The sequence below is a fragment of the Vicia villosa genome, unplaced genomic scaffold (genome assembly GCF_029867415.1).
Source record: "Vicia villosa cultivar HV-30 ecotype Madison, WI unplaced genomic scaffold, Vvil1.0 ctg.000089F_1_1, whole genome shotgun sequence".
NCBI classification, from domain to species: Eukaryota; Viridiplantae; Streptophyta; class Magnoliopsida; order Fabales; family Fabaceae; genus Vicia; species Vicia villosa.
The window spans coordinates 315,284-387,372 of NW_026705008.1; the positions used below are offsets into that span (position 1 = coordinate 315,284).

General features: G+C 31.3%; 2 protein-coding genes across 2 annotated transcripts; one reads left to right on the forward strand and one right to left on the reverse strand.

Annotated features, from left to right (window-relative positions):
• Positions 1-22,215: 22,215 nt before the first annotated feature.
• LOC131623929 (isoleucine--tRNA ligase, cytoplasmic-like) lies at positions 22,216-36,706 on the forward strand. The gene is made up of 27 exons (XM_058894923.1): positions 22,216-22,938; positions 23,135-23,200; positions 24,024-24,167; positions 24,276-24,496; positions 24,607-24,772; positions 25,757-25,867; positions 26,542-26,639; positions 26,790-26,868; positions 27,402-27,560; positions 27,969-28,049; positions 28,748-28,881; positions 29,358-29,517; positions 29,683-29,766; positions 29,890-30,102; positions 31,024-31,149; positions 31,307-31,444; positions 31,908-32,011; positions 32,105-32,168; positions 32,766-32,854; positions 32,952-33,093; positions 33,577-33,640; positions 33,795-33,862; positions 34,717-34,839; positions 35,485-35,550; positions 35,934-36,045; positions 36,174-36,265; positions 36,348-36,706. Exons 1-27 carry the CDS (start codon positions 22,405-22,407, stop codon positions 36,450-36,452), a joined length of 3,543 nt encoding a protein of 1,180 aa, XP_058750906.1. The 5' UTR covers positions 22,216-22,404; the 3' UTR covers positions 36,453-36,706.
• Positions 36,707-40,862: 4,156 nt separating this feature from the next.
• On the reverse strand, positions 40,863-43,623 carry LOC131623875 (biotin synthase, mitochondrial-like). The gene is made up of 6 exons (XM_058894873.1): positions 43,188-43,623; positions 42,816-42,995; positions 42,134-42,240; positions 41,750-41,955; positions 41,452-41,591; positions 40,863-41,317 (listed from the first exon to the last, which is right to left on the reverse strand). Exons 1-6 carry the CDS (start codon positions 43,383-43,385, stop codon positions 41,021-41,023), a joined length of 1,128 nt encoding a protein of 375 aa, XP_058750856.1. The 5' UTR covers positions 43,386-43,623; the 3' UTR covers positions 40,863-41,020.
• Between the last annotated feature and the right edge of the window lie 28,466 nt (positions 43,624-72,089).

The following is a 72,089-nucleotide window of genomic DNA, read 5'->3' on the forward strand; positions in this document are numbered from 1 at the left end:
TATTTTTGAAATACAACTTTTTGAAAAAATTGCGATTTTGATTAATTTTTGGTCTTTAATAATCTATGTTTATGTTTTAGGATGTCAAAATTAGTGTTTCATTTTAGAAAAAACGAATATAGAATGAAAATCTATTTTCAAAAATACAAAGAAAAAATTCATTTTTTTAAGGGTTAATACCTATTTTCCCCCTGCCATATAGGCGTCATTTGAAAAATCCCCCTGCAAAAAAAAAAATTAAGCGGACGTGGTTTTTTATTTTTTTTTTAATAATGTGGATGGCCCATATAGCTTTTTATTATTATTTATAATGCCACGTTGGCAATTTATATTATATTAAATTTGCTGGACGTGGGAGTTGAACCCACCCCCTTCCATACAAAACCCAAGCATCTGACCACTAGGCTATGTAGTTTGTTTTGTTCAACAAATACTTTGAATTGTATTAATAGCATACTGCATTTTTATTTACAATTTCAATAGTGTATATATATATATATATATATATATATATATATATATATATATATATATATATATATATATATATATATATATATATATATATATATATATATATATATATATATATATATATATATATATATACATTAAAAGCATTGTTATATTTTAACTTAATAAATTTAATTTAAAGATTTTATATAATTTAATATAATTATTTAACGTTATAAAATAGTAAAATATTAAAATATTATTTTACTATTTTATAAATTTAATAAATTAGTAAAGTTAATAGTAAATTAAATTAAATTAGTAAATTAATAACGTTAAACAATATTAATTAATAAAGTTAATAGTAAGTTAAATTAAATATAAATATTAATATAAATTGTTTAAAATAATATTATTTTAATATTATTTTACTATTATCATTATTTTAATTTATATTTTACTGTTAACATTATTAATTAATATTTCTTTATATTAATTAAAATTTAAGTTTATATTTTCTAATTAATATTAGTGTAATTAAATTTACTGTTAACGTTATTAATTAATATTTGTTTATATTAATTTAATTTAGTTTATATTTTCTAATTAATATTAGTTTAATTTAATTTAACGTTTATGTTTAATCTAATTTAGTTTATTTTATTTATTTAATATTATTTTACTATTAACGTTATATTTAAGTTAATTAATTTAATTTAAGTGTTGAAGGTAAAAAATGAGAGAATCTTGAAATGTTAGGGAAATTCTTGCAACTTTTTTTTTTGCAGGGGGGGTTTTCAAATGTCGCCTATATGGCAGGGGGGAAAATAGGTATTAACCCTTTTTTTAAAGCTGAAACAAACATGCCCAAAAGCTTGTGATAAGCTAGCTGATAGCTTATGGCTTATAATTGATGACTGATGACTGATGTTTTATAACTTATAGCGGATGGATATGACTGATAGCTTATAAGCTCATTGAAGTGTTTGGTAAAATTAGCAATTCAATTAACTTATAAATGTAAAATGACATAAAAGATATTTAATATATAATTTTATTTTAAATTAAAATAAATTATAAGGGTTAAAAATGGATTTTAATTGAAATAATCTACTTTTAATATAATAAAGTAGAAGACATATGAAATCTTTTAATTATCCCTCTAATCACCATTTTGAGAGTGATAAACGGGGACATAAAAGTAATTGTATTTCTCTTAATATTTAAATTAACAAATAAATATTATAATTATTTCTAAACCTTTCATTAACCTATTCATTAACCCTTTTATATTTTTACATCATTACTAACGTGCAAAACTTTCTTGGAATTGTGCAAAATTTATTGGAATACAGCAAAACAACCTCCATGCTTCTTCTCTTAGGTTTCTGAGAAACCCTTCAATTTTCTTTCCTTAATTTATATATTATGGCTACAAACCAACAAACCCTAAACTACAAACAGTTAGGTTTTTTTGTTCTTCCTCTTCCATTACATCCTTCCCCTCTTAGGTTTCTGAGAAACCCTTCAATTTTCTCTCCTTAATCTATATATTATGGCTACAAACCAACAAACCCTAAACTACAAACAGTTAGGTTTTTTTGTTCTTCCTCTTCCATTACATCCATCGATTTTAGGTTATTTTTTTATTTTCTTCTGCAATTCCAAAATCCATGTTAATGTCTATCCATCATGTTTGAATACGATTCACAGTATTTTGTTTTAAAGTCTTGCTGTTTGTTGATTTTTATTTTCATTGTACTCATAATATGAGTCGAAAATTTGATCTGATTACTTTGTTTATTCGTTGTTCATCACAGATTCGCAGATCCGCTTCGATCCATGTTTTTCTCTTCCTTATCTCTCTCTGCATACAACATCAACAAGTAAAAGAATGAATCAAAGAAGAATCAAACGATTTTGACGGCAAAGACAGTGGTTTGCGTAGATCGTTTGCCGACAACGTGAAAGTTTTCGGTGGAAGTCGTAGACGACGACAAATTCAGTGGTTGAGGGTGGAAACTGCATGTTTAGATTTTTGACGGTGAAGACGATTCTGCGTTAGCCGGCGTGATTTCCTGTGATTTCCGGTGGCAGGTTAAGGGCGGTGCGAAGATCCAACGGCTGCAATCGGAAAATGATCCTTCCCTTTATCTTTTTTATCTTTTTGATTTCTTCTCTTCTTCCCAGTTTCTAATATACTGAGTTGTTGTTATTTTGTTTTCTTAGCTACCACTTGAAAGCATTACTTTTATAAGTTTAATGATACAAATCATTACCTACTATATATTCAATTCACTAAATCGTAAAATATATATTTTATTCTACTGAGAATATGTATTAGATCGATTGGAATTTGTTTAGTTTTTAAAAAAAAAATTGCTATGGTCTTTTTACTTTTCCCATACCTTTTCATTCCAAAAGGTAGTTAATATTTTTTTTCAATGTGAATAAAGTAGTAATGTAGAAGAAGAAGAGAATCACCCAAGTAGCAGTATTTTAAATCATTAATTTTTACAAAAATATCTATTTTAGATGTACGTTTACTAATTATATATAAATTTACTAATTTTATGTATTATAATCAACTATTAATTTAAAATTGATTATATGTTACTTCAGTATGTGACTAATAATAAATATTTTTTATTTTGTTTTGATAAAAAATATATGAATATTATCTTTCCCATCTCTATTTATTGCTTCATTAATCTAAATTAAATCAAATTAGACCCCTTATTTCATATCCCTAACAATAATTACTAACACTGGAAATTATTTATTTTCTCATTTTAATTGTTACCCTATTTAAATGATATTAAAATTTTAAATTTAGTATAATAACATTTATATTAAAATTTTAATTTGTACCAAGTATATTAATATTTGTAATTTATGAGAGGATTGTAAAAGTATTTTTGTAACATTTATATTATACACTCATTATTATAATAATGTTTATAATTGGTGTATAATTAATCAAACGGTGTACAATTAATAATGTTTAAATTCTGATAATGAGATTCTTTTATATATAGAAGTCATTAAATAATTAATAATTAGTATTTATTAAGAATTAAATAAAAATAAATATTTGAAAACATGATCTACGTTAAATGATTTTTTCATGTAACGAGAAGTTATAAAATTAATGGAATACTAATTGTTATTAACATTTACTTATTATTAATATTATTCATATTGTTTATTTTTTAAGTATTTAAAAACATGGAGGTTAGTTGAGCAATACCATGTGCGTTTGCATGAAAATTTAAATGAGATAAATATATTTTTTAAAATAATAATTAAAAAGAATAAAATAATAAAATCAAATAACAAATATTTAATTTTTTAATTCAATTTTATACAAATAACAAATATTTTTTACGAAAAAAATAAAATTGACTTGAAAATATATTTGTTTTTATAGAAAAACATGAAACAATTATGATTAGTGAATACACAAATTTTTTATGGTCGAGACTATTTAATTTATATATCTTATATATATTTTTTAACAATAACTACATAACACATATTTAATATTTATATCGATTTTGCACGACTCGTAGGAGCGCACATGTCATTATTAAGAGAGGGGTTTCAAAGAGAGAGAGAAAAAACAAAACCCTAAATAAATTAGTTTTTTTTACTCGGATGCTTAAGTCAAGGAAGAATAAGAAATGTCCACTTTTCAATACTTGGAAAAAAGCGTTTTGGGAGCATATCATTAATTATTATTTTTTAACTTCCAACTACTATTATTATGATGTAGACCTATTGAGTAGGCTCATATGCTCATACTGTTTACTTTTATCTACACGTTTCCAAAACATCTCAATGCAAATAACCATTAATCAATATATTCTTTCCATTCAATTTATTTTATTATATACTAAATAAGAGGTCTATTTTATACATTTCCTACAAAAATATTTATGGTAATAGTTCGGAAAAAAAATTATGAATTTTTTTTATGATCCAAATATTTTTTGTTAAGATAAATGGAAGATATTTATGGTAATAATTCGTACATATTTTTTGACGGGCCGACAAGTTATTTACTTAAATTGATTAGATATTAGAGATCATATGTTTAATGACTTCTAAATTACTATATAACACGATCTCTTCATTCCCAAAATAAATAAATAAATAAATAGAAACACACAATTCAGTATCTCTCTTCTCTTTAAGTTCATGAAAATAAAAGATTTGAATGTAACATTTTTTTAATAGGACATGAAGAATATTTTTTTAATTATAAGTAATTAATAGTTATAAATTATTAGGAAATTAAATTACAATTAGGGACATAAAAATTTAAAATTGGGATTAGATTTTTCTCACGTAAAAACGGAAGGATGAGATTTCAGTTTAAAATTAAGATTAAAGTTTTCTCACGTAAAAATTAATTAATTTACTTACCAAATTCGATTTTATTTTATTTTTTATAATTTACTTATCAACATTCAATTTTTCAAAAAAAATTCTTTTATTTTTTCAACCATTGTTATTTATACAACTTAACTATGTTTAAATTTATTTTATATTAGATGATAAAATCCTATAATATCAACATAATCCATAAATTTACAATACAGAAGAATTTAAAAATTATAGTCATGCTCGATGGGCCGAACCTATTTTTCTGACGGGCCGACAAAATATTTACTTAAATTGAAGAGACATTAGAGATCATATGTTTAATAACTTCTGAATTACTATAGCAAATAACTTCTAAATTACTGCACAAATTTAACAAACATAATATTATTTAATTTATTAAATCTAATCAAATTATTAAACCAATATGTTTTTTTGGTATATAATATATTTTATTTTATAATATTTGTTAATAGAAATTGTAAAATTAAAATTATAAACAATTATAAAAATTACAGGCATGCTCGACAGGACAAACCTATTTTTCTACCATATATTTGATTTACTAGAAATTAACAAATCTATATATATCCTGACAACTACTACAACTTAATAAATTAAATTAATATTTGTATGACAATCAACATTAAATTTTTTTCTGTTAATTCGTATAAATTAATATACATTTTTTAATTATAACTATATAATATTTATTTAATATTCATCGACTTTACGTGACCCGTGCGAATGCACGGGTCCTTTACTAGTAGGGATAAAAAAGGAAGAAAAAGTAATAAGCTATAAGACATAAGCTAAAACGCTATTTGAAATAGCGTCTGAAAAATAAGCTATAAGCTAGTAAAATAAGCTATAAGCTCGTGATGAAAAGACCGTTACTAAACGGATCTAAATTATCATATTAGCTTATAAAACATAAGACATAAGCTATAAGCTCGAAAACATGTCTTACCAAATAGAGCCTAAAATGATGTTGATTGAACATTTGCTGAATAGATATTTTATTTGTACAAATTAGGCAAAGCAAAGTAAACTATGTGATTATTATTGCTAAGTTAAGGTAATGTCTTTTCTTTGTTCCTAAAATTGCATAGGGAATAGTTTTTTTTAGTTATTTGATTTCACTTTGTAATATATCCTTTATATGTTGCCACCTTATTTGACTCGCTATTGTAATTGATAAGCAGTGTTGTATTGGATTTTAAGGACTGGCTTTTGTGTTTTTACAAGCAGTGTGTTTTCAATTATATCTGCGTTCATAAGCAATTTAGGGTCTCAACAAGCTTTAAAGATTTAAGCTAGTATCTTGTTCTTATGAAATATAGGAGCTTATTATTATTATTGATGAAATGATGAAGTGCTATCTGCTATGGTTGGGGTTGAAGGACATTATATTTCAATCAAAACACTTCGAGAAAAGAAAGATGAAATTATTAATTTCATGGTGGACCCATCTATGGATTTGGCATTGCAGGTGAGATTTGCATAATTTTTCACTGATGTGTTTTGAGTCGCAGTCACAACATTAGAGTTGTTAAACCTCCACCTTTTGCTTTATGGTGATATTTATGTTAGGAAGTTTAGATAGGAAATCAAGCTATAGTTGCAATGGAAATGCTTTCTATACAGTTTTTTAAGAAAAAAAATTATAAAGAGTTCAATATCTTCAGTATCATAACCTAATGCTAAATTGGTTCATTAAACCCGTTTAGGTTTTTCTTTCGATGTTTCTATATTCTTATTTCATTTTTGTAAACTTTTGTAAAGGAATATGAATACTCTAACTTACTATTCAAATAATGCAACGCATTTTACTCAAAGTTTCTTTCTTCTTTTGGCAGCAATCCAAATTACAGAAATTATTTTATTCAATAATGTTTAGATATTCGGCCATTGTTTTAAATTGGATTTGCAACCATAAATCTGCCCCCAGATTGTGTTTTTCCGAGGTTTCTGCCAAGTAATCTGACAGGGAATGTCAAGTGGCCTATGATATAACTGTATAACTTTATATAATGGACAATATAATAAAATGCAACATTGCAATAATGAAATACAACATTACAATGATAGAGTTGTGTCTGAGTCAGTTTTTGTTGTTGCAGGAGTTGCCAAAACGGATTCTCCCTCTTTGTAAGAGCTTTTTGTTGATCAACCAATTTGTGGAATCAAGGTCTCAGTTCCAGAATGGGCTAGAGTTAATCATGCCTTTTTTGCCGCCCTTAGGGAATTTCTTCTAGTATGTTTTTCTGAACAATGAGACAGTTGTTGATTTACATTTCACATGAAATAATTGTTTGCTTCTTGAAAAAATATTTTTGTGCATGTACATACATAAATATATATATATATATATATATATATATATATATATATATACATACATATATATATATATATATATATATATATATATATATATGTGTGTGTGTGTGTGTATATATATATATATACTTTTATAATTGGCCCTTTAACTTCTATGGGTAGCCTGCTACTGTCTGGAAGATTATTTAAAAAGAAAAAGTATATATATCAAATGTTAACGTGTAGTGCCTGACGTTGGCCCGGTATACCTCAATTAGCAGTTTTAGATTCTTTTCCAAACAAAGGTTACAATTCATTACCATTATCTTCTGCTGGGGGTGGGGAGATAAAAACTGTATGTAGTGATCACTTTTATTTATTTATTTTGAGAATACTCTCTCCTAGGGAATGACAATCAAGTTTAATTAAAAAGTATTTTGAGAATACTCTCTCCTAGGGAATGACAATCAAGTTTAATTAAAAAGTATACATTTAGTTGTTTCTTTTCATTTTCTGGTTTACAGATTTCTAAGGTTATAAAAAGCAATAGAGTTAATTATCCTGAAGTGTTATGTAGAACCGGAATTTTAGGTTTAAGGTGTGTCTGATACACATATGACGCATGATAGATAATATTTTTAGACTCTGATATGTTGAGGACACTGCTCCTGCGGCACCTAGTTGACACTTCCATTTTGGTGGAAATTAAAAGGGACATGTACCAAAAAAAATTATTTTTAACAATGATGATCAACTAGTGGATGAAACGGGAGTCCTTAAGTTGATTAGATATACTTTTTCGGTAATATATGGATGGATTGGAGATAATAGACAAAGTTTAACAATCAAAATGTTTAACTAATTAGTATTTTAGGTGAGACTCATTAAGGTAATATTTAGTGTTGTACCCATTTGCTCTTTCAAACTCATTTATACACATGGTGTATGTGTGTCACATGGTGTGCTATATTTTGGACATTATTGGCGTTTACTTGGCTATGTCGTGTCCTTTTAAATGCTCATAAGATCAAGTCTAAAATTTTATTTAGTGTTGTACCCATTTGCACTTTCAAACTCATTTTAAGGTGAAGTATTTTGGACAAATAGTAGGAGTCAATGATACTCGTTAAAACTAGTAACAAACCTGTGTGTTCGCACGAGTTCTGGTATGGGACGCACATTTATTTTAAATGTATATTTTTTAATAGAAAAAAATCTGGTTACTCCTGAAAAAATAATAATTGAATGTATAATTAATAAAAAATATTTTGATTAGTAAATTCATGTCCCGTTAATAATCAACAACATTATGTTCCCGTGTAAAAATATCAGTTTGATCAATAACTTCATGTACCTTAAAAAATATTTTGATCAGTAACTTAATATCTCGTTAATAATCAATATTTTGATCAATAACTTTATGTCCCGTTAATAATCAATATTTTGATTAATAACTTCATGTTGCGTGTACAAAAGATTTAGTAAAACATAATCTTGTTATTGCATCACATTTATACAATAAAATTAACTTAAAAATAGGCTAAATTACAGTTTTGGTCCTCCTGTTTTGGGTATTTTAACGGTTTTAGTCTCTCGTTTTCTTTTTAAATAGTTTTGGTCCCTCATCCCAATTTTGATCTAACTGTTCATAAACGGTCATATACTGTTCATGTACGGATCGTGCACTGTTCATGAACAAAATTAGGATGTGGTTTAAAAAGAAAATGGGGACCAAAACCGTGAGAATACCAAAACTGTAATTTAGTCTAAAAAATATTATTAATTTCATTTTAGAAGCATAAATTTTCTTATATATTATTTTCTTTTAAAAATCTAAAATTGTAAAAAAAATAGTAATTAACAATGATAGGTTATAAAATCATTTACTTAAATGATAATGTTGACTAAGTTTATTCTGTCACAAAAATTATTCATTTTAAAATCACTTCCTACCGAACTCATTAAATGACTATTATGATAGTGAATGATAAAAAAATTTAAAACAATCATTCATTATAGAAGGTGAAGTCAACAATTTTAAGTATTAAAACAAATCTTTTAATCAGTTGCCTCATAAATATAGAAGGTAAAGTAATAAAAATATTTGAATTTAATTAATTAAAATATTTTAAGGTTTGATATAAAAATTTAATGCAATATTAATTATTATTGTAGAAATATCATTCTTAATTATTTATTAAAGAGAGATAAATGAATGTAATTAATATGAGATTATAATCTCACTAATAAAGAATATTTACATTTTAGTCAAATATAAAAAAATAGATAAAAGTGAAATAAAATATAATAATTTTAGAAGATTTATTTTAGCTGATATGTGAACCTTTACACATATTTCAACCCTTTTTTAAATTGTTACATCAATTGTGTAGAAACAAAATAAATAATTATTATTAAAACATTAGCAACAAAGTTTGGGTATTTTTGATATTGAACCTGGTACTAGAAGGTTACCAACCAATACCTCACCAACTAAGCTACAGCTAGGGCTGGAAATGAGTCGAGTCGAGTCGAACTCGCCTCAGCTCAGTTTGACTCGTTAAGAATTAGCCGAGTTCGAGTTCGAGTTCGAGTTCATGACGAACTTTTTTTTCAGCTCAAACTCGACTCGTTAAGAATTTGCCGAGTTTGAGTTCGAGTTCGAGTTTATCTCGAACTTTTTTTTAGGTCAAACTCGACTTGTTAGAAATTCACGAACATCTTGATTCAGCTCATTAGGTTTATCTTATTAGGTTCAACTCGCTTATTTCACGGACTTAAAAGTAATTTTTTAAAGTCTATTTTTTTACATATATATTTGACATTTTAAATTAATATTTTTTTAAATAAAAAATATAGAAATAAAATAAATTATATAAGATTGGAATTTATACGATGTTAATTTTATTTGTATAATTATTTGTAGAAATATTTTGCTCACTAGAAAATATAAGTTATTAATTAAAACCGTTAGATTAAAATAAAACATGACAGTAAGATTTTGAGCAAATATTTAAACCTACTCTTAAATACAATATAATATATCTCATATATAATCGAGTTGACTCATGAACCTAATGAGTCGAACTATGTATAGTTCAAGTTCAGCTTATTTAGTTAACGAACTTAGTTTTTAGCTCATACTCAGCTCATTTGGTTCATAAACCTAGTCCAACGATTTAATTTTCGAATTGAATTTCGAACTATTTTCGAGTTAATTTGGTTCATTGCCAGCCCTAGCTACAGCATTCTGTTGATTACAAAGGCTTTTATTTGCTTTTTATATATTAACTCAGTAATTTATATATTATATATTAACATTTTATATATATTAACTCAGTATATTTTTTAAAAATTATTTTTTTGTTTTATATGTAATTAACGTTTTTTATAATGTTTTTTATAACAGTTTTTTATAACGTTTTTAATAGCATTTTTTATAATATTTTTTTATAATGTTTTTTTTTATAAAATTTTTTTTTACTCAGTATATAACGTTTTTTTATATGACTTTTTTTTTATATTGCATTTTTTAAACATATTATTTTTTATAAACTATTTAGTAAATAATTATCTACTTATAAACCGTATTAATTATTTAAAAAAAACGTTAATATATACACTATAATACAATATTAATATAATAATAAATAATGTTAGTTCATAAATTTAAATATTCAAAATTATGCAGTTTGTTAATTTATAAAAAATGTTTGTTAGTTTATAAAAAATGTTAGTTTATAAATAAAATGATAAAATATAAAATATAATTTATTAAAACGTTAATATATATATATATATATATATATATATATATATATATATATATATATATATATATATATATATATATATATATATATTGCATTTTTTAAAATTATCATTTTTATAAACTGTATTAATTAATTATTTTTTTATAAAATTCAATTTTTATATGTTAATATATTTTTTATAACTTTTTTGTTTGTTTTATATGTTGACTTTTTTTAACGTAAAAAAATTATCTTAACTATATGTTTTATAACGTTAAAGAACATGTTTTATATGTTTTATAACATATAGTTTAAGTTAATATATATAGAGTTCATATTGTTTAACGTTTTTTTTTTTGAAGAGAGTTCATATTGTTTAACGTTAAACATATAGTTTTATAAAATATCATAAAAATAACGTTTTTATAAAACTTTAGGAGTAAGATTTAAATAAATTACAAGAGTTGGTTTGGTGGTTGGATATTGTTTGGCTATATTAATGGTCATAAACAAATTCAGCCAAACAAGAGATTATGCACGCCTAGTCAGCTGCCCAGTCAGCCAAACAAGGGACAGGGTGTTCTGATAACTGAATCGGTGTTTTATAAGGGGGGATCTAACAAAAAAAACTAATAGGAGGAAAACCAAAATCCGCCTTAATGGCAGGGGGTAACAGTTATTTATCCCTTTAATTTATTAAACGCATATGATATTTGACTAATGTATCCAGCTCAGTTGGCAAGTGAATTATGCATGTGACCAAGGCAGCGTGGGATTGATACCCAAGGACGATCATCTATTTTTTCTCAAACGTAGCTAAACATGGATCAAGTGCACGCACAACCACGCCAATCCATGGTGCACCCTCACGTTCCAGCCCTCTGATGTCTCCCGCAACTAGATCCAACGCTCCTGGATTGAGGACTCATCATATGGACCTCAAGGCTCAGCCACACTGAATTTCAAACTAAGTTTTTTAATTTTCTTTTTATTTTTAATTACATAAACAATTTTTGTCCCTTTTCTTTCTTTATTTTTATTATAACTCCTTTTTTATTTATATTTTTTATTTTAATAAATTGTTTTTATAATAAAATTATAACTATTGATTATTTAATCGAAAATCCGATTTTTCTTATTATATTAAAAATAATCATTTTTTTGTTTTTTACTAATGATTATTTTAGGGTAATAATTTAATGTTTAAAACCCTGATTTTTATTAGGGTTAAATACTATTTACCCCCTGCCAAAGTAGCGAGATTCGGTTTTCCCCTTTATTAAAAAAAAATTTAGCCTTCGTCCCTTAGAAAACAAGATTCTGTTTTCAGACACCCCCTATCCCTTGTTTGGCTGACTGGGCGAGGGGAATCTTCCTAGTTGGCACTGAATCTTCTTACGTGGCGCTTGCTGACTTGGAAAGCTTGGAAAAAGCTGAAAAAATAGCAATTTTCTTAACTTGCAAAAGCAGGTCTCAAACCCTTGTCATAAGGGTGATTGGAGTGCTACCTTACCACCAAGCCATCAACGTTTTATGGTTAATAAGGCCAAGGTAATGTATATATTTTAATATATATATATATAGTTTAAAGGTAGTGCACTGACAGTGTAAATAAACTTTACACATGCATCCAATTAAAATCCTTACACTTGCCATGTCATATTAATTTTTTTTAAATTAAAATTATGTTTTAATTGAATGCATGGTTGTGATTGGTTGACAGTGTAAAAATATTTTACACGGTCACTGCATATCCTTTTTTCTCATATATATATATATATATATATATATATATATATATATATATATATATATATATATATATATATATATATATATATATATATATATATATATATATATATATATATATATATATATATATATATATATATATACACACACACACGTTTAAAAATGAATATTTTTTTAAAAAACTGAACAATAACTATATAGTGTTATTAAAAACATTTTGTTTTTCTATATATATATTAGAATCATATATAAATAATGCAATAATTAAAAAACTGAGTAAATTCCTAACAAATATTAAAAAAGTTAATTAAAAAACTAAATAAAATTATTTTAAAAAAACGTTAATTAAAAGAATTGTTAAAAAAAGCATTATTAAAAAAGCTTTTATATAAATTAAAAAAACTGAATAATATTTTTAATAAAAAAACGTGAATAATTTTTTTAATAAAAAAACTGAGCAATTAAAAAACATTAATATTTACTTTTATTTAATAATTGTTTAAAAGTTATAAACGATATTAATAATTTTTTAATTTATATATTATTGAAAAAATTAATTAAATAAAAAATATTTTAATAAACATTTTAATTTATATAGTATTAAAAACTTTAAAATATTTAAAATACATTTATATAATTATATAAAAAAAACGTTAAAGTATTTTAAATACATTTAAACATAATTATAAAAAAAGTTAATTAAAAACGTTAATTACCTATTTTATAAAAAAAAAACGTAAATTAAAATACTTTTAAACATTTTATAATTATATAATTATTAAATAATACAGCTTTTTTAATTTATATATTATTGAAAAAGTTAATTAAAAAACTAATTAATATGTACAGCTTTCTTAATTTATATATTATGGTGTATTATTATATAGAACTGTTTGGCCATTATAAACAACAAAGTATGCATGGTTTGGTGGTAAGCTTGCAAGTTTCTAACCTTAGAGACTTGGGTTCGAAACCCAGCCTTGCAAGCTTTCCAAACAAGGGATAGGGGTGTCTGAAAACAGAATCTTGTTTTCTAAGGGGCGAAGGCTAAATTTTTTTTTAATAAGGGGGAAAACCGAATCTCGCTAATTTGGCAGGGGGGTGAATAGTATTTAACCCTTTTTATTATTTCTTTTCATCATGAACACTAATAATTGCTGTGGGTAGGTGTTATCCATTAAAGCAAGTTCTTTTCTTGTGTGCTAATTTTTCAGGGTTACCCCAATATCCTCCGACTACGCGCCGTCAAATCAAAAGCTAAGTTTTCTAATTTCTCTTGTTTAAATATCATTTTATATTTATTCTGCCTTTTAATAAGGTTTGCCTCAATAGCCATTGAATCTGTAATACACTAACCACTATCATTTTCCGTCTAAATTCTCAGATGATCAGAGTCAATCAAGGAAGATCAAGGCATGGCATTCAAAGATGTGGAAATTAATTTTTGCCTTTATTTTTCTGTTACCCTATAAGGGTTAGGTTTATCTTTTTCGCCTTTTAATTCCCCTATCCCCGCAGGTGTTTATTGTAATAGCGTAGGAAATTTTATTTCTGCCTTTATTTTATTTTAACTGCGTGGTTAGTAATTTAGGGAGTGATAACCATGAATTGAACATAGATCACCTAATTACAAGATAAATGTCATCGAAGTTAACCACATGATTGTTGCACCCACACACCTAAATAGTCAAGTCCATCGATTCTGAGGATACCAAAAGCAAATGTCGCCTTCAAAGTTATTGAAACTCCCTCGATGTTGCCTTACAAAAATGATTGTCCCCAATTGCTAAGGTATCCTCGCATGATGCCTTAAATGAATGTTATATCCTTCCCTTAGACTACCTGCCCACTTTATGGCAGAAGCACCTTTTTTTTGCATTTGCGTGAAAACATCCAGTAGATGCACATACATAACACTTTTGTGGATGCATCTACGAAATCAACCCAAATTCAGAAAACCAGAAAAACAACATTTGTAAAGAGAAAAGAAGCATTCATTGATTAAAATCAGCATCACGATGAAATTTCCAATAGAAAATTAAGAAAAATAAGAAATCTAATAAATTACAACAGTCAAAACTATATCATCTGATTCATGCATCATTTAAATGACATCAATGTCATTTTCCACTTCATCCCACCAACGTTCCGTTTCTCCGTTCGCAAGCGAGGTCTTTGTTCTAAGCCTCTAAATCCTTTTGATGACTTCGTCAGGTTTGTACTCCCCCTCTAACCAAGACATCACAGACCTTTTAAGATGGTCCAAGAAATGAATGTGCCAAAATTTCATCGGCATCAGGGGTTTGAGAGGAGAGAAAACAACATGCCCATTCCTTTTGAAAATAATCGGTTCAGGATCGGAACGCTTGGATGGTGTTCGTTGTCATGATGGTGGCCTTATGGGTGCCATTTTTGTGTTTCCTAGAAACCCCGACTTTATAGAAGCCCTTGGTGAATATGGACCACACAACCTCTGTCACAGAATATTCCGTAGGTATATCCACGAAAGAGTCATAAATTTCTCTGTTCCGTATATGTATTATGTATATACGAAAAAAACCCATAATTTTCAATATTAGACCCTTTCCGTAGATACATCTATGAAAGTTTCCCTGTTAGTTTTTTTAATAAAACAAATTGCAATAGCAGTAGATGTAGAATGAAAAACACATAAACACAATTTTTTTTAATACTTGACAAAAAATAATTATATTGCAATGTTAAAGAGTATATATATATTACACTTTGAAACTAGAAAATACATCACAATAAGAGTCGTAGGGTAAATCTATTGGAGGTTCCTATCCACAAAAAGATTCGGCCAGGTACATGGTTCGATTCTTGCGGGAGGCAAAAACAATATTTCCTGGGCAGCCGATAAGCGGACCTAGGTGGGATTATTGATTAAGCTGGTGACATGATTGGTAGGCCGGAAGCCCCGCGGGGTAAGCGGAAATCCAGGGTGTTACACTTTGCGCTATTGCCACCAAAAGTTTCACCTCGTTTTACCTCGTGAAAGATATAGTTCAATCCCACCGAGACATATTGCCGATCAATTGAGAGTAAAGGATGTTGTCCTTAAATTGATGTTCCAACACCATAATGCTCCGACCAAATGAGGTTTGTATCTTATTATGTTGGTTTCCACGCACAAACAACTCCTTCACCCTGTCAAGAACGGTGATTTCAACATATTTTAATAAATCGGGATACTTTTCACATACTTTCTGAAATTGTAATATGACATCGACGTATAATTATTTTGTCGAAGAACTTGCAATACGAGCCCATGCATCCATTATTAGGTCAACAACCACTTTGGGCTTCACCGATTTCCCACCTTCGGTCAATACTTGTTTCGTCCCCACAACAGGTTTTACCTTACTTCTCACATTACATGCTATGTGATATCGACAAAGTAATGCATCAGAAGAAGAAAATATCTTTGCAACCACATTCATCAAAGTGTTATCGTGATCCATAACAATCGCCTTAGGCATCTCGACTTATTTCTTCAAAAGTGACAGACACACCTCCAATGTCCACCTAAAATTATCTTCTTGTTCACACTCCAAAAAAGCAAAACCAACGCGTATGTCTTCTCAATGGATGTAACACCGACCATCTCAAATAATGGAAGTCGATACGTGTTGGTCTTGTAGGTAGAATCGAGAAGGAGCACTATCAGGAAAGTGTTAAACAACTTTATCTTGTTGTCGTACTAATATTCATCTTCCTATTACCGCACTAAAACCAATGTTAGTTGCATTCCTACGAATCCATGTTAGCATGTTTTCATGATCATCAAAGTCTTGCTTGCTATTAAAGTCACCGCAAACATCTACCACCTTTGCGACTACCCCTTTAACACTCGAAGAAACATCGACTAAATGAGCTAATTCTCTTGAGATATTATGAGGGTGCACCATACCTATTTGCAAACAATTGCCAAAATAACACAAAACTACAATACTGCTGGAAAAACACAACTCGAGAATTATTCCGTAGATACACCTCCGGAAGTGTTCTTCTTCAACACGTTCCGTAGACGCATCTACGAAAGCAGCATAACTTTTTTCTCATAAAATTGATGCATAAATGAGCAATTATTAAAGATGAATATTTGCCTGAAATTCAGACTTCTCTTGCTCCCTTTGTTTTGTTGCACCCAAAAAATTGAGTTTTGGAGTGAAATAAGGTATTGATGATGTAGGGTTTTTAGGGTGTGAAATATGGAGAGTTTGAAGAAATGAAACAATGGGGGAGTGATCAAGCTGGTTCAAACTATATCAGATACTTTCGTAGATGCATCTACGAAATAATTTGACGCTAAGTCATTCCGTAAGTGCACCTACAGAATAATCCATGAACTGAATTTATGTGTAATTTTCCCATATACACTAGTTTATTATACTTCAGTAGATGTACCTACGGAAGGAAACAAATTTTTTGAAAAAAACTACTTCCGAATATGCATATAGGAAGCAGGGGGCATAAGTGAAATTTCACGCAGTGTGTGAGAGTTCTAGGAGATGCATTGAGAAATTCTCTATATTTTTCACTAGTATAATGTATTATGTTGGTAAGTTTTTAGATGTAAAAAAATGGAAAAAATAGTTAAATAGATACAAACATAACACTTTATTTTACAAACAAACAATCATAATTTTTTTTATTAATTATCATAACCATTCATAATTTTAATTAAAAAAAAATTAAATAAATTTAAAATTTTTCTTTTCTTTTCTTATTAATTATTTTTAAAATATGCAAAATTTTCTCATAAAAATCTATTATAATCTACTATCTACTATCTAACATATCCTAGGAGATTGACGAAAGAGACTAATCTACTATCTAATATATACTAGGAGATTGACCAAAGAGACTAAATTATCCTTCACTCCAAAATCATTTACAAACAAAAAAGGACAATCTACTATCTAACATATATTAGGAGATTGACCAAAGAGACTAAATTATCCTTCACTCCAAAATCATTTACAAACAAAAAGAACAATTATGTAACTAACAATACAATATACCATTTTTTCTACTTTTTCAACAATCACAAGCCAATGGTTAGTCTCTCATTGGTCCACTTTTTCTACTTTTGCATTTATATCTAAAAAAAATGTAGATTTCAATTTTTTTTTCCAACTCACATATTTTTTATATGGTTATTTAATATAGATGAATTTTTATGATTATTATTCATTTATAATTAAATTATTTATTTTAAATTTACATGTTTCTAAATATATTTTATACAGGATTAAATAAATCTACATGTTATTAGACTATATTTTACGGGTCACTATCAACAAAATATATATTTATTTATTTATTTATTCAAAAGTTAAAATTCTTTTTATTCAATTAAGTAATTCATTTTAAATCTATTTGTATTTAAATAATTTTATACCATATTAATTGCATGATAGTATAATGTATTTTTTAATTTTAATAACATTAACAATATATTTATCTCACAGGTCACTAACAAGACAATATTTATTTTAGTTTAATCAATTATTATTTTAATTTAAGAGACAAAATCTTTATTTTTAAATATTAATTTTTTCTCCCTGTCACAATTATATTTTTTCTTCTTTGTGTATGATTATTTAATATAATTAAATCTATATGATTACTGTTCATTTTAAAAAAATAAATCATCTCAAATTTTACATTTGAATTTAATACTATCTAAGTGTTATGATACTTATATCTATTTTTTTATTTCATTACTAGTAATAAACTTGTTCGTCGCACGAGTTCTGGTACAGGACGTGCATTTGTTTCAAATATATATTTTTTAATAAAAAAATGTCAGGTATCCGTGAAAAAATAATAATTTAATATATAATGTCTGGTACCTGTGAAAAAATATTTTGATGCACGAGTTCTGGTACGAGACGCGCATATATATTTTTTAATAGAAAAATATCTGGTTACCAGTAAAATAATAATAATAAATGTATAATTAATAAAAAAATATTTTTATCAGTAATTTTATGTTCTGTTAAAATATTATAAGAATGTAAAAAAATTGTTTTATCAAAAGAGTTTATATATATATATATATATATATATATATATATATATATATATATATATATATATATATATATATATATATATATATATATATATATATATATATATATATATATATATATATATATATATATATATATATATATATATATATATATATATATATATATATATTTGAATGAAGGAAAATTTTTCTTTGTATGTAATATTATTTTCGTTTTAATATTTATAAAAATATTGAAATAAACTTTTTTCTCAAAATTCACTCGTTAATTTAAAAATATTATTTGTCATTAATAAAATAATTACATCAATAATATATAAATAACTTTTCCATATATTATCTAAAAAATATATAGTTGCATAAATTAGCTAAAGAAATCATATATATTCAGTCTACATATCATATTTCCTATCATGTATTAATAATACAGGCTTCTCTCACTATTATTCATTCTTGAATACTTAAACCTGATTCTATTATAATAGGAAGATATATATCATCTTGTATAGACAAATACACACAAAAGTAATAATCTTTTAGCCCTAGAAAAGTTCCAACATGTTAAAGACGCGTTCAAATCAATTACATCATAAATAAATAAGCATTACTATCAGAACATATATTATAATTTTCTTTTAACCAATATTTAAAATTGTAAGCTCAAGTAAGAGTGAGAACTCAAGTGCCTAACATGTCTCCACGTTTCACTAATATTATATAGATGACGAAAATATATATGTTCATTAAAATATTTGAAAAACATACCAAAACACTACATGCAAGTTGCAAAGCCAGTAAAATTGCACTTTATTTATATACAACAGAAGGTATAATTTGCAGGCCAAACACACTCCAAAACGTAAATGTGGTAACAAAAATTCCCCTAACTCCATACGTGAAGTATCCTATTACCTGGATACACAAAAGGTTGTTTCACCATTTAGTGGAAGGAAGATATATAAACAAGAAGATAATAGATGGAGAACATGTCACTAACATTCCTCTTATTGAGAATACATTTAAAACCAGAATGTATCTGCAGCAAATAAACATTCTAACACTCCCCGTCAATGCAATATTCTAAAACAATGTACTGCTCTGTCCTTTGAAAAGTACACCAGTAAGTTAGCCCTATGAAATAAATAAGTGCATATCAACAATGGAAGAGCATGTGTTCTTTGAGAGAACTCACCCCTGGTTCCCTAACCCCTTTAACAATGAAAAAGATGTTCAAATGGTTATTCGACAAAGATTGAGATGAACAACAATTTATCACAGTCAAATAGAAAAATAAATTTCAAGAAGTTTGACATGTGAATAGCATGCTCGTCACAAACTTTAAATTGAATTTTAATAATTTTGAGATTGTATTAGAAGTTTTTAGTCTAAATTGTCATTTAATATGATTATGTGTCATTGATATATAGATATTCGACAATGATACTTCAATTACAACACGAAAACTATGTCAATGGTATAATAACATGCACAAATACAAAATTACAACATAACCAATTCAACAGTGATACTTCAATTAGCGCACGAAAACTATGTCAATGTTCCATATAGTCCAGTTATTGCTTCTGTTTGATGTATCTGCATCAATTTACTGACAATTATTGTTTGGGTATCATGCGTTGATTAAGAATATCGTGTACTAACGCTTTTGAAATAAACCGACATCCATGAGAGGATAACAAAGTAACCCTGCAACATTTCTTTTTGTTCTACTTTACATAATAAGTTAAACTTAACAAAACAAATTATAATGGTTAGTTATAGCAAAATAAAATGCAGCAAGTAAGCAATTACAAGTGTTTTAATAATGTCACAACTGATGTTGCAGTCCCAAGATTCTGCAAACATTACCAATATTATAGAACCAGTTCGCTTTGGTTTCCACTCCTTAATAGAACAAGTTGTGGTAAAGAAAAACATTATAAATCTAGATCAAACCAACTCGTGATCATAAATGGTTAGCATGGGAAAAATTACTGCAGACACACTTAACAACATATCTGGACAAATCTATACAAAATCTTAAAATTCAGAACAAATCTTAAAATCTTAAAATTCAAGATAGGACTACATTCGTGTTTGATAGACCTGGAAAACTTAATATAACAAATTGATGCTTAAACATACCTAATTCATTGCAACATATTGAATCAAGTAGCACCATTGCAATACATGCAATGCCAGCCCTTGAAAGAACGGGTCCATTACAAAGAATGGTTTGTTAAAATCAACAACAACAATCATTAAAAAATAGTTAATAACTAAACTAATAATCAAAGCACATGAATGGTTAATAACAAAACCTAAAAATTCAAGACCTACACACGAAATAATCACATAAAGCAGTTTGAGCCTCAGGAGATAGGATATTGTAGAGAATAAACATTACTAACATCAGTAGGAACCAAATTTCGATGTACCTTGAGAGGTTAGTTCCTTCAATTTATTTATCAAGAACATCCATGTTTGTAAGCAAAAGACGAAACTCACTTTCACGGCAACATATAACTGAACTGGCATGAAGAATCAAGATATACTCACTCAATACTGATCCGGTCTTCCCACAGCTACACATTCATTTTTTCACCAACGCAATTTCCATTCGGTTTAATTTTATGAGTTTCAACTTGTAGTGTCAAAAGGTTACCCTCCGTTTCCAACTTCCTTTTTAGGTCACGAAGGCGCCGCACGTGCCATCAGAAATCGCGTCGCCGTCGTATCTTCCCATTCTGCATGAGCCAACATCACCAAACCTAAAACAACAAACACTAAATCAAAAACAAAACCAAAGCAGTTTGAAAATTAACATCGAACATGAACCGTAAACATGAGTAAAAAAGGAAGAACAAAGAATCGAGAGAAATTTCGTGAGAGAAAAGAGGAAAATAATTTGGAGATTTTTGACAAGAGAGAGGGGAAAGAATAGTTCACAAAATGGATATGGAAAGAAGAAAAGTAAACATCCCAAAAGTTAAAGCAACCAGATTCAAAATTTGAAATCCCAAAAATTAGAAATGAGAAACGAAAAGTAGAAGAAGACGTGGAAGTATATGACAAAAACAAAATGAAAGGAAGTTACTGAAACTATCCACGTAGAGCATTGTTGAGGTAGCAAGACATTTTTGTCTTTTCCAGAACATAAATTTTTTTATATTGTAGATTATTATTTAAAAATTCTAAATTACTATATATATATATATATATATATATATATATATATATATATATATATATATATATATATATATATATATATATATATATATATATATATATATATATATATATATATATATATATATATATATTTAATTATTTATACAATAATATAATTTAAATTAGGTAAATTCTTTGGTACCCATGTATTCAAGCTCTCTTACTAGTTGAGGTAAAAAATATAAAGTAAAATATTTTTTTTTCAAGGTTCGAAAGATCGAATGTCATCGCTGTCGCGTAGTAGCCAAATTAAAATTTAAAGCAAAATTCACAAAAGAAAAAATAGACTTACCATTTTTCCTTCACCATCGAAGCAGCAAAACCCTGATACTACTACTACTGTTACTATCTAAGCTAAGACTCAGAGCTTGACGGCGGCGTCTGAATTTTCCCCCATTTCTCCATTTCTCCAAATCCAAACCTCAGAACCACGCAGCCATGGAAGAAGTCTGCGAAGGCAAAGACTTCGCTTTCCCAAAGCAAGAAGAAACCATACTCGATTTCTGGTCCCGAATCGACGCCTTCCACACACAGCTATCTCTCACCAAAGACAAACCCGAGTACATCTTCTACGACGGTCCTCCTTTCGCCACCGGTCTTCCTCACTACGGCCACATTCTTGCCGGTACAATCAAGGACATCGTCACGCGCTACCAATCCATGACCGGACACCATGTCACGCGCCGATTTGGATGGGATTGTCATGGTTTGCCAGTCGAGAACGAGATCGATAAGAAGCTTGGGATTAAGAAGCGGGAGGATGTTCTTAAGCTTGGGATTGGGGTTTATAATGAGGAGTGTAGGAGTATTGTGACAAGGTATGTTTCGGAATGGGAGAATGTTATTACGAGAACTGGGAGATGGATTGATTTTAAGAATGATTATAAGACTATGGATCTTAAGTTTATGGAGTCTGTTTGGTGGGTTTTTTCTCAGCTTTATGCGAAAAACCTTGTTTATAAAGGTTTTAAGGTATTCCTAATTTTCATTACTATCGGTTCAATATCATGCATGTTAGAAATGACTGCGCATTTGATGGAATCACACTGTCATTTTGATTTTGCTTAAGTTATGTTGCTGGCATTATGTGATTCTGTCGAATTTGTGGCCAATTTGAACATACATTTAGAAGGATTATAGCACCATTTGATTGTGAATTTTGTTGTAGGTCATGCCATATAGTACTGGCTGCAAAACTCCCCTCTCTAATTTTGAGGCTGGTCAGAATTATAAGGTTAGTGATTTCATACTTTTTGTGAGTTCTTACCTTCTTTTCGTTTGTCTTGTTTGGTTTTAGCTGCGATTACTTGGAAAGTACTTTCATATTATGTTTCGTTATTACTTTTATTACCTGATTAATATGCTTTGTTGCTACGGAAATTTGATTGGAAAAAGTTAGTTTAGTGTCACAAACTTGATTTTGATCATTTGACGAGTTTGGTGGTTCTGAAGTAGAATTACATTTGACTTCAAACCCTGGTTTGACTAGAAGTAGTTAAACACAGCTTTTGGTTGAGAAATTTAGATTAAGTTTAACTTAGGGCCTGTTTGGATAAACAACTCATTTGTGGCTTATAGCACAAACGCTTATCAAAATAAGCGCTTATGAATAAGCTCGCATAAGCTATTTTTATAACAAAAGATAAAATAAATTTAAATTGTTTTTATATATGTTAGAAGTTGTTTCTTTTAGCTATCTTGAAGAATTCATAATAAGTTCAAAAAAATGTATGAAAAATGTCATAAGCTGTTCTGATTAAGTCTCCCAAATAGTGGCACAAATCTTATGGAAGTAGATAAGCTCAAATAAATCCATCCAAACAGGCTCTTAATACAATTGCTTTAGGGGTAAAGATATTCAAACACAAATGATTTCATTTCAAAATTGTTTTTTATGAAGTCGATTTTACATTCAAAATCATGTTTGACTAACATATTTGGAGTAGAGATGTTTGAATATAATTGTTTTTTCATGAAGTTGATTTTTTATTGGATAATGACATACATTTGTTGTAGTAATATCCACAATCCACATCTAAAATTCTATATTGGCACAGGATGTATCTGACCCTGAAGTGTTCATGACGTTTCCGTTGTTGGGCGATCCAGATGGTGCATCTTTCGTGGCTTGGACAACAACGCCATGGACTCTTCCTAGCAATCTTGCTCTCTGCATCAATGCTAATTTTACCTATTTGAAGGTCAGTTAAATTAGGTGCTGAAATGTAAGTGTGCATGTAAAAGCACACTTTTTTTATTGGCCCCTTTTCTTTTCCTTGAAATCTAATTATTGAAGCAAATGAAATCAGGTACGCAATAAGTATACTGGTAAAGTTTATATAGTTGCCGAATCTCGTCTGTCTGTAATCCATAACCCAAAGGACAAGCCCAAAGAGGCTGTTGCTAATAGTTCAGCTAGTGTCCCTAAAAATGCAAAGAACAAGGGCACTCCAAGTGGCAAGGCTGATAATGTATTAGATTCTTTTGATGTGCTTGAGAAATTCACAGGGGCTTCGTTAGTGGGGAAGAAGTAAGCAGTTATTCCTTATATTGCATTCATCTTTTATATTAGTTTGACTTTATCTATAAAATCAATGATAATTTTATATTGCAAGACTCATATAATGGCATGCTCTGCAGGTATGAACCATTATTTGATTACTTTAACGAGCTATCTGAAACAGCTTTTAGAGTTGTTGCCGACAATTATGTAACTGATGATAGTGGTACTGGTGTTGTCCACTGTGCCGCTGCTTTTGGTGAAGATGATTTTCGAGTTTGCATTGAGAATCAAATTATTAGTAAGGTATTTACTTCTAGGAATTTATAATTTATAATGACTGATATTTCATTTACCTCCCAAACTACTTCAGCTAGAGCGGCATAATACTTCACTGTGCAAAATGATATTCTAAATCTCTGCCTTCTATGCCTTCATATATGTATATTTCTCTTGAAACAGTTGTTATTTGCCCTCAATATATAGCCGTTCCCTCTGTTTTTATTGGACTTTTTGATCATTTCACCCTAATATTCTCAATGACAACGAAAAATGCCTCTTGGCTTGTCATTTCTTCTCCAAAACAGCTTCATCTCCCCTTCATACCTCATGTGGCTTTCCCATGGTCCTTTCTGTAACTTTTTCGCGGTCATCCTCACCATGCAGATGGTGATTCTGTTAAAAGAATCATTAATGTTTATTTTATAATCTCAGATGAATTACTTTAGGCCTTGGAGACTAATAAAAAGTCTTCGCTTTTTGTTGGGTTTGATTTGAATATTGGTAACAATGAACTTTGACTATTAGTTATGAGTATGTCTTTAATGTTGTTTACTTGTGTATTATTCTGTTTTTTTACCTTTTATTTCATGGTATAAACTACTTGTATTTGCTTCTTTAAACTTTGATGTAGTGGCCATACCACTATAGTGTTTTTGTGGCGGGCCTCTATCTGCCATTGATCAAATAGGTCGGTGTGTTATCTGCTTATATCATACCAAATTTTTTTATGCGCTGCATCTTTTATGATGATGTTCCTGTCACTTCATTCCACACACAACCTGGGTGCTGAATATGTTACTTCTGAAATTCCTTTTTTGTTTATTAATCTTCCTATTTTGAAGATGCTCCAATACCTAAATAAAATAAATGCTGCAGTGCTATTGTCCCATAATTGTAGGATTTGCATTTCTGTTTGTCTGATTACTTTTGTAGATTTATCAGTTGTGTATTGATGCGTGGTTCCGTTCCTTTCCAATACCACTACTCAATTGTTGTATCGGATTGTAGGATAAACTTATTGTAGCTGTTGATGATGATGGTTGCTTTACTGAAAAAATTACGGACTTTAGTGGGTGCTATATCAAACAAGCCGACAAGGATATCATTGAAGCAGTGAAGGTGTGTTACATATATAATCCTTTATTAATTTGGAGTGACTTATAGTACCAGGCACTGGTAATTAGAAAGAATATCTTGTCATGTGACTCGGTGAATGTAATTCTTTTCCCCATATTGTTTTGTCGGTATCGACATATTTAAGAATTTATTGTTGTTCTTTAGAGTTGAGAATATTGGGAAAGAAAGCCGTTATTTTTGTGCAAGAGATGTCAACTCAGTGGTTAGAGTTTGATTTTTGTAAGCTTTGAGGTACAATGTTCAAATTTCACTTGGAACAGTTGTAAAATGATCATCAGTACCATTTTTATTGAATAGTGATAATTATTTTCCCTTTCCCAATGTTTTTCTAAAATAAAAAAACAGTTATGAGAGTAGAAAGATGAAACAAAAGAAAAGGCTTGGTATTTTAGCAGAAGCTGTATACTAGAAAATACAATAAACTTGATGTAGAAAACAGGATAACGTTTAATTCAAAAAAAACTTTCCCGCTTCTCCTGCTTGTTTTGTAAAGGAACCCTAATACATTACTCCCAACTTACTAAGTATTTATGTTAGTATTTGACTGAGACTATTCAGCAGAAGAAGTTTACTGCATGTCGAGTAATGTTTATCTTAAACTTTATTTTAGTTGGATTATTTTAATCATTTTCTTTTCTTGTTTCATCTTTCCTTAGGCAAAGGGTAGGCTGTTTAAGTCCGGAGCTTTTACACATTCTTATCCATTCTGTTGGAGATCTGATACCCCACTCATTTACAGAGCTGTTCCAAGCTGGTAAGCTTGTTTGAAATGATGTTAATATTTTTCCGGTGATAGCTACTTCGCACCCTTTTTGCTTTCGGTGTAATTTTACGCAGTATGGTACTGGTGATCTATTAGCCTATTTTTTAATTTATCCAGAATTGTCATGCTATTTTGCTATAGGTTTGTTAGAGTGGAGTTGCTGAAAGAGAAATTGTTGGAAAACAATAAACAGACTTACTGGGTCCCTGATTTTGTTAAGGTACCATAGTCTTCCGCTTCATCCCAATTTATTCTCCTTGATTGTTTACTTATTATTTGATCTTGTTACTACTGTTTCCTTTTTACTTACGAAGCCAGTGTTATTATTATAATTTCATAACAGAAAAATGAAATGTTTTTATCACAAGCTTATTTCTTTGAAGAATATGTTAGTATATTATTAATTGGAAGCTGACTTGTTAGTAGTTGAAACGGGTTACTATGCTCTATCAATACCATACTAAAGGTAAATGTTTGTTATGGAGTGCGAGGAATAATCCAGTATGGAGGATACGATAAATGCTTATATGATAAACTGGGAAATAAAAGCTTTAAAACTGCAGACAATGTTGGACAGATACTCAGTTATGGAATATTCCATAAAAAATCCAGGCACGGAACACTTAACGGTGTTCATAAGCACATCCTTATCAATTAACATCTCCTGTGGCTAATAATAGCACTGGAAGAAAACTACGAATTTTATCTAATTTATAATTTCAGTAAATGTTTTTATATTCCTTCATGTTGCAGGATAAGCGATTTCACAATTGGCTGGAAAATGCAAGAGATTGGGCAATTAGTCGAAGTAGATTTTGGGGGACCCCTCTCCCTATATGGATTAGTGAGGATGAGAAAGAGATAGTTGTCATAGATTCTGTTGCAAAACTCGAAAAGCTTTCAGGTGTAAAGGTTAGAATCGTTTGTTCATCTTTTTGAAATTGTATATGATTCATGTCATTATCAATTGATTTTGTTTTGCATGAATTCACACACGCAGTTCAACATATTCTGCTTCTTTCTTTTTTGTTTGTAACATGGAAGGGGTGTGGATTTTGCATTTTATTTTTTTCTAAATTTGTGCAATTTTAATATTTTCTTTGCGATGCTACAGAATTACTACGGTAATATATCTAAAACCCAAAAGTTTTTTGAGAATAGTAGTAATTTGCTCCAAAGTGGCTCTCTCCTATTCAAGTTTGTTTAAACTATTATAAGTTTTATTAAAATGGTTGTTCTATTTGTTTTATGAGCTCTCATAGATACTTTTGCCATATTATTAATGAAATATCACTGATCCCTTTCTAATGGTTTCTACAGGTGTCTGACCTTCATCGGCACAACATTGATCATATTACAATTCAAAGTGAAAGTGGCCGTGTGCTTCGACGTGTTGATGATGTAAAGATTGCTAATTCTTAGTTCCTTAGCAATGTTGTTACCCAATTGTTTCATAATCTCCTATTCATGGTTTTGTATTGTTTATCTACTCTTTCAAGTTGTCAAAACTGAAATGCTATCTAACATTGGCTAAGTTGACCTAACGAGTTTTTGTTTGCAATAGGAAACTAAAAGACGTGCATAATCATTTTAGTTAAACCACTACCATCCACTGGAACACTGAAATATCCTGAACTGAAAAATCAACCAGAAACAAAACCTCAGATATGTCCCTACCATGACCATATTAAGATCCCCAATTACATCTTACTCCCAGCAGTTACCTGGTTTCTGTTGAAGCCTCCAATCTTGCAATTTACCTAAATGTTTATGAGAAACATAAATGAGGTGGTCCCGTTCACTTGTTCAAGTGCCTCTACAGTTACCACACTATTCCCTCTAATTGTCACCACCCCTATGTTGACCCAAGGATAATGAATTAATGATCACATCTAATTGAAAATAGTTTTTACAAATTTAATTTTATTTATAGAAAACATCATTGACTGTCCAATCATATAAAAAATTATCATCAGGTTGAAAAGATAATTCTAAAATGGTTAAGTAGAGATTTTTTTTATCGATACTCTAAGAATACAGTAGTATATAGTAGCTAAATTTATTGTTCTTTGTCATGGACTAATTGTTTCATCTTTCAGGTTTTTGACTGCTGGTTTGAAAGTGGGTCCATGCCTTATGCGTATATTCATTATCCTTTTGAAAATGTTGAGTTGTTTGAGAAGAATTTTCCTGGACATTTTGTCGCTGAGGGGCTGGATCAAACCCGTGGTTGGTCAGTTTCTTTATTTTCACATATGTGGTTGATCAAAGGCCTGTTTGCCACTTTAGTTATGAATTACTGTATGCTTTGAAATGTTATCCTCATTATCTTCATTTTTTTTGTAAAGTCTTTAAAACTTTAGCTGCTCCTTCATTTTTAGGTATTCTATTTTGGGTCCAAATTAAAATCAGAGATGGGGTAGCCCCACATAATACCATGTGCCATGTGGGTGACCACTATGCTTCTAGATACATGATTCTTGTGGCATTGTTAGATTCATGCATCTAACTCCACCCAGCGGGAGAAGTTTTTTTTGTTGTTGTTGTGTCCTTTATCTGGGCAAATTTTCAGTTCCTTTTATTTTTTAGTGCCAAATTATCTTGTATAATGGTATTTAAAATTTTGGATTTTTGTCAATAATTGTTTCTAATTTCAACCCCCTTGAAATATGGTTATGTATTTCAGTTTTCTGCTTTTCTATTTTGCAGGTTTTATACCCTAATGGTGCTAGCTACTGCATTATTTGGTAAGCCTGCCTTTAGGAATCTAATTTGCAATGGGCTTGTCCTGGCGGAAGATGGAAAAAAGATGAGCAAAAGCCTGAAAAACTATCCTTCCCCAATGGATGTTATTAATGATTATGGAGCGGTAGGAACTTAAATGTTAATTATTTTTTGGTTTCGTAACTTTATTAGGATTATCATGTGATATCAAAAAGCATATTTTTCCTGCCTTTTCTAATTATGGCTATGACTTCAATACAGTTTGATTTACTATATGAAGCACTGTTATGATGTTATTTTTGTTGGATAGGACGCCTTGCGATTGTACCTGATAAACTCTCCTGTTGTGCGTGCTGAGCCACTTCGTTTCAAGAAGGAAGGAGTTTATGGTGTTGTCAGTATCATCCATCTGTGTTGATTTTTTGCTATCTTTTTTTATTAAAATTTAATTAATTTCATCTTTACTAATTCTATTCATTTTGCTGATCAATTGGTATTCCATTGTGGTGATCTGTAGGTTAGAGATGTTTTTCTTCCCTGGTATAATGCATATAGGTTCCTTGTTCAAAATACAAAGAGGCTTGAGGTTGAGGGTCTAGCACCTTTTGTACTTCTTGATCAGGCCACACTTCAGAAGTCATCAAATGTTCTTGATCAGTGGATCAACTCAGCCACACAAAGCCTTGTTCATTTTGTCCGGCAAGAAATGGATGGTTACCGCCTTTATACGGTGATGCTTCTGCTGATCCTTTATTTTGGAATAGAAAATGTTTTTATTAGAGGGAAAATACAATTTGGGACAGGATAGAAAGATTATACAAGGAATATGAAAGATTAACGGAGGCTGCAATGTTTTGCATACTGGACATGGCAGCTTATCCTATAACAGCATGAGCAGCACACCAAAAAGAAACTATACATAAATGTAATACTGTAGGATGACTAGTTTAACGAAACTGACAACCTTAATGATGGGAGCATTCTGCTATGACTGAATGTACTAAAGAATAGCCAATATTGAGTGCTGCTACGATATTTTCTTCTTTTTAAACGAGCCATGGACAGCCTGACACTAAAAACTTCTTTAAAAGAAAGGACGTACTGTTCTCTGCTATAATCCTGAGAGATTATATGAGAGTAAAGTAATCTTACAAAAAAGGCCTTTTCTCACCAGATGGTGTTGGCTACGTGGATCAAGCGCTGCTATAACACCCCATCTTAAATAATGTCTAAAGATAAACCATGTATAGGTAAAATTAAATACTTCAAAACAGTTCTTGCAAATAACAGAAATATCTAAAATAAATATAACAACCAATGAATCTGCAAAAAATCTGAGTTAGCTGTTTTACTATCTTTAGGTTACTATTTAACTTATTTTTATACATTTTTATTTGTTTTTTTTGTACTTTACCTTATTGGTACCAGTTGAACTAGTTGTCTTACCAGTTTGATATGCCTTCTGGTTTTCACATTAATGTGAAAGGCACTAGAACTTTCCTCAGCTAAAATTGTTGCATGTTTGTGAGATTTGCTGTCCGAGATTATTATACTTCTGCTACCATAATTTGCTATATGCATTGTATAATTGTTATTGCCATGTCTTAACTATTTGCTTAAATGTTAACATTGTCTGGAAATTATTTTATAGGTGGTTCCGTATCTTCTAAAGTTTCTCGATAACCTTACAAATATATATGTAAGGTTCAACCGTAAGAGACTGAAAGGTCGTACTGGAGAAGAAGACTGCAGGACAGCACTTTCAACTCTATACAATGTATGTTTCTGATTAATTTATATTATATACCATTGTTAATTTGTTGCAATATGTTATAAGTTACAAACTGACCTTTACAGGCCTCTTAATGGGCCTGAAAGTGATGGTTCCTTACACTAGAGTAGTTGTGGAATTTGATGCACATGGATTCTTTCAGGTGCTTTTGTTATCCTGTAAAGTGATGGCTCCTTTTACACCTTTCTTCACTGAGGTACTCTATCAAAATATGCGAAAAGCATCTAATGGATCAGAGGAGAGCATCCACTATTGCAATTTTCCTGAGGAAGAAGGCAAGGTATACACACATTTTAGTCAATAGATAGCAGTCTTTACTGCTTTCTTCTAGGCAATCTATTATTGATTACAGATAGAAAGACATTATTCAGTTGGTTCATTTGTAATTGCTTGCTTTTTTTGGAAACTGACTAATGAACAAGGATCTACACCTCATAACACATGCAAAATTGATTCAAAATAAACTTTGTAACACTTGCATTTCGTATTGTTAGATTCACCTTTGGATATGTGTGGGTTATATCAATGATCCTAATCCACATGCAATCAAGAGCTACGTTTCTCAAACATCATCATATTCCTATTTTAGTTTTTTTAATGGATGACTTCATATCCTCCCTTTTCTTTTTCTGCAATTGGATTTTGCAGCCTAACATGAATTAAGGCCCTTGCTTTAGTTCTGCTCTAGATAAATAACTGCTACCTAATATACCATCTCTTTTTTGGCTGCATGATTTTTTCAGGGGGGAGAACGTATTGAGCAAAGTGTTTCAAGGATGATGACAATAATTGATCTGGCCCGAAACATTCGTGAGCGTCATAACAAGCCTCTCAAAACACCACTCAGGTAAATTAATAATCAAAGATGTATACATAGAAGTTGTCTGTAGACACCTTTTTCTGATTTCCTATATAAAATTCATATTTCTTTCTGATATAGGGAGATGGTCATAGTGCATCCTGATGCAGACTTCCTTGAAGACATTAATGGAAAGTTGAAGGAGGTACTTGCATATTGTCACCAGCGGTTACAGTTTACCTCCTGTACCTGTAGTATTTTTCAGCAGCTTTTGTACTCAATCAATTCATATCATAATCGTTTTTTTCCTGGATGCTTCTGATCTGTTATACTGTTCAGAGTTGCAGCCTCTCAGAAATCTGACTAAGCTGACTTTTTATATATATTTTTTCTGATGACAAAGATATGTTAAAAAAAGTCTCTCTGCGTGTTTGGTCTTTTTTTTTTTATCGAATTTCTCTCCATTTGATGCTTCATATTAAAAAGTTGTTTGATGCACACTCTAAATGGGAAGCAAAAACGAACTTACAACACATATTATGAGCTTCCTTGTATATGATCTTTGCTTTTAATATTCTTTTCATGTCTTTATTCTTGTTTATAATTATGGCAGTTATTGTTTTTTACTCTTTTTCAATCTTCTGTCTCGGTTTTAATGATGATCTATTTTTCCAGTATGCATGTTTCCCTTATGCACTCTCTTAATAATTTACCTGAAAAAATACTCAAATTATATACCCCTCTTTAATTTTCAGCTTCCACTCTGTCTAATTGTATTCTGATGTCTCTATTTGCATTACAGTATGTACTTGAGGAACTCAATATACGATCCCTTGTTCCATGTAATGATACCTTGAAGTATGCATCCTTACGCGCCGAGCCTGACTTTAGGTATGCATTTCGTATAACTTCCTGAAAAGTTTTCCCTTTATACCTGTCACAATGTTAACTAACCATTGTTTTTTTTGTTTTTTTTTTTTATTTTCAGCGTTTTAGGTAAGCGACTAGGAAAATCTATGGGCATTGTTGCCAAAGAAGTCAAAGCAATGTCACAGGAAAAGATTCTGGCTTTTGAAAAGGCTGGAGAAGTTGTCATTGCAAGTCACAGTTTGAAGCTGTCTGATATTAAGGTGCTAGTCTTATTGAAGATGATAACTGATACTCTCTTCTTTGAGTAGACTCCATTTGTAAAAAGTTTATATTTGTCTTCACAAAAATAAATAACCAGATAGTTTATGCTCTTAATCCTTAGTGCGGTGATGTCTTTTTAAATTGTACGAATGTTTAGTATTCCCTTGGGAGGGAATTTGATGTCAGTATAATCGTCTCTGAAATTCAGCTCATTTTTTCCCTAAGAATCATCAGCATCATGTTTTTCAAAAACATCTTTCAGTAGTATTTCCTTTCAAAACAGAAGTTATTCTATCCATCAACTGAGTCCTTTTTAAGTTTTACTGTTCATCACATTGACCTCATTTATTTTTTAAATATGTAGTTGAGTCTTTAATCAATAAGAACCCGAAGCAATTATTTCCTGAGGCATCAATTATCATGGGGGTTTCCTTGAAATCTGGACTGTTTAATTTGGACCTTATGATATACTTTTTATTCAGGTTCTCCGTGATTTTAAACGTCCTGATGGTATGGCGGATAATGAGATTGATGCTGCCGGGGATGGTGAGAGTTTTTAATAGCTAATGATGTCTCCCTTTGCTTCTTTGGTGAAACAATTGATGTCAGAAATGAGTTGAAGGCTACTTTGTACTCATTTCAAATTATGGTTCTACAACATTGTTTCTTTTCTTGACCAGCTTCTTTGTCTTCATTGTAGGTGATGTCTTAGTTATATTGGACTTGCGACCCGACGAGTCATTGTTTGAGGCTGGTGCTGCTAGAGAGGTAAAGTAATTTCCGTGGGAGAAATGTCCTAGCTAGTTCCTTGATCTTATTCTTTATAAAGTGCATAGATATAATCAATGAAACATTCAGTTTTGTGATGTGGAATCTTCCGTAATTTTTTGTAAACATTGGATCTGCTTAGTAAGTTAGTATGTTTCAATCAATTTGTTGTCTTATTCACGGTCATATGAGGACTAAAGGTGGAAAGGTCTTTTGAATCTTTACATCATAGTATATTTGGTTCTTCTTATGGTTAGAAAGGAATCTCAAGTTTTTACAGGCAAATTATTCCCATTGCCTCTTCTATCTAATAGAATAAAATTGTCGGATAAGGAGATGTGATAGTGGATAAAGATAAACTGATAAACTCTTGTACTGCGACTTTCTATGCCAATGGTTTGATGCACAAATTCTATAATTACTAGACAATGATTTACTATGACAATATGTAGTCCTCAAAATTTATCCCGATGGTCACAAGGTGGTGTATGGCTGCTGGAACAGTGGCATTAGCAGCTACGAATTTTTAGGGGGTACTAGGTAGTCAGCTTTTTCTTTATTTGTTTTATTTAGAACAAAAAGTTTATTAGAGAGAAGGGAAGCAAGGTAATATAGCATTATTGTACTGGCTTTTATTTATTTTTGCATGTGTGTTGTTTAGAAGTATTTTGTATATCTTTCCAAATAAATTCTGTTAACTTCCCAAAGAAACAAAATAGTGAATATTTACATTTTTGCTTATATATATTATGCTTTATACTTTGTTTATCTTGCTTTACCTCAATTTAAGTATCCCATTGCATCTTTAAGGCCTGAAATTAAGTTAAATCTATTAATTATTTTTTGTCCTGCAGATTGTTAACAGAATTCAGAAGTTAAGAAAGAAAATTGCTCTTGAACCAACTGACACTGTGGAGGTTTACTTTCAATCATTGGATGATGATACATCAATCTCTCAGAGAGTTTTGCAATCACAGGTAGAATTAAAATATTAATAACTGTCAATTGCTTCATATTTCTACAAGCAGAAAAGAAGGCATATGTTTGGCCACAACATTAAAGGATGGAAAACTATCTTGCATAAATGAAACAATGATGATTATGGTTGGGATTAGAGAGATAAGTTTGTGGCTAGGAAAACAGCAGCTTTCTTTCCTTTGTTTCACAAATATTCCGTCTACCAACAACTTTTTTTAATATTGGCAGAATTTAGGTCGGAACAAAGATAAAAGATATAAATATTGACCAAGTAAAATAACTACAGATTATTGATGTCCCGTGCTCTATTTAAATATTGAAAAGCTAGAGTTGTCAAATTTTGATAAACAGCTCACTGTCAATCACACTATACTGTAAATTATGTGGCACATACACTATTGCCTAAAAATAAGTCTAGCACGTACACATTGCGGCCTTCCCGAAAGGTCTTTCTCATTTATGTGTAAAAAAAGTTATTTTTTTCCCAAAAATAGTTTATATACATGTAGGTCTTAAATCATGTTTCTAATTTCTAATCAAGGATAACTTATTAATTAGTATCCATTTTACACTCTTGGGATTACTTAATTTCCCTTAATTTAAAATTTCTAATATAGTGTACCTTTATCATGTTATATTTGCAGGAATCCTATATCAGAGAGGCTATTGGTTCTCCATTGCTTCAATTTTCTTTGATGCCTGCGCATGCAGTAAGTTGTTTTATTTGGACACAAACAGAATTTCCTGAAGTTTGAATTCTCTGCTCTCTTCAGCTTTGTATTGTTGATTGTTATTTCCCCTTTCATGCCCTTTTATTCATTACATTCCTTTGATAACTTACATTTTCCCACTAAGTTTTACTGCAAATTAACAATATATCAGCCAAAGCTTTTTCCTATTAGCTTTTAATTGAAAAATGCTTGTACAAAGATGGTGTGGTTTATGTTTGAACTTTCTCTAGCTATGTTGTACCCTATCACCAATGTCAACTGAACTTCTAATATTCATGCCATAATTCGCTTAAAAAAATGATCATAATTCATGTTTCTTGGTTTCAAGTCACTCTATCTTAAAATTCCTTGAACAACTGCAGGTTATCATTGGTGAAGAGAGTTTCCATGGGATTTCCAGTATGTCGTTTGCCATCACCTTGGCAAGACCTGCATCAATGTTCAACGAAAAAGCTATTCTTTCACTATTTTCAGGTTTATTTTCTCTTTTACTGAAGTTCACATGTATTCATTTAACAATAAATAGTATTTTTGACGCCTTTCGATCTGTCATCATCTATGATCCTTGGTTGCTCCGACTTATTGTTCTTCTGTGGCTACAGGTAACTCCAAATTTGCACACAATTTGCAAACTTACCTGCTATCAAGAGATCATTCAAATTTGAAGTCCGAGTTTCAGGATGGAAATGGAAAGGTTTGTTTGATTGAGTTATATTCTCTTGTCTGTTCTTGTTTTGGTGAAACTGTAGACACTAATTTCTTTCCCGTTGTTACAGAAAATCGTAGACTCGATTGAACAGCAACCTGCGGCTGCAGTGGTACTTGGTGAGCATGTATTTCTCACCGTAGGGGATTACTATGTTGCTGCAAAATCTGTCTAATTTTTTTCAATAGGTTCATTGCAATTTCTTCATTATCCAGATAATATGTTATCATAAGCTATCAGGTTGCAAGATTAGACACAGAATACACCCACACCCTAACTTAATGGGTGGCCAATTCACAGTTATTCTTTTTTGTAAAGAGGATCTCACATCTTATTTTAAAGATAGAAAGTTTTGAATGGAATCCTGGATGATATAATGTTGATTTTTCACCTTTTCTAGTATATTTTGTTGTGTGTGTTCTTTATTTATTCTTATTTGCTCAGTTTGATGGGTGTTGCAATTCCATCTGAATAGGTGTTCCGTCTTGTGTATGGTTGCATTTATTTTACAAAATATGCAATTCAGTCTTCTGAAGTTGTAAAAATCAGTTGATTTATTTCTTTAAATTTACAAAATATAAATTTCGTCCTTTAATTTAAAATTATTGATTAGTTTAGTTCATCTAACTAAATATTTTTAAAATAAACATCTATCAAAACAAATAAAAGATATATATTTTAACTTAAATAATTTTTTGATGAGAATTCTTCGTGCCACCCCTCAATTTATACCGCATACTCACATATTTTTATAATGGTAAAAATGTCTTTAACAAAATTTATTAAAAAAGAGCCACATATTTTCATAATGGCAAAAATATCTTTGTCAAAAATTATTAAAAAAAGAGCGAAACGAAAAATCTGATATCTGATAGTATAATTGAAAATTTTGATAATGTATTTTAAAAAGTTTGGTAAGAATTTTGGCCGGTTTTTTTAAAAAATAAATTTAACATACTGGATTTTTTTAAAAAAATTGATATCTTTGATAATTTTCTGAATTTTCTAAAAAGATCAGTAGTTCATATTCGGTCAGTAAAAAAAAATTAGTACTATTGAATTTTTCGAACAAGTGTTGTAATCTTTTGAATTTTTTCAAAAATAAATGCGTTTTAGAAATTTCAAAATTTTATGATATATCTTTGAAAAATTTGATAAACGTATAAACATCCGAAATATTTTTAAAAGGGCATAAAGGTAATAGCAATCTCTTTTGGGGTGCTATTGTGGGGTGCTAGGTGTAAGTTGAGGGGTGACATAATGATTTTTTTTTTTTATGCATCAAATCAAAATTTGAGAAAAACCACTTAATTGATTGATTTTTTTATTTAAGAGACTAAATATCTATTTTCTAAATTTAAAAGATTAAATTGACTGATTACTACAATTTTAATTGTTAGAATGTTTATTTACTTATTTGAAATTTGAGAGTTACTCAACTCTAAAATTACTTAGTGATCACATAATTCATTCACAACTGCCAATGAAATAGTATAAAAATTAACTTTTAAATTCCGCTCATGCTTATCAAAACATTTTATAAGTGAGTCATCTTTATTTTAATAAAAAAGTAGTATAGAAATTAACCTTCGTATTGATGAAAGGGTGAGTTTGTAGGTTAAGTTTTGGACTAACCCTTGTACACATTTATAATTCATGATAGTGTATTTATTTTTTCACTATATGTGGATAATACGATAGTTAATTTTTGGAATTATCAGGTAAAAAATGAATATAACATTATCTTGCATGTATTCTTCATTTCATGATCATACCACCATACTTTCAAAATCCTACAAGAATCTCCTTCCATTCTCAATCAAGTTTTATACTTCAATACCATATTTTTCTGTTTTTTCGCACCAAAAAAAGTTAAAATATAAGGTTTTGTATTTGTTTTTCCTTCCTCGTTGCTTGTAAGAATAAAATGAACATTGTGTTTGAATTATAACTTTCAAATTATGTTGCATGTTGTTTTAGAAGTTTAATTTCAAACTGTTTTATGTTAAATTTTAATTTTCAATTTTGTAATAATTGGTCGTAGTTATGGTGCACTCTGACATTGTATCCAAAATTATTGTAGTTAGGGAAGTTAAACCGGTTGATGTCAAGGTAGATGTTGGTAAACAATTTACAAATAAACAGGAGTTTACTATTCGTGAACATATGTTCCAATGGATCCGCACGGATGTTGCAAAATTGAGATTCGACATTGTAATCCGCCAAATTAGGGAGATTTTATGTTATGAACAAAAGCAAACAGTCTAAAATCCTTTCACTCTCGATAGACATGTACGAATGAATTTACGGAGTAAACACGCACCAAAAAAGATTTTGGTTTGATGATGATTGTTTGATCAAGGATAGTAAATCAAATATGTGTATTATGGCTGAATGAGAGGTGACTCAAGAAAGATTTATAAAAGTTGATTATATTATAAAGTTGCACATTAAAGAGCATATGTGTGAGATAGTTTATCGAGAAACTATTGATAAGAATCCACGTGTGAAATATGTAAAAACTAATGGTATCCAAAGAAGGTCAAACCAAATCCTTGTGATAATTCAAGTAAGCGGACATCATCATTCTTTGAATATGTAATCTCACTTTATCTTGATTTTCCTCTTTCACATTCAAAAAAGATATGCTAGTGAGGGTGTGCTCTCATGAGCAAACCACCATCCTCTCCATATTTACCAAAAATAAAACACATTAAAGAGATGAATGTTTTTTATGCACAAATATGTTGACAAAAATGAAGATGTAATTTCATATTTCACGTTGTTTTAGCCTTAATCGGTAAGTGTGAGGAGGATCATCCATTTGTGTGTCATAATCTTATTAAAGAGTTAACTTTTTATAAGAAACATTACTAGAAGTTATACGGGAAAACTGATATGGTGATATTTCGTTAAGCTCTGATTCCTAGTAAAACAGGTGTTTCAACGAGTGAAAAATGGACGAACTTATCTAAAATGGATCATTTTGTAGCAAGTGCATATGAGGTTATACGAGAAAGAAATGATATGACGATATTCATCAAACTCTGATTTCTAATAAAAACCGAGTGAAAAGTGGATGAACTTCTCTGAAATGAATCATCTTATAGCAAGGGCGTATGACATCATTTTTGTTGAGTTACAAAGTCGTGATTTTTCTAAAACTTTTTTTCCAAAATATCATGTTGGTCGAGTTATTTGTATTGGATGACTTTCAAGTATGCAATATTTTATACAAGTTTACTTGAAACTATGATGGCATCTAACATGAAACATCTGCAGAATGGAGAGACCATGTCATAGATGAAGCAAATGGTTAAGAGTTTTCTATTTTGGTTAAGATGAAAGAGTTTGACTCATAAAGACGTCTAATAAACCCTTGAGACAGTTGTTATTTGAGACATAACCAATAATGTGTTGATAAAGATGTATGTGAATAATAAAAGGTGTACCCGAAAAAATAACTTCTTGACAATAGTATTTTCTAGGGGTGGACAAGATATATCGACCCACCCGAGAAACCGAAAAACCGAAATATTTATTATTACTACGGGTGGGTTGGTTTGGGTATCGGATCACAAAGTTGCAAAAAACCGGTTTATTATGGGTACATTCGGACGGATTCAGTTTCTAAAATTATATCCAACGGTATCCGCACCCGTCCGAAATTATAACAGTAGAAAATTTTGGATGTACAAAGTGATAATGATGTAGCCTGTGCACTACACCTGTACTAGTTTTAGGCTAATGTGATAGACTTAACAAATCAATTAATTGATTTTCACTTTCCCACTCTCTCACATCTTCTCTTTCATTCCCTATCTTAGTCTCTCTCTTCTTCATCTTCTTATTCTTACTGTGTACCTCCCATCTTCTCTCAGAACCATCATCTTCTCTTAACTTTTTTCACAACCATTTTCATCTATTCCAATTAAAAATAATTATTCTATTTTACTGAAATTGTGATTGTTCTATTGTTTTTTCATATCAATGGTTTATGTTATTTTAATGGTTTGTCATTTTAATGGTTTATCTATTTTAGTGGTTCTTGTTATTTTAATGGTTTATGTATGGGTTGTTTCTAGTTTCTTCTGGATTTTTTCTTCTCAAGAGTTCAAACCGTTTGAAACCACCCAAACCAACCGAAACCCGATAAACCCATAATCCGACTTAACCGAAATCCAAAACGGACGGAAATGGCTTTTATTCTTCCACCCGTGGTTTTCTTTGGATGAACAATATACGATCCGAACCCGGCCCCAACCGCCCGATGTCCAGCCCTAGACTATTTTCAAATACATACCGTGTAATAAGCAACTTCTTTGCTAAATACCAAAAACATAAATAGTTGGTAATCTATGAGTAGGTAGTAGTTGGTTCTCTATGGCAGCTACCAAATGTAAAGTTTTGTTTTTAACTCAAATTGAATCATATTGATAAAAATGATGAAATGAGAGTTCAAGAGTATAATATTGATGAAAAAATTCATCCTTACATTTAATGACTGCATCTTATATATATATAGAGAACCAATTACTGACTAGCTACTCCCCAACAACCAACTACTTATGAGAAAACAAATGACTGGAAAATAACAATTTTCAACATTTATATATTTTATTTGAGTATGTCTTCAAAGCTAAGAATAAGCAAATTCACTGATACCTAACATTCAATGTATCTGAAGTTATGAGCAGTCAAAGAACGAAGGATTACAAATGTTAACATAAATGGTTGACTAGCTTAACTAGAAGCAGCTTCTTTATAGTTCTCGGTCTCGCTAGTTTCATCTTCGTCTAAGGTTGGAGCTTTTGGAAGAAGACCAAGAACTTTAAACATGAGTTTATCAGTATCGAAATCATTGTTAGCAGTTGTGAGAAGCTTTTCACCAGCAAAGATAGAATTGGCACCAGCAAGAAAACACAATGCCTGTTCAGGCACGGAGAACCGAACTCTGCCGGCCGATAACCTTACCATTGCTTTTGGCATTGTTATACGCGCTGTCGCAATCATGCGAATCATCTCCCATATTTCAACAGGCTGGAAAGAGTGAACAGAGTAGTCAAGTTCTTCATTGATAATAACTCGGAACATTATGATAGCAACAATTTGACGCCTATAAAGCAACAATTCTTACTTTAGTTTAACGAAATAACCAGTTTAAATAAACTCACCTTCTGATCCTGAAGAGGGGTTCCCTTGACAGCAACAAGTGCGTTAATAGGAACGCTCTCTGGATGTGTAGGAAGTGTTGATAATGTATGTAGCAAACCTACACGGTCTTCCTCAGCTTCTCCGAGCCCGATAATTCCACCTATAAACATTTCTCACGTAGTCAGACTGTTATGTGAAAATTTCAAAGAAATAAGAGTTTGTAATGAAAATGATTGATAAATGGTAATCTTGGACTAAAGAATAGAACAGACAAGCTTGACAGGTTCCAAGGTATTTGAAGCCAATAAGATTACTTACCAGAGCACACATTAATCCCTGCATCACGAACATATTCAAGAGTTTGCAAGCGCTCATCATAACTCCTTGTTGTGATGATGTTTGGATAGTATTCCCTGGAAGTATCAAGATTGTGATTATAGGCAGTAAGACCCGCCTTCTTGAGTTCACCAGCCTGATCTTTATCGAGCATGCCAAGGGTGCAACACACCTCCATCCCCATACCCCTAAAACGACAGAGATAACCCAAGTGTTAACATATATAAGTGTAAATTGACAGAGATAACCCAACCTTTTATTACGTTCATGAAACAGATCAGAATAAGAAAACCCAACTTCCTGGATTCCTAGGTTTCTTTCATAGTACTTGATAATTAAGACAAAAATAAAATCAAGTTGACTTACTTTATTTCTTTAACATATTCAAGTATTTGGTTGAAGTTTGTCTTTCTTCCTATTGTATCCCTCCATGCAGCGCCCATACAAAAGCGAGTACTCCCAGCCTCTTTTGCCTACAAGAGAAAGATTCTTTATATTATTCAATAAAAATCATAGCACCACACAAGCAATAAGATGCAAGGTTTGTGTTTGTACACGCGTAAACTTCATAGGATAAAAAGCAATGGTAACAATTGAAATCATGATAATACATACATGCACATGATATATAACAAACTATGAATGAAGTTGTTAAAATGTCAATGATAGGTTTTCCCATAAATGATCATAATTCCAAACTTCACAACCCTCTTCTTTTGACAGTAAAATCCAAAAAACATCATACATGTTTTCCAAATGAAGATACATTTCTTTATTTAAATTGACAATAAACTAACAAGTGTTCACCATGAATATGCAACATTAACACATGCCAGTGTCATCTGAGAGCCAGATCCTTTGTCATTATTTAGAGACAAACAAAAGCATCAGGCAGCAAGCTAGAGATGTAGACAGACACTAAATTGACTATTAGCATAACACCAATTTAGGCCCTAAATTATCGCTCTCAACGTAATTTAGCCCTAATGTACATAAATGTGATGTTAGCCATCATATACCAGGGAGTAAGTAACATGTGAAAGATTACCTTGACTGCAGCTTTAAGAACAGCCTCCTTGTTCATAAGTCTCTGACCTTTGAGTCCTGTGTCATACCTAGATGATTGAGGACAATAAGAACAATCCTCACTACACCCACCTGTTTTCACAGATAGAAGAGTACACTGCTGCACTTCCCTAAAGTTATGAGCATGTCTGTGAACCTGAGCCTAGTAAATCACAACAAAACAAAATTTTCAGCAAAATTCCAACAAAAATGTCACTTTTTCTTGGTGGGTTTGTCTTATCCACTTAAAAATGAAAACTTTAACTGAAAAAAAGAAAAAGGCTTTTTCACTTTGAATTTGTAAAGGAACCCATTAAAACAAAAAGAAGAAAAAAAAGAGTAGTAGTAAAGTTACCCCATGGAAGAGAAGATCGAGAATGGGAGAGTCATAGATGGATTTGACTTCTTCTTTAGTCCAATCGTTTCTGGGTCCGTGTTGAATGGTTTTCTCAGCTTGAATTGCAGCGGGAGAGGAAGTGGAAAAGGAAGAATGGTGTAATGCCCAAATTGAAGATCTTGGTTGTGAACGCAAAATAGGTCTCAACCAAAACATTGTCGGAATGAATTCAAAATAGGGTGTTGTTTTCTTGTTCGGAATTCAAGAAAAATGTTAGTTAACAGTGTTTTGGTAGATCTGCGAAGAACATAGATATTGACGAGGGCAATGGAAATGAAGATGGGATGGGGGTAGGTGGTGTTGTTGGGATTGTGTGTGTTTTTATTTGGCCGCCAAAACGTACATTGGGTTGGAAATGGAGGAAGATTGACTCTTCCACTATGCAAACAATTATAAAACCGCTTATTGGTTCAATTTATCAAGAAGAGTTTAATGTTAGGTGAACACTCCGGTACCCTTGAGTTTAGATGGGTACCGGTACCCTCAACCAATCAAATGCTATAATTTCATGCCATGTCACTTATTTATTTTAATTTATTTTAAAATAAATAATTATTTAATAATAGTTAACACTAAAGGTACCTGTACCCAACTTGAATACATGGGTACCAAAGAATTTACCTTAATGTTATGCATAGTGTCTCCAATTAAAATATCTAATTAAAATATAATGTTACGCAATTTCATATAAGTTTTTTTAAATTTTTAATATGATTTATCCGGATTTATGATTGTCATTGGGTGTAAAATAGTTTTACACTATTATTCAATATAGAGTCATCAATATGTTATATTATTAAAAAAATTCTTAAATAAAAAAGGGAAAAGGGGTGATGCACTGACAGTGTAAAATATTTTTACACTGTCAACCAATCACCACCATGTATCCAATTAAATTACTCTTTTATTTAAAAAATAATTTAATGACATGGCTAATTGATAGCTTTCTATTGAATGACAGTGTAAAACTATTTTACATTGTCAGTGCACTACCTTTTAACTCAATAAAAAAATATTTTAATTGAATGCATTGTGGTCATTTGTTTACCGTGTAAAAATATTTTACATCGTCATGACTCCTATTCATAATCATATTTTATTATAAATATTAGATCAAATTGAATTAATTTGGGTTTCTAGTCTTTAAAAAGTTCCTAAAACTTTTTAGTATTTAAAAAGTGTCAAAATTTGGATTTTATCTATTTATTTATGAAATTCTAAATTTTTTGTGAATAAAAAGTTATGAAATTTCTATTTAATATTATTTTTAATTTAGAATAAAATTAATTTAACAATAGTATATACAAGATAGGGGAACTATTAGTTTTTAATAAAAATGTTATATTTATTAGTCGGTGTAACAACTAGTTTATCAAACATTTAAATTGATTTATCATTTAGGGTAATGTTTGAATTGATGAAATTAGGCGAAAGGAATGGAATAAGATTATGCGCTATCGTTTGAATTGATTAAAAATAGATAGAATAGAGCAGTATCAGATGGAATGCATTCCATCATTCTCCAACATTTTTACACCATCTAATTTGAGCGAAATGACAAAATTGCTCTATTCCATCATGAAATACCCAAACAATATAATGACATATTTATTTGATTTCGCTTCGTTCCGCTTCATTCAATCACGCTTCGTTCTTTTTATTGTACCCAACACATAGTCTTAGGCATTGTTATGCAACAGTCTGCAGAAAAATGGGGCAGCGTGAGACATGTATAGTTGAGTGTGTGAGTTTAAAATTGTTGAGGTATGCTTTATAATCTTTGTTGAAAGAAAATATATTTTGAGATTGTCAAAAATCAAGAAGCCGAAAAGCAACATGAATGTCAGGTTTGAGCGATTCGCAGATTTTGGATTTAACCGGTTTGATTTACAGATTTGTTATTTAATGTTAGAATATTGGATATATATTAATATAAAATATATTATAACATATTTATAATATTTTTATTCTAATAAATAATGTGTTGTATTTTTTTTGGCTTGGATTTTAACTATTATAAATATGTATTTCTTTAATGTTTTATAGTGTACAGTCTTAGGGCTTATATGGTTTAGGGTCTTCTCAAGGGAAAATTTAGAAAGACAAAGGTTTTGGGAAACGTTTGGAGTTATCTAAAGGGATTGAGAAATACTTATAAATCTTGGGTTTGAGTGATTCATATATTGAGAGTTGGAGAGGTTGGAAAATACTTGAGTAGAAAATAAGAGTTTATTCTTTGGAGCCTTCAGGTTATTCTTGGAAACTCTGAAGGCAAAGACTATTTTCTTATAACTCATATGTAATCTCTTGTAACAGCTTTCTGAGTATAGTAAATTGGAGAGTTGCTCTCTCTTTTATAATAAATCTTTTGATCGAACTAGGTAAATAATTTTTTGTCTTTTCTCGCTAATGTCTACTTAATGGTTATTATTTTTTAATGTCATTTATTTTAGTTGCTATTATTCTTTTCCTCACATAATAAAGTATTAATTGAATTGAACATTGTCATAATTCACAACAAGTGGCGTCCACCGTGGGGAAAAGGGGCATCGCTCACAAGTGAGTACCATAGACAAATGGGAGATCGAGAGATTTTTCAAAAACAATGACTTTGGGTTATGGAAAATTAAGATGCAAAAAATTTTAATTCAAGAGAAGTGCATCAATGCTTTGAAGAGTGAAGTATTGATGCCTGCAGGGCTTACACAGGTACAGAAGACCGGGATAATGGATAAGGCCATGAGTGTCATTATCTTGTATTTCAGGAATAAAGTTCTAAGAGAAGTCGCCATAAGCAATATGAGGTTGCTATGTGGGCAAAAATTGAATCATTCTATATGACAAAGTCTTTGGCTCACAGGTTGTGTGTCTGAAACAATAACTCTATTCATTCTGAACGGTGGAGAACAAATCTATAGTTGAGCAACTTACAGAATTTCATAAGATTATTGATGATCTTGAAAATATTGAAGTGAAGATTGATGATGAGGAAAAAACTTTACTCTTGTTGAGTTCATTACCCAGTCGTTTGAGCACTTTAAGGATGTCCTTCTTTATGGTAAGGAAGGTATTATCACTTTGGATGAAGTCCAAATGGAGGTAAAATCTAAAGAATTTTCAATGGCGAAATATTTGAAGATTGAAGATAGTGGTAAAGGCCTAAGTGTTTCAAGAGGAGGAACTGGACGTAAAGAGATGTCCAAATCAAAGAGGTTTTACAAATCAAAGATAAGATGTTTTAATTGTCAGCAAATATGTCACTTTAAGAAGGATTATCCTTAGAGAAAGTTCAATGAAAATTCTGTTCAAGTTAAAGTTGCCTTGAATGAGGATAGTTATGAGGATGTTGGTGCACTAGTGGCATCGAGTTTGGAAACTCAAGATAATTTGGTTATTGACCCAGGTTGCTCTTATCACATATGTCCAAGAATAGAATACTTTGAGACTTTCAAGTTGGTGCAAGGTGGAGTAGTTTTCCTCCGTAATAATAAGGCTTGCAAGGTTCATGATAATGGTACGGTTAGACTAAAAATGTTTGATGATCGTGAGTTTCTTCTTCAAAATGTGAGGTATTTTCCAGAACTCAAGTGAAATTTGTTATTTATAAGCATGTTTGATGATTTAGGTTATTGCACTATGTTTGATGATCAAAATGTGATAAAGTGGTTATTATTAAAAGGTCTAAAATATGTGGTCTATATATCTTAGAATATTCAAATGATGTTATTCATTCCGCATTAGCTAGTGGAGGCTTTCATGACAAGAAAGAGCTATGAGATTTGAGGTCAAGGCGTTATGAATGTCTTAAGGCTGTTTGAGAAGTGTATAATGAATTTTGTAGAGAACAAGAGTTAAAAATGCATGTTACCGCTGAGTTGTTGTCGAGTTTTTGGGGAAGGGCTGATGGCAAAGCAACTTACTTGGTTGGTAGAGAATTTCTTTAAAGAAGGAACAGTAAAAACCAAGGGATAAATCTGTTAGAAATTGTAACGGATAAAACTAAATTTAAGGTGGAGTTTCCTACTATGGACACTAGTAGTAGTGAGGGAACGATTATAGAGATATTTGATTATCATTTGAATCATGATATTGTAAGGAGGGGGATTGTAGCATCTCAAAGGAACAATTATGTTATCCTTGGATGTTATGCTTTAAATGTGGCTGAAGGGTTGCAAACTTTATAAAAAAGAACCTTCAGAGAGACATTCAAAAGCAGATGGAGTCAAAGATGGTTGAAGAATCATACTTATGTGCTTCTTTAATTACCTAGGTAGAAAAGGGTCACTGGAAACAAGTGGGTGCAAGTGGCGAGATCAAGATTCAAGGGAGACTTGAATTTGATCAAGATTATTGATTAGAATTCAACATGATAGAGAGTAACAAGATAGTTAATGGTTCAATTGACATCAACACAGTTTCAATTCGATGTGGATATTGTTGAAGTATGCCTTAAAACCTTTGTTGAAAGAAAACATATTTCGAGATTTCTAAAAATCAAGAAGTCAAAAAGCAACAAGAATGTTTGGTTTGAGCGGTTCGGGGTTTTGGGTTTAACCGGTTCGGTTTGCGGATCCTCTATTTAATGTTAGAATATTGGATATATATTAATTTAGAAATACTCTAAATTAATACAAAATATATTATAAGATGGAAGAGACAGTCCCAACTGTGCTTAAAGAAGAAGACCAGAAAACTGAATTCACAACCAATCGAAATGGAGAACCACTTGAGCAGAATTTCAGAAGATCGATTAGAACGAAAACTAAGTCGACAAGGCTAGATGGATATGAGAAATTCCTATATAAAGTATTCGATGCAAATGGTGACTTAATAGAAGAAGCAGTGATGATGGCTAAAACAGAACTATTTAATTTGGATCAAGCTGTGAATGATTCAAATTGGTGTGCAACCATGAAAGAAGAACTCAGGGCAACCGATAAGAACAAGACATGGGAGCTTATCGAAATATCTAGCAAGAAGTCAATTGACGTGAAGTGGGTCAACAAGTTGAAACAAAGGCTAAATGGTGAAATTGCCAAGTATAAGGCAATGCTAGTGGCGAGAGGTTTTCAGCAAAAACCTGGTATTGATTTCGATGAGGTAACACACATGTTGCAAGGTTGGAGATAACCAAGATTGTTGTGTCGACAGTAGCATACATAGGGTGGAAGATACATTAGTTGGATGTAAAATCCACATTTCTGAATGGACCTTTGAAAGAAAAAGTCTATGTTATTCGACCATTAGGATTCGAAATCAAATGGCAGAGGTCGAAGGTGTACAAATTAAGGAAGGTTCTATAAGGCTTAAATTAAACCCCGAGGGCATAGAATAAGAGAATATATAGCTTCATGATCAAAGCAGGTTTCACAAAGTGTGTCTGTGAACATGAAGTGTAAGTCAATAATGCAGATGGTCCAGTCAAATCATTTTATGCTTGTACTTAGATGATTTGTTGATCACGTGTGCAGATGAATCAGAGATAAAATGAGTCAAGTCAAAATTGATGTAGGAGTTTGAAATGTCCGACCTAGGAAAGTTGTCATATTTCTTAGGGATGGAGTTCAAAGATATAATGAATGAGTGTTCTTGCACCAGAAGAAGTATGCCCAAGATATCTTGAAGATGTTCAAGATGAGAACCTACAATGTAGTTGCCACGCCATTAGAAACTAGAGTAAAGTTGAAGAATGAGGTAGGTGATGAGTTTGTAAGTGCAACATTGTACAAATAATTCATTGGATCCTTGAGGTATCTTTGCAACACAAGGTCATACATATGTCAAAGTGTCGGATTGTTAAGCAGATTCATGAAGAAACCCCAATTTTTCATCTTATTATAGTGAAGAGGATGCTCAAATACACAAAGGTTACAATTGATCATAATGTGTTGATGCAAAGACAAAAGAAGACCAACATAGATGAAGAGGTATATGTCTACACTGATTCTGATTTTAGTGGAGATCAAGACAAGAAAAAGAGTATTAGGAAGCAAAGTATTGTGGCTTTGTCATCATGTGAAGCTGAGTACGCACTGCATCATATGCAGTTTGTCAAGCAACATGAATAAAGATGTTGCTAGAAGAGCTGAAGATCATGGAACCTAAGAAAATGAAGTTGTTTGTAGATAACAAGTCAGCTATCGACCTAGCAAACCATCCTATGTGTCACGGTCGAAGTAATACACATATAAAGTGTAACATCCCGATTTTTATATATTAGCTAGTTTATCATTTTATTGATTATTTTCTTATTTGTTTATTTTATTTAATCATTACTTGATGTGATAATCATTTAATTGCGTGTTATTGTGCTAATTGGGTTATTAGAATTATTGATAGAATAATGAAATAATAGTTATTGGGTCTAATTAATTGAAATAGAAGTAATAAAGGGGTGTGAGTGACTAAGCTCATTTGACTAAAGAAGGATAGTAAGAGGGATTAGGTTTAGTCTCTCATAACATTCATTTTAGAAGAAGAGAAGAGAGAGCTCAGTAGAAGAGAAAGGGAGAAAGTGAAAAAAACTTATAAGGAGAAGATTTAACCTAAGGTAAGGGGGAGAATCCATATTATTGTGGGTATATATGTATGCAATGGGTATTTGTATGCTTAAGATTCTTCATCTCTCTATTTCATAATTTTCAAAATGTTAGGGTTGTGTAGAAATCCAAGAAATTGATGTGAGTTATTTGTTAAATAACATGTATTATGTTGCTATAGACTGTTGTTGATGTTTAATTGAGATCCCATAGTCTAAACAGGGTTTCTGGATGTGATTTGGGGAAATTTTCATAACATGAGTCGACACATGTTGGTTTGCATCGACACACACTATATGATTTTATAAAAACATAAGTTTGAAAGTGGTATGCGTCGATACGTAAGCTGATGTGTCGATACATGTCTTGAAAAGTTCTGTTATGAGTTGACACGAAGTTGTATGCGTCGACACATACTGTGGTTTTTTCTAAAACAGAAACTGGAATATATTTGGGGTCGACATGTACGAGCATGTGTCGATACATGCTGTGTTGAAAATTCAGTTTTTATTTATGAGTCGACACATGAGAGGTTGCGTCGACACATACTGTTATGAAAATGTTTTTTTAGAAATTATTTTGGACATATCTTCGCGGCCGTAACTCTGATTTAACTATTGTTTGAAGCATTGGAAAGCTAATGAGATTAACTATATATTGGCAGAATAAAATGAATCATAGGATACAGTCTCTAGAGATTGGTACTAAGATGAAATGATGAACTATGTTCTTTGTTATGCATTGGTGTAACTATGTTATGTTATACTTGATGAGTGATTTCCTAATGATGAGACAATGAGACCATGTGGTGATATAGCAATAGGTAATGATTTTCTATTGTGAATTGATTTAACTATGTTTTGTCGTGACTTAACATATGTGCTATAATGAATTGATGTTGGATGTGAATAACATGTGTTGATATTGTTTAGTATATGTTATGATGATGTGTTGAATTGGCGAATACTATGAGTATGATGCGTACGCGAGTGAAGACATGTTACTTGAAATGTATTTATGTAATATGTGAATTTATGTTCGGTGATAATAACATTGTTGAGCTATGATGTTATATATTATTCATGATGTGTGTAAATGTTTAATGCTATTTGGATGCATTGTTGATGATGTTTACATGATGGATGTATGTTGTGCAATTGGTGGATAATTCAATATGTTGAATTATTATGGTATGTGGTATGTTAAGATTGTTGGACGATCCTAATTGCATATGTTTTGTGGTAATTTTGCATGCATTAATGGTGGCCTTGATCCTTTGAGGGGAAATAGAGGTGACAAACTATATGTTCTTTGGTAGTATGCCCATATGGGGTGTGAGCTACGATGACGACCTTGAACCTTGAAGGGAAATAGAGGTGTTGCTTTGATCCTTGAATGGAAATAGAAGCGTGACTTCGTTCCTATGTGGATCGAAAGCGGTGAACTAAATTTTCATATTTTGAGGGCTTTGGTCTTGTCCGGATCGGAAGCGTGACTCTGGTTCTTGAATATAGAATTGGGAGCGGTGAGCTTGATGTTCACATGATACCACATGCATGAGTCAAATTAGTTACATTTGGAGTCACATTAATTTTGCTATGTGATAATTGGATTAATGTGTGCTTATGTGATAATTGGAGATTTGTGCTATGTGTAGTAATTGTAGAACTCATTTAATTATGAAGTGTGATGAATTGTTGTATACTATATTCATTGTACATATTATATGTATTCATTATGATTGTGAATTCTCACCCTTCTATGTAATTGATGTTCAACGTGACATTGCGTAGGTTCCGACGAGTAGTGTGCTTGCAGGAGGATTAGCCGAGGAGCTTATCAGTTACTTTTCGTCTTGTTAGGTATTGAGGCAATACTCTGATCATGTAACACGGGGGTATTTGAACTCGTGTTTGGATGTTTGGGATATTGTTCTAGCTATCTTATGTTTGGGCCTTGGTGCCTATGTTTGAAATCATACGACACATTTATGATATGATAATGTCATTATGTTGATAGATGATTATAGTATGGGATATAATCATTTAAAATGCTTGAGAAAATATTATTCCGTTGTGATATGCATACTTGAGAAAATATGAAGTTCAATATGTGTTATAACTTGATCAGGTGCATGTTAATGGTATGTTTATGTTTGGTTTTCAATTGTAATAGAAACGACATGTGGCACCCTTTTGTTATATGCATGTTACATTACTCTGTTATTTTATATAAATATTTGGGGTTAGAAAAAGAGTGTTATAGAGAAAATGTATCATTTTCTCAATGATCAAATAAATAAAGGGAAACTTTAACTTGAGCATTGCAAGACAAAATGACAATTAGCTGGTATACTCACCAAACTTCTAAAGAAAGTCAGGTTTGATGAGTTGGAAAAAAAAACATTGGGATGAAAAAAGTCTAAAAAACATGAATTAGGTGGTGTGTTCAAGTTATAATTCATTATTGGGTTTTTCTATCCTATGCAAATTTGCACATGTTAAGAAATTTAAAATGATAAGTTTGTCTTGGAACTTGTGTATTTTATATTAAATATATAACTTTTTAATAAGCAATTAGTGTTTTTCAAAAAAAAGTTACTACTTTTAGTTGCCTTAACACGTGCAATATTGCACATGTTAGACAAACCCTTTATTATTTTGTAAAAAATTTGTATTTGACATAGGTGTTTCGACTTAGTCGAAGTAGTAGAAGTCAATTGCATTCCATGAAGCTGAATATAGCATATAGTTGTTGTGTTGAAGTCAAAATATAATTTTGTATGTTTTGGGCTTAAGCCTTGATCGCCTATAAATAGACACGACGTTGTATAATTTTATACACAATAGTTTTAACAGCTTCACAATTTTAAAATATAATTTTTCTCTTATTCTCAAACTCTTTTTTTATCTTCTTCCTCATCTTTCTTGAAAACCTTAATTGTTCCATCATATTTCAAGTAAATTCTTTTAAAAATAGTTATTAAATCGAAATTGTTTTATTAATACGAGGTGGAAAGTTAAAAACTAATTTATTTATTTATTTATTTTAACAAACAAAACATTTATCATTTTTATGAATAAAGTGGTCATTTGAATTATATCGATTCAAAATTGAAATACATAAGTTACTATTTTATTCCAAAAAAATATGTCAATTTCTAAAGGATGGTGTCTATTTTTAAACATTTTTTAAGTATTGCTTTGCCATGGACAAGTTATAAAAATAGTCTATTGTTATGAACTAAATAAAAATTATATAGAGATCAAAGAGAGGTAGAGAATAAAGAGAGCAATATTATCTTATCTTATTTCAAGTGCGCTTTACATTCCAATATGGATCTCTCTTTATAGGACTCAGGGGAGATAGAAAATCACATATATTAAACACATATTAAGTATGGAATAAGAAGATGAAAAACTAGGAGATGGATGGACATCCACTAACATAAATATTCATAACATCCTCCTTGGATGTCCATTGGGGATATGCCTCGTTAAAACCTTACTAGAAAAAATCCAGTGGAAAAAAATCTAGTGAAGGAAAAAGAGTACAATATCCTTTCATTTATCCCCCTCAGTTGAACAGTAATTTCTTCGATAAAGACCAATCTTTGATACTAGTTGATTAAAAATTCTACTCGGGAGTGACTTTGTGAAAAGATCTGCAAGGTTATCACATGAACATATTTGTTGGATGCTTATATTACCATCCTTTTGAAGATCATGAGTATATAAGAATTTTGGGGAAATGTGTTTTGTCCGTTCCCCTTTAATGTAACCATCTTTCAACTGAGTGATGCATGCAGTATTATCTTCATATATGGTTGTTGTATTTAATTTTTCAGAAGATAAACCACAAGTATTTTGGATGTGCTGAATTAAGGATCTCAACCAAAAGCATTCTCGACTCGCCTCATGTAATGCTAAAAGTTCTGCATGATTAGATGATGTTGTTGCTATAGTTTGTTTCATTGATCTCCATGAAATAGTTGTACCCCCACATGTAAACAAATAACTTGTTTGTGATCTATCATTATGAGGATCTGACAAGTAACCTGCATCTGCATAACCCGTTAATTCGAATCTGGATACTTTTGTATAAAACAAACCCATGTCTATTGTACCTCTAAGGTAACGAAGTATATGTTTTACGCCGCTCCAATGTCGTCGTGTAGGTGAAGAACTGTATCTTGCTAATAGATTTACAGCAAATGATATATCAGGACGTGTATAATTAGCAAGGTACATTAGTGCTCCAATTGTACTGAGATATGGTACTTCAGGACCAAGCAATTCTTCATCCTTTTCTCGAGGTCTGAAAGGATCTTTCTCCATATCTAATGATCTAACAACCATTGGAGTAGACAACGGGTGACATTTGTCCATATAGAAGCGTTTTAACACTTTTTCTATATAGCCTTCTTGATGTACAAATATTCCTTTGTCCAAATGTTCAATTTGCAAACCTAGACATAATTTTGTCTTTCCTAGGTCCTTCATCTCAAACTCTTTCTTTAAACAATTCATAGCTTTTGGGAGCTCTTCAGGAGTTCCAATAATATTTATGTCATCCACATAGACAGCTCTTATTGCAAATTCCTTTCCTGATCTTTTTAAAAAAATACAGGGACAAATGGAGTTATTTGTATATCCTTCTCTAAGCAAATATTCACTAAGACGATTATACCATATTCGTCCAGTTTGTTTCAGCCCATATAGAGACTTGTTCAATCTTATGGAGTAGCGTTCTCGAGATTCAGAGTTGTGTGTATCTAGTATATTGAACCCTTCAGGGAGTTTCACTATTAGGTGAACCATATAAATAAGATGCCATTACATCCATCATGTTCAAATTAAGCCCTTCATGTGTTACAAGGCTAATTAATTATGAAAAATCGATTGAATCCACTACAAGTGAATATGTTTTTATCAAAATCAATCTTAGGTCTTTGTGAAAATCATTGAGCAATAAATCAAACTTTACATCATTCTTATTTTTTCTTTTTCACAAAAACTCATTTATATCCAATTAGTTTCACACCTTGAGGTGTTTGGACTACATGTCCAAAAGTGAGTCACTTGTAAAGTGAGTTTAATTCTTCTTCAATTGAATATATTTATTTTGGCCAATTCTCACTTAGTCTACAATATTTAATAGACTTTGACTCATGATCCTCGTTATCATTGATCACTTTTAGCGCTATATTGTATACAAAAATATTATCAATATTGACTTTATTTGGTTATCTCAATTTCGGTTCCATTCCATTTCATCCATGACATAATTTATCGAGATCTCTTTATTTCATATTTCAAGTACTTGATTTGTTCTTCTGAAACTGAAAATTAAATTAGGTCAAAGTGCTCTTAGCATTTTCATATCCTCACTTGGGTCATCTTTAGTTTCTTTTCTTAGTAGAGGACTTTTAACATTGGAACCAACTTTCATACCACGCTTCAGTCGCAGCAACAACTCATTTGTAATATTATATTATCCAATAGGAGAATCCACTTTGAGTGGAGTATTATCAGCTGATAATTTATTTCATAAACTTTGCAAATAAATAATATTTTGAACTTTTGGTTCATATTGATTTGTACGAGGATCAAGACAACAGATTCTTTTAAATTGTTCATTTGAACTTCTTGTTCATGATTTCAGTTGTTCATTTGAACTTCTTGTTCATGATTTCAGCTGCTTATTCCCTCCCCCTAATATTGGGAAGATTAATTTATCAAGTGATAATCAACCTACTGGGCTACAATCAAGTATTTGATTATTTTCTCAAAATATATCCTCAAAATTGAGAGTCATATTAATTATATTTTTCCAATATTCTTTTGTGTCTCATATTAATGTATTATATTGGAGCAATTGGAATATACACAACACATCCAAATGTTCACTTAGATGAGAAGTATTAGAATAAATTAGGGAGGACTGAGATATAGTATCTTGTTGGCTTCAGTGGCGGAGCCAGAAAAATTATAAAGCCTGGGCAAAAATTTAAAGATTGCAAAATTATATTGTATATAATATATAAATACGCATCAATCAAAATAAAAGAGACTTGTCATTTTGTAAAAAAAAATAGTTTAAAATAAAATAGATAAATATAATCTTACAATAGCGGATTTAATAAAATTATGAGACAAGTGTACTTTCCGAGACTTTTTGCGATAAATATTCGAATAATGTTTATATCATCAAATGTATTGAATATCTCTCGCTCGGCGTAATCAAAATAAAACAGCGCTATATACCAATTTAATAATAATACCAATTTATGAATAATCTAAAAAACCTAAAAAATCTCCTTATCAAATCAAAACAGTTCTATATTATTAATTTTTAAAAAGAAATTATTTAAAATTAGTTTTAAGAAAATAAAGCTGATGTTTGTTTCCAAGTTATGTACATAAAAATATTATATGTTTTAAAGTTCATTCTTTTAATTATGTAGTTATTTATTTATAGAAAATAACTAATACCTAAGTTGAAAACACTATGTGTTGAAAAAGTAACGTGCATGTGGAGCCCGGCCAGGGTAGTATTAAACAAAACAAACTTGCAGAACTGGTGAGTTAGGGATTGCATTTGCTGGGTGAAAATACTGTGTATTATAACACCGTAGCTACATGTGGAGCCTGGGCATAGGCCCGCCCTAGCCGTATGCTAAATCCGCCTATGGTTGGCTTTAATGCGAATAAATATCTTAATATCATACTTTAGGTGTTTCAAATATATAATTTAGAATTGACGATCTCATAAGTATCAACCATATAATTAACTTTAGACGTCTAAAGAATGGATCTTCGGGTCCATTTTCTTTTTATGAACATATATTACATAATATTTAATATCAATTTTAATAATATATGTGATACTTATACATGAATTTCTAAAAAATCCAGAAAACAAGATCTTAGTCTAATTAGTTGAGAAAATAATTTCACAAACTTCTGGTTGTGAGTAGAGACATATGCATGATAGTTTAGTCGATGCAACAATTAATGTCATAAAAACGCAATTTCTCAAATTTTTATTTTTCTTTAGAAACACACAAAAATTGATTGGATTGAAGAAACTTCTGGTTCTTCAATACAAATTATTCGCATCATATTATATCCAAGATGACTCAATCGGTTTTACCAACGATACATTTAAGTCTAATTTGTAAACTACTGGTTTACAATGACATGTGCTTCAATTGTACTAATTGTCATACCCCAATTTTTGACCTAAGATACCACCTCATATCATTGCATATGCATCATTTGCATCTCTAACAAATTGCATAGCCTGTGTTTGTTACTTGTGACTCAGCAGGATTTGATCAGGAAATCACTCATCAGTACAAGTAACAATCAATTAGGGTTTTGTTCTCCCTTCATTTCAAATGAATCATCTTCATCAACAATCAACATTTGGTCCTCAGAGATTCATTTCAACAAGCTCAAAGGCTTTGAATCAACCAGATTAGGGTTTTGACTGAAGATAGCATACCCCTGACTTTTGCTCAGGATTTGACCTAATGGCTTGGGACATGATATCAAGACCTCAAGTGCATCATTTTGACCTAATCCATTGGCTCATAACATCTCCTACACAAAGATTGATCAGACAAATCCTCAGATCAGGGTTTTGAACTATCAGGGACTAAAATCAGGGATCACATTTGGGAAACCCTAAAAATCCCCAGGAAGTCAATCAAAGGTTTCAATCATCTTCAAATAATACTTATGACAATATCCAATGAAGATTGTGTCTCAATTCAAGATCCACAGTCATCAATTTCATCAGGTCGACAATTAGGGTTTTTGACCTAATTCACTGAACCACTGACTTTTTAATCAGGACATGGTGCCACAACTCAAACCATGGCTCAATATCCTCTAATACCTCAATATGATCCATTCATACCATTCATTTGATGAGGATAGCCTGTTTCATTTGAAATCTCCAGAAACGCGATTCGTCTGAAAAAGTCAACTGTACAAGATCACCATTGACTTTTGGGGAATTTTTGGTCAACCATGACTTTTGAAGTTTTAAATCATCAATATATGATATGAGAAGTCATTTGATTAAGAAGAATCAAGAAAATCAATCAAGAATCAAAAAGTCAAAAGTTTGACTTTCCATACTTAGAAAAATTTCTAAGTGTTTTTCATGGTTTTTTCCAAACTTTGGAAGGGAATAACTCAAAATTTCACCTACAAACTGAAAAAAACTTTCAACATGAAAGTTGTAGATTTTGATCCAATGAACAACTTTGACACATATAATTTTTTTCCATAAGATCAACCATTTAAGAGATATGGAGCTTCAAAGTTGGTACTTTTTGAAAACTTCACTTAAAACTTCATTTTTCTCAAAGTTCATGGATCTTTTTCACCCACTTCCTTAAAGATCTTGAAGAAACTTTCAACTAGGGTTTTGAAGTGTATAATATGAGCTTTCCAAAATGTCCAAGAGCATGAAAAAATTTGAAGTGTAGCTATGGTTTTGAATTTTGACATTAGTAAACTTTTCACTTGAAATTTCATGCCATTTTCACTAAGTTATGAGTCAATTTGCCAAATGATCCAAATAATGATGCATAGAGGCAATAATTGGAGATATTTTTCTGATTTGAGATCAGAATGGAAGAGGATAAGAAGCTTGAGTTTTAACCATGGTTTGGTCACTTTAACCATTTTGCATTAAATGTAAAAGATTCCTTTTTATCTCTTAAGCCAAATCACCAATTCTTGATCAACTTGCAAAGGTCTGAGTTCAGAACTCTTGGCCTATAAATAGAGGTGCAAATCACTCTTCAATTCACACCAAAACCTCACAATTATAGGTTTTCTCTCTTCTTTCTTAGAATGCAAGTTTCTTAAGTTTCAAAGAGGTAGAAATGTCAACCTCCAAATCCTCGAAGCTATGGCCAAAATGATGATTCTAGCAAACCATAAACACCATATGGGATGTGTTTGAATCACTCATACACCCAAAAACACCTCAAAACTCAAAATCACTACCTCACTTCCATGTTTGCATATATTGAACCTTATCATGCCAAAATCCATACCAAGCTATATCTGTCCAAACTAACACTTCCAACACCTCATATATATCACATATGAACTATCCCAACACTCATCATCAATCAAAAACTTCAGAATCACCAAGCTCGATTCATACTTGAAGCAACTGCAGATCGGGTTCCACCAACTGATCCAGATGTTTTCAATCCACTCCAAGCATCCAGACACCTTCCATATGGTCCATTGAAGCTATCCAGATCATCAAACAACTTCTGTAACACCTCTATTGCAAAATTCGAATCCCAGCTTGGCCGTTTTTGAAGGTAAGTGCTATGAACTTCAAACTCATACATACATGCATCATAAATGAAAAATTGAGTTGCTATCTTGTTTCTGCACTATCACTGATCAATAGCCCTCAATCAATTTCACAATTCATCAATTATACACAATTTCAGATTGAATCATAAGGTTAGGGTTCTTCGTGTTCATCAGAAAACCAATGATCTTAGAGTGAAAATAAATGCAATTAAATGATACCATTGTGTTCCTCGTCCAAAACCGAGCAAGATAGACTATCTACTTGATCAAAACAATCCAGTTTCAAAGATTTTCAAAAATCAGTTGAAGGTGTGTTCTTGGCGCGTTTTTTGGTTTGAAAAATTCAAATGTTTGTTTTCAAATATAATTAAATGAAAGCATGTGAATAACAAGCTGCGCGCGCAGCTCAGTTGGCAAGTGTTTTGAGTTGTGAGAGAGAGGGCGTGGGTTCAAACCCGGGCAGGACCAAAACATTTTTTTTGACACTATTTTCTTTCATTTTCTTTAACAACTTCACCAATTAATTTAACCAATCAAAATTCATTATTTTCACTTCATTTTTTGCATACTCTTTGTTTAATATACATATTTTATGAATACCAAAAAAAAATCATCAAAAAAGATTTATTTAATACATTTTTAAATAGGTTTAAAATGACATGTTTTAAGTGTTTTTTAATACTTTAAAATATTGTTTTTCATTTGATTCTTAACCTAATCACTTGTAAATATTTTTTGATCAAACCCTAATCACTTAGGTCTTAATTAAGCATTAAAATTTGATTTTTACTTAATTAAGTTGACTTTTGTCAAATTCAAATTGTTTTAAAACAAACGATCATTCTTTTCAAAACAATAAACCATTTCTTTTTGAAACTATTGATTAAATCTTTTTTAATTGATCAATTAATTTTCAAAACGATGTGGGGCCTCTCGAATATTAGAGAGTATAAGACCCACTCCTTTTTCCCTTTTATACAATTTTTTTCTTTGAACAGAAAACTCTTTCAAAACAATACTTTTCAAACTGTTTTCAAAACAACAAACGACGCGTCTGTAACAAAATAATCAACCATGTTTTATAAAATAAAACACGGGCCTCCATGTAGGTATAAGTCCCAAGCCCCTTTTGTACATACCCATTCCAGTACATGAAATTAGGTATTTCATTGTACGCCTTTTGTACATATCTCAATCAATGTGTTTTTTTTAACTTTGAATAACAAACCAAAAATGAAGGTTTCTTTAAATCTTCCCAAAAATACCATGGGCCTCCATGTAGGTATAAGTCCCAAGCCCCTTTGTAAATACCTGTTTACATAGCTTTGAATAAATTCAAATGGAACTCTCCCCGAGTATGAGTCCCGAGCCCTGTGTATACAAATGGATCATGCTTACAGGTATATTTCCTTCATAAACTCCATTATATACACACACTTTGTCATATATGTATAACTGTTCATATCTGTTCATGTACTTGTTCATGTTTGTTTGTACTTGTTCATACTTGTGATTGTGTTATATGCTTATTCAACTTAGTACAACACTAGGTTCCCCATAGCCTCCTATTGGGCTTCGTGCAAAGAATCTCCCTAGTTTAGGTTAGGACATAGAGTATGGTTTCCCGGTGAAATCGCTCTAAGAGCTCAAACCAACTATACCATGCCTCCCCTTGGGCTTTGTACAAACGAGTGACCCTCCCATAGCCTCCTCTTGGGCTTACAATGCAAGGACCCTGGATTGTCCCTCCCATAGCCTCCTCTTGGGCTTACAATGCAAGGACCCTCGGATAGCCTCCTCTTGGGCTTCGTACAAGGACCCACGGGCTTCTTATAAGCATCCCAAATATCCAAAACAAATACCCTAGGAGATTAGACATTTTCATCTCTATGCTAGGAGTATCTCTTCTATATCATCACAAACAATCAATCAATCAAACTTTTTTGCCACAAGGCTGGCTAATCAATCAAACTTCTTTTTGCCACAAGGCTGGCTAATCAATCAAACTGTTTTACCACCGTACTGGATGATTAATCAAAGTTTTTGTCACAAGGATGACTTCATTGAAACTTTTGCCACAAGGCTGGCTGATTAATCAAAACTTTTTGTCACAAGGCTGACTTCATTGAAAGTTTTTTGCCACAAGGCTGGTTAAACAACAAAAACATCTTTATCATTCTAAGCACCCTAAGTGGCATGGCCCCGAGCTTATAATGAAAAGATTTTCAAACAAAATCAAACAGATGTATGTGATGATATAGATTAGATACATCTAGCATTTAGACGACATTTGTCTATTTTCCTTTGCTTCCACTAGCATAAGTGGGAACTACGATTGCTCTGACTTTCTCAACATCCCTTTGAGAATACGTAGGCACAAGGTCGATCCTTGGCGAGCAAAACAAAACAAAAAAAACCATTCAAACCTTAGCACCCGTAGACCCCGAGCTACAGATGCTCTGATTCCCTCTAAGGGATATGTATGCAGAGGATCGCGATGATCTTTGCGAGCATAATCAAACAAACACCTTAGGTCCCACCTATTTCACAAGAACCTCTCAATAACATGGAATGAAAAACAAAGCAAAGAAACCTATAGAGTACTATAGATACGTTGGGTGCTAATACCTTCCCTTCGTATAACCAACCCTCTTACCCAAGATCTCTCCCCCCACTTTTAGGTTATTGCAGCTTTTTTCCTTTTCCTCTTTTGGAAACAATAAAAAGTTTGGTCGGTACAAAAGAAAAATCATTTTTTATGAGCACTCGAGCCCAAAGAAGGCATCAGGTGTCTCATCCCACAAAAAAGAGGAACAAAACGATTTTTCGCCCGCGACACTAATATAAGTGTAGTACAAACCCGAGGAAAAACACGATAGCTTTTCTATTACATTTTCTGTCCAAATTGTGTTGTGTAATACAAAGATATTTGATACCTCCAATATAAGTCAAAACTAATATAATAGTATTTCATTATTAAACACTTTAATCAAATACATTCATATGAACATATGATCATATAATTATCAAACAATTACCCCTTATAAAATTAAACATATTTAATCATAAAATATTATATCACTAAAATTATATCGTCATATAATTAATTTGATTTACTATCCTTCAGGGATGAATAAGTTCTTCAGGAACTATAAAAATAATTTATTTTTCTATCCTTCAGGGATGCTTAACAAGTTCTTTAGGAACTATATAAATAATTTATTATAAACAATAATCTAAAAAATATATATATATAACCATCCTTCTGGGATGCGTTAAAATCATTTGTGTCATTTTTCTGTAATGACAATCTTTTAATGAACATATTACAAATTATGAATTTTTAGATCGATACAACAACAAAAATTTATGAAATCCTTCTGGGATTCAATAATATTATAGATGCGACCTTTTAAAGGTGATTGAACGTTGAATTCTTCTGGAATTCATCAATTATTGATAAACACAATACTCGATTAAACTCAATCTTTGAACAATAATTTGGAGTTAGTTTAATAATCTTTAGTTATACAAATATCACATCACAAACTATTTCTATAAACAACGGTCAAGAAAAATTATTCTTTGTGCAATCCTTCAGGGATGGTTGAATATTAAATTAACATTTTTATGTGTTAAAATTAAATTCCGGACAAACATATAGAAATGCTTTAATGTTAAATTTTTCCAGAATTTAACAAGAATGATCAAAGAAATCTAATATTATTGTACAAGGTAAATAAATTTCTCTACAAAATATATATGTAAAAAATAAACATATTTATATGAAGAAAAAAATAATAACAAAATTATGAATTATATTATATTGGTTCAAATATATTAAGATTAGGAAAATAATGTAGAACCTGACTATATCATTACTCGCGTTGTAGAGTATCGTGCTGATAACGTGTTATGAACTAAATAAAAATTATATAGAGATCAAAGAGAGGTAGAGAAGAAAGAGGGCAATATTATCTTATCTTATTTCAAGTGTGCTTTACATTCCAATATGGATATCTATTTATAGGACTCAAGGGAGATAGAAAATCACATATATTAAACACATATTAAGTATGGAATAAGAAGATGAAAAACTAGGAGATGGATGGACATCCACTAACATAAATATTCATAACATCTATAATAATATTTACATCATGTTTTTTAATAAAAAAAATCACTTTATAAAAAGTATACTAACATTATTGCAGCATAGGAGGAGGAGGGTAGCTACTACCTACAACTCTCCAACAAGTCGTCGAAATGCGGACCATGACCAAACCAAGCTTTGTTTTCTAGTCACAAAATGAATATTTAATATTTAAAAATAAGAATTTTATCTTTAAAATTAAGATAATTATTTATTAAAATAAAATATGTATTGTGCTGATAATGACTCGTGATTCCTGTTAAATTGTAATTCTTTATGTCGAAAAGATTTGATTTAGAAGTGTGAAAACAGTTTGTTACACACATATTTGATTTAGATCAAAATTATATAGATTTGATTTAGATCTAAAATAGATTAGATTTGATTTAGTTCTAAAATAGTTATTTTGGGTTTTTATAGTTTTGGACTTTTGGCTTTGAGAGCAAGCTAACCTAAATCTATAAAAAGAGGGAGTAACCCCTATTTTTGTAATCAAGTCAATTGAGTTGTATTCACAGAATTTGCAGTTGCAAGTGAATAATAAAGTTTTCCACAGTTTGTGAATAATAAAGTAACCCCTATCTTTCTTTCTTTTATATTGTTCATTGTCATTGTGTGGTGATATCAATTTTGTTCATCAAGATTGGTAGAAATTCATTATATGTTTTGGTGGATTTCCAACTTCTGGTATCAAGAGCTCTGGTTGATTGGTTCAAGGGAATAAGAAGAAAATCACGATGACAGTGAATTATGAGACAGGAAATTATTCAGCAAGTCTACCAATTCCGAAAGTATATAACTATGAGAATCGGCGCAAACAGATGAAGGTCTTATTCAGGTGTCAAGGTCTTTGGGATCTTGTAAAATATGGAGTAGAACCGCTTGGAGAAGACGCTTTAGAAGAAGAAAATAATGAACACGTAGAATCATAAAAGAAGAGTTATAAAGCATTCTTCATAATTCATCAATATCTGAGTCCACAAAACTTCGAAAAGGTTAGTGATTTCGAATCTGCAAAAGAAGCTTAGGAGATTCTTGAAAAGTCTTTTGGAGGTGCTGAGAAGGTCAAAGAGGCAAGGTTACAAAATCGCAAAAGAACGTATGAATTGCTTCAAATGGAAGATAGTGAAAGCATAACTGATTTCTTCATTAGGGTTACAAAACTAGTGAATCAAATCAAGATATGTGGAGAAGCATTAACAACAAGAGTCGTTATTTTGAAGATCTTGAGGTCTTTGGCCCCTAAGTTCGACCATGTGGTGGTAGCCATAGAAGAGTCGAAGGATTTGTCGAAGTTGACAAAAGAATAACTTCAAGGGACGCTTGAATCTCATGAATAACAAATGGCTGAAAGAGCTGCAGGAAAGTCGAATAGTGACGTGGCCTTGCAGGCTCAGTCAACAAACAAAAAGAAAGGTAAAGGAAGTTGGAATGGAAATAAAGGCAGAGGCGGATATAACAATTCGACTGGTCAAAGTCAGCAAGAAGGGAGCTGGTCGAATCAGAAAAAAACCCGCATACCAAAGCAACCAAATAGGTGGTGTTGCAGGTAGAGGAAGAGGTGGTGGTCGAAAGCCCGACAATAGTCAAATTGAGTGATTTAATTGTCAGAAGTATGGTGTCTATTCTAAAAAATGTCTAGAAACGAATAAGGATCGAGAAAGTGATGCAAAGTTTGCAAAAGAAGAAGAAGAAGAAGAAAAGATGTTGATGATGGTCATAACACAAGATGAAGATAAATTCAAGGACCAATGGTACATGTCTGGAAGGAAATATTGGTTTGTCAACATAAAGCCCTCAATGAAGAACATGGTGAAATTTGCAAATGACAATACTATAGGAGCTGGAGGTATTGTTGATGTTATGATTACGAGGAAATATGGAAAAAGGTCAGTAATATCTAATGTGTTGTACATACCAGACATGACGAACAACTTGCTCAGCATTAGTTAATTAGTTTGTCGAAAAGAACTACAAGGTGCCGATCAAAGATAAGATGATGAGAGTCATCAACACAAGTGGGAGATTAATCTTGAAGGCTCTTATGTCCCATAATAGAACCTTCAAGATCAAACTCAATGTGATAGAGCACGAATGCCTTGCAACTGCAGCTAGCAAATATGAGTGGATATGGCACTATCGACTAGTTCATATCAACTTCAATGGCATCAGAGAGTTGAAAAGAAGAAATATGGTTTCAGGGTTACCATAGATCGACCTTCCAAGAGAAGTGTGTGAGGAATTTGTGCAGGAGAAGCAACACAAGAACAACTTTCTCAAGGATGCATGAAGAAAGTCGAAGGCAATCCTTGAAGTCATATACTCTGATGTATGTGGTCTAATCCAGATGGATTCGAATGGAGGTAAAAAGTAATTTGTTACATTCATAAATGATTTCAGTAAAAAATTATGGACTTACTTGATCAAGAAGAAAAGTGAAGTGATTGAGGTATTTGCCAAGTTTAAATATATGGTCGAAAGACAAAGTGGTAGAAAGCTCAAAGTTCTGAGGACTGATGGTGGTGGAGAATATGTGTCGAAAGACTTCAACATGTTATGTGAGAAAGAAAGGATTATGCATAAGGTGATGCCACTCTACACTCCACAGCAGAATGAAACTGCAAAAAGGAAGAGTCGAACCATCATGAATATGGTGAGAAATGTGTTGAAAGGCAAACATTTACCTAAAGAGTTTTGGGGCGAAGTTGTGTCAACTGCGACATATATTTTGAATAGATGTCCGACGAAAAAGCTAGAAGGAATTACGCCAGAAGAATGTCGGTCTGGCGTGAAGCCTAGCTTGAGTCATCTGAAAGTATTTAGATCTATAGTACATAGACATGTGCCAGATCAATTGAGAAGAAAACTTGATGACAAGTCGAGTTAGATGATCCTAATAGGATATCATTCGACTGGAGGTTACAAGTTGTTAGACCGAGTAAATAAGCAAGTAGTGATCAGCAGGAACGTGATCATATATAAGCTTAAAGAATGAGATTGGAATGAGAATGTCAAGAAGGATTCAGTGAAAGTCTTTTGTGAAGAACCAACCACTGAATTCGAAAGAGAATAAGCTTGACAAGAAGAAATTAGAGGTGATGCAGGCCCAAGCAGACCTCGGAGAATAAGACAACTGCCTGCAAGGTTTCAAGAATGTGTGATTACATCAGATGTTGTGGTCAATGATGAAGGTGAACTGGTACATTACGCTTTCTACACAGATGCTGAACCTATCAATGCAGTTAAGACATTGAAGGATTCAAAGTGGGTGAAATTTATGAATGAGGAAATGAAGTTCATCGACGACAACAACACTTGGTCCCTTATCGAATTGCCTCAAGGCTAGAAGGAAATTGATGGGAGTGGGTATACAAGGTGAAGTGTAATCCCAAAGGGGAAGTGACCCGACACAAGGCAAGGCTTGTGGCAAAAGGATTTCTTTAGAAGGAAGGAACTGACTTTGATGAAGTCTTTGCACCTGTTTCCAGGATCAAAACAATCAGGTTGGTTGTTGGTCTGGAAAACATAAACAATTGGCACATGTGTCAGATGGAAGTTAAATGTTCATTCTTCAATAGACCCTTAGACAAATAAGTCTATGTTGCACAACCAGTTGGGTTTGTGAAACATGGCTAAGAGAGAAAGGTGTACATGCTGCATAAAGCCCTGTATGGGCTGAAGCAAGCTCCAAGAGTTTGGAATAAAAAGATCAATAGTTTCCTAAGGAGGAAGGAGTTTATGAAGTAAAAAAATGAGCATGAAGTATATGTAAGAAGAAGCAAGAGTGAATTGCTTATACTAAGTCTCTATGTCAATGACTTGTTGATAACAGGTAGCTGCAAGAAAGAGATCGAAGACTTCAAAGGTGATCTCAGAAAAGAATTCGAAATGTCGGATCTGGGTGAAATTTCATATTTCCTTGGCGTTGAATTCTACAAGAATAGTAGAGGTTTGTTGATGCATCAAAGAAGATATGCAGGAGAAATTCTCAAGAGATTTGAGATGGAAGGATGCAACTCGGCTTTGACACTCGCAGAACCAAGACTGCAACTATCGAAAGATACAGGTGAAGATGATGTCGACCCAACCCAATTTAGAAGACTTACTAGGTCATTAAGACACCTTTGTCAGACGAGGCCTGACTTAGCATACAATGTAGGTATGGTAAGTAGATTCATGCAGAAACCGAAGGCATCACATCTAGCAATGGCGAAGAGGATACTAAGGTATCTCAAAGGAACTCTTGACTATGGCATTCTGTTTACTGCATCTGATAAATGAAAAGAATGAAAGTTAGTAGGATACACAAATTCGAGTTGGTGTAGTGATGCTGAGGATCGAAAATCCACAGCAGGTTATGTGTTCATGCTAGGTGGTTCACGAGTTGCTTGGAGTTCGAGAAAGGAACCAATAGTGACATTATCATCATGCAAAGCAGAGTACATAACTGCTTCTCTTCGTGCACGTCAAGCAACATGGATGGTGAACTTGGTCGAAGAAATCGCAGGTAAAAATCATGGAGCAATTACCATGAAGATCAACAGCATGTCAGCTATCAATCTGACAAATAACCCGATAGCACATGGTCAAAGCAAGCACATTGAAATGAGGTTCCACTATCTTCAAGAGCAAATAACAAATGGGAAGATGAACTTGGAACACTGCAGAACTGAGAATCAGATTGCAGATATCATGACGAAGAGAGTGCAAGTCGAAGTGTTTAGAAGATTAAGAGCTATAATGAACATAGATAGCTTAGACACAATGAATTATGTGGTGTGTTAAATTGTAACTCCTTGTATCAAAAAGATTTGATTTAGAAGTGTGGAAACAGTTTGTTACACACATAATTGATTTATATTTAAATTAGATAGATTTGATTTAGGTCTAAAATAGATTAGATTTGATTTAGTTCCAAAATATGTATTTTGGGCTTTTATAGTTTTGGGATTTTGGCTTAGAGAGCAAGCTAACCTAAATTTATAAATAGAGGGAGTAACTCATTTTTTTGTAATCAAGTCAATTGAGTTGCATTCACAGAATTTGCAGTTGCAAGTGAATTGTAAAGTTTTCCACAGTTTGCGGGCAGAGAGAAACTCTGCAGAAAATCATTGTCTTTCTTTCTTTCTTTCTTTCTTTTATATTGTTCATTATAATTGTGTGGTGATATCAATCTTGTTCATCAAGATTGGTAGAAATTAATTATAGGTTTTGGTGGATTTTCAACAATTCTATGAAACAGAAAGCTTATTTGATACAATATAAAATGTATTTAGATAAAGATGTAAAATTGAAATGAATTACTTAATTGTAACATAAAAAAATTATTATATAAACCCAATTATATTAAATAATCACGAAAAAAGAAAAAAAATAGACTCGTGAGAAGAAGAAAGATTTTTTATTTTATTTTTTGAAATAAGTATTTAGTTTTTCATATCAAGACAAATTGTTGATTAAAATAAAATAAACATTATGCTAATAATGACCCATGAGATAAAAAAAATATTTGATACGATATAAAATATATTTATATACACATGCAAAATTTGAAATGATTTACTTATAAAATAAATAATAATCATATAAGTTTAATTGCATTAAATAATCATACAAAAATAAATTTATTGTGAAAAAAAGGAACCGTGAGATTGAGAAAGAAAAAATTGGAATAAGGATTTTGTCTCTCAAATTAATGCAATAGTTAATTAAAATAAATTATTAGTATTTTTAGTAATAATAAATAAATAGAAAAAAATAAAATGAAAGTGATAAAGTATAGTAAAAAGAAATGTGAGAGAAATTTGAATTTTTTTATTTTTTTTGATGAAAAGAGAAATTTGAAATTTTAATCAAGAGAAAGAATGAGTCGATGTAATATTTAATTGTCATTTAATTGGTAAAAGTAAAAAAATGAATATCACACTCACATGTTAATTTTGGAAAGAGTTAAATATATACTAGATTGTTAAAATTGGACACATGACATGCTGTAATAGAAGATGAGAATTGAAAACCCAAGAGCACTTGGGTGAGATGGCAAGGATCTCTTCCAGCTTAACCAGAGGTCCTGGGTTCGATCCATGTCCTGGGTACGCAGCAGTGTTAAATCTCTTGAGGGAGAGCTTTACCGCCTATATGGTCCTATCCGGCTCGAGGGATTAGTCTCTGCAGTTGCGCGCGGAGGATACCCCGATTTTTACCAAAAAAAGAAAGATGAGAATTGAAAAGATAAACATTACTTGATTACTTAAATGTCATTTTCTTAGTGTAAATAATTTACAATAAAATGTCAACTTAGAAAAACTATCCAATTAAATTTTAATGGATATATACTAGATTTAAAAAGTAATTTGATGTTTTATTTATTTTCTGAACGTGCCTAAGACTCGTACTCATAATCTTCTGATTATAGGAATTTTGCTCTTTAAAAAATATATCAACAAGTTTTTTTTTCTTCTGTTTATTTCACCGACAAAGTATAGTTAGAGTTCTAGAAGGAGCTTTTAACAATTGATGAGAACAATCTTAATGTATACTGTAAGAATGAAGTGCGCCTAAGAGGGGGGGGGGGTGAATCAGGTTCTTAAAAATTTATCGATTTTATTGGTAATATCTGGATAATTTTTCTGGTTTATGGTGAAATTATGGAAAGCATAAAAAGCAGAAAAATAAATGACACGACGATGTATCGTGGTTCCCCTCACAGTCCGAGAGTACTCTAGTCCCCTTTCAAACACGAAAGAGATTTTACTAGTGTAAGCAACTTATAAAAGCCTATGCAATCCACAAAAACAATCCTCTTGTGATTGACTAACAAATGATCAAGAGAACAATCCTCTCATTGATCAAATCAAATGATTAAGAGAACAATCATTTCTTTAATCAATCAACCCTTGTCTCCAACAATTTTGAATGACAAGTCAACAATAAATATTTGTTTAAGTAAGAAAATATATGAATATTGTATCTATCTATAAGAAAGATCTTTCCTTCCTGTCGCGGGCGAAAAACCGTTTTTTGTGCCTCTTTTTGTGGGATGAGACACCTGATGCCTTCTTTGGGCTCGAGTGCTCAAAAAAAAATGATTTTTCTTTGTACCGACCAAACTTTTTATTGTTTCCAAAAGAGGAAAAGGAAAAAAGCTGCAATAACCTAAAAGTGGAGGAGAGATTCCGGGTAAGAGGGTTGGTTATACGAAGGGAAGGTATTAGCACCCAACGTATCTATAGTACTCTATAGGTTTCTTTGTTTTGTTTATTCCATTCTTGTTGTGGTGGAGGTTCTTGTGAAATAGGTGGGACTTAAGATGTTTGTTTGATTATGCTCGCAAAGATCATCGCGATCCTCTGCATACATATCCCCTAGAGGGAATCAGAGCATCTGTAGCTCGGGGTCTACGGGTGCTAAGGTTTGAATGGTTTTTTTTGTTTTGTTTTGCTCGCCAAGGATCGACCTTGTGCCTACGTATTCTCAAAGGGATGTTGAGAAAGTCAGAGCAATCGTAGTTCCCACTTATGCTAGTGGAAGCAAAGAAAAATAGACAAATGTCGTCTAAATGCTAGATGTATCTAATCTATATCATCACATACATCTGTTTGATTTTGTTTAAAAATCTTTTCATTATAAGCCCGGGGCCATGCCACTTAGGGTGCTTAGAATGATAAAGATGTTTTTGTTTGTTTAACCAGCCTTGTGGCAAAAGTTTCAATGAAGTCAGCCTTGTGACAAAAACTTTGATTAATCAGCCAGCCTTGTGGCAAAAGTTTCAATGAAGTCAGCCTTGTGACAAAAACTTTGATTAATCATCCAGTACGGTGGTAAAACAGTTTGATTGATTAGCCAGCCTTGTGGCAAAAAAGAAGTTTGATTGATTAGCCAGCCTTGTGGCAAAAAAGAAGTTTGATTGATTAGCCAGCCTTGTGGCAAAAAAGAAGTTTGATTGATTAGCCAGCCTTGTGGCAAAAAAGTTTGATTGATTGATTGATTGATTGTTTGTGATGATATAGAAAAGATACTCCTAGCATAGAGATGAAAAATGTCTAATCTCCTAGGGTATTTTGTTTTGGATATTGGGGATGCTTATAAGAAGCCCGTGGGTCCTTGTACGAAGTCCAAGAGGAGGCTATCCGAGGGTCCTTGCATTGTAAGCCCAAGAGGAGGCTATGGGAGGGACAATCCAGGGTCCTTGCATTGTAAGCCCAAGAGGAGGCTATGGGAGGGACACTCGTTTGTACAAAGCCCAAGGGGAGGCATGGTATAGTTGGTTTGAGCTCTTAGAGCGATTTCACCGGGAAACCATACTCTATGTCCTAACCTAAACTAGTGGAGATTCTTTGCACGAAGCCCAATAGGAGGCTATGGGGAACCTAGTGTTGTACTAAGTTGAATAAGCATATAACACAATCACAAGTATGAACAAGTATGAACAAACATTAACAAGTACATGAACAACTATGAACAGTTATACATATATGACAAAGTGTGTGTATATAATGGAGTTTATGAAGGAAATATACCTGTAAGCATGATCCATTTGTATACACAGGGCTCGGGACTCACACTCGGGGAGAGGTCCATTTGAGTTTATTCAAAGCTATGTAAACAGGTATTTACAAAAGGGCTTGGGACTTATACCTACATTGAGGCCCATGGTATATTTTTTTGGGAAGATTTAAAGAAACCTTCGTTTTTGGTTTGTTATTCAAAGTTAAAAACAAACTGATCGAGATATGTACAAAAAAAAGTGTATGTACAAAAAGACGTACAATGAAATACCTAATTTCATGCGCTGGAATGGGTATGTACGAAA

What these genes read in the sequence shown, in the direction of transcription:
- LOC131623929 (XM_058894923.1), top strand. Translation starts at nt 22,405, where the DNA reads ATGGAAGAAGTCTGCGAAGGCAAAGACTTCGCTTTCCCAAAGCAAGAA. An exon ending in GCTTCGTTAGTGGGGAAGAA is followed by an intron (nt 24,497 to 24,606) that starts GTAAGCAGTTAT and finishes CATGCTCTGCAG; the next exon opens with GTATGAACCATTATTTGATT. An exon ending in AGAGAGTTTTGCAATCACAG is followed by an intron (nt 34,840 to 35,484) that starts GTAGAATTAAAA and finishes TTATATTTGCAG; the next exon opens with GAATCCTATATCAGAGAGGC.
- LOC131623875 (XM_058894873.1), bottom strand. Translation starts at nt 43,385, where the DNA reads ATGTTTTGGTTGAGACCTATTTTGCGTTCACAACCAAGATCTTCAATT. An exon ending in TCGATCTTCTCTTCCATGGG is followed by an intron (nt 42,996 to 43,187) that starts GTAACTTTACTA and finishes GTGATTTACTAG; the next exon opens with GCTCAGGTTCACAGACATGC. An exon ending in TTCTTAAAGCTGCAGTCAAG is followed by an intron (nt 42,241 to 42,815) that starts GTAATCTTTCAC and finishes TTTCTCTTGTAG; the next exon opens with GCAAAAGAGGCTGGGAGTAC.